This window comes from Lithobates pipiens, unplaced genomic scaffold (genome assembly GCF_037356315.1).
Source record: "Lithobates pipiens isolate NorthernLeopardFrog02 unplaced genomic scaffold, aLitPip1_a1.2 Scaffold_23, whole genome shotgun sequence".
NCBI lineage: Eukaryota > Metazoa > Chordata > Amphibia > Anura > Ranidae > Lithobates > Lithobates pipiens.
The window spans coordinates 156,977,662-157,049,750 of NW_027507785.1; positions in this window are offsets into that span (position 1 = coordinate 156,977,662).

The window sequence follows — 72,089 nt, forward strand, 5'->3', positions numbered from 1 at the left end:
TCACCCGAATGGGAAAGCCCCCTCTGGGTCGACATGCGTTAAACAACAGAATAGTTCTTAATGGTCTTGATTAATGTGGTAACATATAACGTGAGGGGACTAAACACCAATGAAAAAAGATACAAAATTAATAAAGAACTCCAATTTATGGGGGGAAATATCATTTGCCTTCAAGAAACATATATTACTAGTAACTCAGGGATAAAAATGTCATCATCCCAATTCCCAATGTGGTTCTATGGAGACTCTCCCTCTGCGCACTCCAGAGGGGTAGCCATTGGTTTTGACAAATCAGTAAGATTTGAAATAGAGGAATGACTGACGGACCCAGAGGGGAGATATTTATTTCTAAAGGGTAACCTGGGAAATATGCAATGTACCATTGTTAATGTATATGCACCAAATAGAAACCAAGAGAAATTTTTATTGAGAGTATTAAATAAACTGGAGGAATTTAGAAAGGGTATGGTAATTCTAGCAGGCGACCTAAACTGGTGTTTAGACCCGAAGTTGGACTCCTCGGGAGGGGGTACACGGGGGGCTGAACAGCGGTATAGAAAAATAAACAAAGCACTGAGTAACGCCCAGCTCCAAGATGTTTGGAGAGTTAACCATCAGAAAGAACGGGATTACACCCACTTCTCCTCGGTCCATAAAACCTTCACAAGATTGGATTACATATTCGTAGGACAACAACTAATGGCTAATATAAAAAAATCAGAAATTAAATCAATCACCCTTTCCGACCATGCCCGGTGAAAATTCAACTAGAAATACAGGGCCATATGGGGACAGGAAGTGCCTGGAAATTGAACGATTCTCTCATTCAAGACCAGGAAGTTAGTAAAAAAATTCTGCAGGAATTAAAGGATTTTTATGAAGTAAATGACACAGGAGAATATTCAAAGGCTACTATCTGGGAGACACATAAGGCAGTCATCAGAGGGATGTTAATAGGAATTGGCGCAGGGAAGAAGAGAGTTAGGGAAAAGGAGAAGGCCCAGCTTTACAAAGAAATAGAGGATCTCGAACAAATGACTAGACCTAGAGGGCTTCAAGACACCCAGGAATTATCGAAGAAAAAAAGAGAGCTAGAAGAAGTATTAGAGCAAGAGAGGAGAACGGCTTTCCATAAAATAAATAGAGAGAGACACCTATGGGGGAATAGGTCAAGTAAGTGGTTAGCAAGAAGAATAAAAGAACAGAAAAATAGGACCTATATACCGAAGATCAGAGACAAAAAGGGTGAGATGAAATTCGCTACACCGGAGATTGCAGAGAACTTCCACTTATATTTCAGCGCCTTATACAATATAGGTGTAAGAAGGGAGGAAGGGGGGAAGAGGAAAGAAGCAATCAGGGAATATCTAGAAAAGCTCGACCTGCCAAAAATCACATGGGACGAGAGGCAGGAATTAGAGGCCCCGATTTCAGGTATGGAAGTGGAAAAGGCAATCAAAGATACAGCTTTAGGGGGAAGCCCGGGCCCCGACGGATACTCTATTTTATATTACAAGAGATTTCAAAATTTTTTGGCACCTAAACTATGTGAATATTTCAATGAGGTAGGGGACGGGGGGGCCTTTCGTGAAGAGGCCCTGCTCGCCCATATCACATTGATTTTAAAGGAAGGTAAAGACCCCGCAGCAGTGGAAAGCTATAGGCCGATATCATTGTTGAATACGGACGTGAAAATCTATGCGAAAATTTTGGCCGAGCGACTGAAAACCCTCCTCCCTGAGAGGATTCACACCAATCAGGTGGGATTCGTTCAGGAACGAGAAGGGAGAGACAACTCTTTGAAATCAATTATGTTGATACAAGAAACATCTAGAAGAGAGACTCCCACTCTGTTATTGTCGGTAGATGCTGAGAAAGCCTTTGACAGAACAGATTGGGAGTTTATAAATGAGACCTTAGAACACATGGGCTTGGGCAATAGAATGATGAAGTGGGTTAAAGCGCTTTACAATAAACCGACAGCAAAGATTAAGGTGAATGGCTCCCTGTCCCGCCCCCTTGAATTGTTCAACGGGACGAGACAGGGATGCCCTCTATCCCCGATTCTCTTCGTGATTGCCTTGGAGCCGTTACTGGCAGCGATCCGGGGAAATCAGGATTTACGGAGAATTGAGGTGGGAGGAAGAGAATATAAGGTCTCTGCATTCGCAGACGATCTACTATTATATATCACGTACCCCAGAATATCGATCCCGGCGGCAGTGAAGGAAATGGAACAGTACGGTCGACTATCAAATTTCAAAGTTAACTTATCCAAAACAGAAATATTAAATCTAAACATATTGGAAGTGGAGCAAAGAGACTTGGCTGCTAGTTTACCTTTTAGATGGAGTGGAGGGGAACTGAGCTATCTGGGGATAAAATTAACAGCAAAAAGAGCGAATTTATTTGAAGCTAACTATATTCCCCTGCTCAATAAAATTAAAGCCCAATTGAAAAACATGAAACACAAAGGAATATCCTGGATAGGAAGAGTGAATGTAATAAAAATGTTTATATTACCTACAGTACTATACACATTCCAAATGATCCCCATCCCCCTCCCGGGAAGTTTTCTTAGAAAATTAAAATCTTTAGTCCTCACATATATATGGCACCCAAAAAAAGCACGTATTGCATACAAGGTCCTTGCAAGGGAAAAGGAAGAAGGAGGAGTGGGTCTCCCAGACTTCAACAAATATTATGAAGCCACAATGCTATCTAGGATAGCAGATTGGATCCATAATCTAAAGGAGAAGAGCTGGGCGGAGCTTGAAACAAGATTAAGTGGGACGGATTTAGCTAAAATGATTTGGATACCGGCTCAGGTGCAGAACTTAGGAACAGGTACTAGTATAATCACAAGACACACACTTAGAATATGGGATAAAATAAATAAGTTACACAACTGGACATATAATTCTCCACTTATGTCACTACTTGACACAAAATACTTTCTACCAGGATTGGAAGAGCGGCTGTATTATAGTAGATGGGCACAGAAAGTAGAAATCACATTAGGAGAGGTGATTATAGGGAATAGGATTGTAACGTTTAGGGAAATCACACAAGAATGGGGACATAGAACATTAGACAGATGGAGATATTCTCAAATAGTAAATTTTACACAAGGGCTCCCACAGCCTCTACGAGGAATGAAGGAGTTAAGGCCATTTGAAAAATTATTTAAAGATGCACATTGTATAGTGAAAAGGGTTTCCAAATTATATAAAATATTACGAGGTGAGGGTGAGGGGGAGTTACCGGAATATGTAAGGAAATGGGAAGGGGAATTAGGGACACTTAGAAATGATGAACACAGAAGGAAAATATTGAAAATGACATATGCACTAGCGAAAGACGCACGGACCCATGAAATGGCATATAAATTAATAGCAAGATGGTATATGACACCCACTAGAATGCAGAAGCTAGGAATCGGAGAGGAAGCAATGTGTTGGAGGGAATGTAAGGAACAAGGATCGTTTAAACATATATGGTGGGATTGCCCGAAAATAAGACCGTTCTGGGATAAGATAATTCAAAATATTTTTCTGATAACCGGAAGGAGGATTAGGACATGTCCATGGGCTTGTCTGTTCCACGACACAGACATGGGAGTAAGGCAGTACAAAGCTACACTTGTCCCTTACCTTTTGAATGCAGCCAAAGCCTTAATACCAAATCATTGGGGAGACCCGCAGGAGCCGACAATCCTGGAGTGGGTGAAGAGGGTGGAGCAGATTAGGCGGATCGAAGATTCGATCAATAAAACCCAGGAGATAGAAAATGAAATCCAAGGAAAGTGGCAAAAATGGCTGACATTCTTAGAGAGTGGGAACTGCCATGTCTGATTAGTGGGAGAAGGTGACAAGGAGCAGGACGAAGGATATAGGAGGAGATGGGGGGGCACTTCTCCTCCTTTTTTTTTTTTTTTTTTTTGCCCAAGGGGGGAGGAGGGGGGTTTGGGGGTTTTAAATGTATTTCTTAAAAGGAGAGGCGGAAGTAGTTTATGGTCTGTGAAAGATATTATAAAATATTCTCATCCGCAAGAATTGTAAAAACATGTTTGAATACTGTATTAAAAAGATAAATAAAGAATTAAAAAAAAAACAATAAAAGTGTAATATTCCTTTAAATTTCGTACCTGGGGGTGTCTATAGTATGCCTGTGAAGGGGCTCATGTTTCTGGTGCTTAGAACTGTCCCTGCACAAAGTGTCATTTATGCAGGAAAAAAAGTCCTTTAAAATCACTCGCAGCTATTATGAATTGTCGGCTCTGTAATACAGAGAACACTCATTGAAAGTCATTGATAAAAAATAAAAATAAATAAATTTAAAAAGCGTGGGGGTCCCCCAAATTCAATTATCAGGCCCTTCAGGTCTGGTATGGATATTAAAGGGAACCCCGCGTCAAATGTAAAAAAAATTGACGTGGGGGTCCCCCTAAAAATCCATACCAGACCCTTTATCCAAGCACACAACCTGGCAGGCCGCAGGAAAAGAGGGGGGGGCGAGAGAGCGCCCCCCCTCCCTCCTGAACCGTACCAGACCACATGCCCTCAACATTGGGAGGATGCTTTGGGGGTCTGTGACCCCTCAAAGCACCGTGTCCCCATGTTGATGTGGAGAAGGGCCTCATCCCCACAACCCTGGCCATTGGTTGTGGGGGTCTCTGGGCGGGGGGCTAATCAGAATCTGGATGCCCCCTTTAACAAGGGCACCCCCAGATCCCCCCCCCTCTTTGAAATGATAAGGGGGTACAAAAGTACCCCTACCATTTCACAAAGAAAGTGTAAAAAATAGTTAAATAAGACAAACACACTTTTGAAAAATTCCTTTATTAAAAATAAAATAAAAATAAAAAAAAGTCTCCAGCGGTGGTAATCCACTCTTGCTATCCAGCGACGGACGATCAACTCTCCGGGGTCCAGCGATGGCTGGTCTGATCCAGCGCAGCGAATCCATCCATCTTCTGTCTCCACGGAGGAGACACTGCGGGCCTGACGTTTGTTATATGCGGAGGGCGGGGCCACCCGTCACCTAACCCCGCCCCTCTCTGACACAAGGGGAAACCCGGGCTTCCCCGTGACGTATGGGTGACCCAACCCCCCTCTGATGTATGACAGGCAGGTTTCCGTTACAGGGGTCTGGTATGGATTTTTAGGGGGACCCCACGTCAATTTTTTTTTAAATTTCACGCGGGGTTCCCCTTAATATCCATACCAGACCTGAAGGGTCTGGTATGGATATTTAGGGGGAACCCCATGTAAATTTTTTTTAAAAACCTGAAGGGCCTGGTAATTGAATTTGGGGGACCCCACGCTTTTTTATTTATTTAAAAATTGACGTGGGGTTCCCCCTAAATATCCATACCAGACCCTTTATCCGAGCACGCAACCTGGCAGGCCGCAGGAAAAGAGGGGGAGATGAGACGTTTGTTATATACGGAGGGCGGGGCCACCTGTCACTTGACCCCGCCCCCTCTGATGCAAGGGGAAACCCGGGCATCCCCGTGACGTATGGGTGACCCCGCCCCCTCTGATGTAACACAGGCAGGTTTCCATTACATCAGAGAGGGACCAGACCTGAAGGGTCTGGTATGGATATTTAGGGGGAACCCCACGTCAATTTAAAAAAAAAAAATTTGACGCAGGGTTCCCCTTAATATCCATACCAGACCTGAAGGGCCTGGTAATTGAATTTGGGGGACCCCCACGTTTTTTATTTTTATTTTTTTATTATTTTTTTATCAATGACTTTCAATGAGCGTTCTCTGTATTATGGAGCTGACAATTCATAATAGCTACCCCAGCCAGCTCAACCTTTCCTCTCTTCCTTCCTTTCCAGAAGATGCTAGAATATTTTGTAAACAAGTGGGAGGTCTTGGTGATGCTGCCTGTGAGTCATCAGTTGAAAAAAAGTTGTTGCTTTAGATAAAGATGGCCTAGGCTATAAGAAGATTGCCAAGACTCTGAAACTGAGTTGCAGCACGGTGGCGAGGACCATACAGTGGTTTAATCAGACAGGTTACACTCAGAGCAGGCCTTGACATGGTCAACCAAAGAAGTTGAGTGCACGTGCTCTCATATCCAGAGGTTGTCTTTGGGAAACAGATGTATAAGTGCTGCCAGCATTTCTTCAGAGGTTGAAGGGGTGGGGGGGTCAGCCTGTCATTGCTCAGACTATACACCGCGCATTGCATCAAATTGGTCTGCATCGCTGTCACCCCAGAAGGAAGACTCTTCTATAGATGATGAACAAGAAAGCCTGAAAACAGTTTGCTAAAGACAAGCAGACTAAGAAAAAGGCCAAGGAACACACCAGTCAGGTCAGGGATAAAGTTATTGAGAAGTTTAAAGCAGGGTTAGGCTATAAATAAAATCCCAAGCTTTGAACATCTCACGGAGCACTGTTCAATCCATCATCTGAAAATGGAAAGAGTACGGCACAGCTGCAAACCTACCAAGACATGGTCATCCACCTAAACTGACAGGCCTGGCAAGGAAAGCATTAATAAGAGAAGCAGCCAAGAGGCTCATGGTAACTCTGGAGGAGCTGCAGAGATCTACAGCTCAGGTAGGAGAATTTGTGCACAGGACAACTATTAGTCGTGCACTCTACAAATCTGGTCTTTATGGAAGAATGGCAAGAAGAAAGCCATTGTTGAAAGAAAGTCATAAGAAGTCTTTTTTGCAGTTTGCAAAAAGCCATGTGGAAGAAGGTTCTCTGGTCAGATGAGATCAAAATGTAACTTTTTGGCCTAAAAGCAAAACACTATATGTTATGGAAAACGAACACTGTACATCACCCTGAAAACACCATCCCCACCGTGAAACATAGTGGTGGCAACATCATGCTGTGATGATGCTTTTCTTCATCAGGGACATCAATGCTGGTCAGAGTTTATGGGAAGATGGATGGAGTCAAATAAAAGGTAATCTTAGAAGAAAACCTGCTATGCCCTGTACACATGGTTGGACATTCCGACCACAAAATCCATCGGATTTTGGGCGAAACTTGTGTTGCATACACAAGGTCAGACAAAGCTGTCGGAAAAACTGATCGTTCGGAATAAGGTGACATTCATTGCGCACTATGGGACTACGTAGAGGCTAGTAGCCAATAGCTTTGGTCTCGTAATTTAATCTAAGCCTGTGTGGCACTTTGTCCATCGGAATTCTCTACAAAGGACCGGAAAAAGTACGATCGGATTTTGTTGTGGGAAAATTTTAGATCCAGCTCTCAAACTTTTTCCATCAGGATTTCCGGTGGAAAAAGTCCGATAGAGCCCTCACACGATTGGATTTTCCGACAACATAATCCGATCAAACCTTTTCCGTCGGAATTTCCGATCGTGTGTACAGGGCATTAGAGTCTGCAAAATACATAAGACTGGGGCAGAGGTTTACCTTCCAGCAGGACAACGACCCTAAACATATAGCCAGAGCTACAATGGAATGGCTTAGATCAAAGAATGTTGCTGTGTTAGAATGGCTCAGTCAAAGTCCAGACCTAAATCCAATTAAGGATTTGTGACAAGATTTGAAAATTGCTATTCATAGACGCTCTCCATCCAATCTGACAGAGCTTGAGCTATTTTGCAAAGAAGAATGGGCAGAAATGTCACTCTCTAGATGTACAAAGCTGGTAGAGACAGCCCCAAAAAGACCTGCAGCTGTAATTGCAGCAATAGGTGGTTCTACAAAGTATTGACTCAGGGGAGCTGAATACAAATGCACACCATGCTTTTCACATATTTATTTGTAAAATAAAATTGAAAACCATTTACCATTTTCTTTCCACTTCACAATTATGTGCCACTTTGTGTTGGCCTATCCCATAAAAAAACCCAATAAAATACATTCACACTTTTGGTTTTAACATGACAAAATGTTGAAAATTTCAAGGGGTATGAATATTTTTTCAAGGCACTATAGCAGTCTTGTGACTTATATTACATCAGTTATATAGATGCACCGCTAAACCACCTTGGTATCAGTTCCAAACTGGAGTGTTAAAATCCACAAAGGAAATGAGATGGGGACAGGAAGGAACTTTTTGATACCCACAAGATATAGAAAATGTATATAAGGATAAAATCAAATATTTATTGAAATATCATTAAAAATAACCCCAAAGAGCAATCTAGGGAAACCTTTAACAAAGTATCAAAAAGTATCACAACTCCATAAATTGTATCATATATCATTTCATCAAAAATGACAATAAGTCAGTATTCTAATCAGTGCATTCAAATTAACATTCACATAAATCTGACAATGCAAAACATTTTTGTTGTAATAGTAGATGAACACAAACAGCATCCACATTCAAATTGCTATAAAGTGTTACTAAACCCACACAATAAAATACATTCACACTTTTGGTTTTAACATGACAAAATGTTTAAAATTTCGAGGGGTATGAATATATTTTCAAAGCACTGTAGCAGTCTTGTGACTTGTATTACATCAGTTATATAGATGTACTGCTAAACCACCTTGGTATCAGTTCCAAACTGGAGTGTTAAAATCCACAAAGGAAAAGAGATGGGGACAAGAAGGAACTTTTTGATACCTACAAGATATAGAAAATGTACTGTATATAACCACTACAATACAGGGCACTTTCACCCCCTTCCTTCCCAGCCCAATTTTCAGCTTTCAGCGCTCTCGCTCTTTCAGTGACAATTGCGTGGTCATGCTACACTGTACCCAAATGAAATTGTTATCATTTTTTTCGCACAAATAGAGCTTTATTTTGGTGTTATTTATTCACGACTCCGTTTTTTTTTTTTTGCGATATAAGCGCAAAAATAGCGGAAATTTGGAAAAAAAACTATATTTTCTTTTTTCTATTTGAAAAGAAATCCAATAAAATCAAATTTTGTCATAAATTTAAGCCAAAATGTATTCTGCTACATGTTTTTGGTAAAAAAAATTCCGTTAAGTGTATAATAATTGGTTTGTGTGATCACGGACATATGTACGCAAATGATCATGTACATATGTGTGCAGGTGATCACGTACATATGTGTGCAGATAATCATTGGGACATGTGATTTTAGTGGGACATATATGGGGGACATGTTTTTATTATTAGGGACATGTGCTTTTATTATTTGGGGACATGTATGTTTTGGGGACATGTGTGTTTTGGGGACATATGTGGGGACTGTGTTTGTACTGTGTGGTGTGTTGTGTGTGTACACTACACTGATGATCAGTGAGTAAAAAGCTGTAAAAAGCAGCCCATACTCACTGATCATCAGCCGGCTGCAGCGATCTGCTCTCTTCTCCTCAGCGGTGACTTCCGTGTGAGGAGAGGAGAGCCGATTGCCTAGCAACCGGCTGTTTGTTTACATCACATGACGGCCGTGATTGGACACGGCCGTCATGTGATCAGGAGGGCCAATCACAGAGCCCTCCTGCCGATCTGAGATGTGCCGTGTCCGGGTGACACGAGCACATCGGGATCGCGCCGCTGCGCGGGCGCGCGCGCGCGCGATCCCGCTGCTCCTGAATGACGTTCCCAAACGTCCTATCAGGAGCAGGCGGCTCCCACCCGGCCGTATATACGCATTGGCCGGGTGGGAAGTGGTTAAGGATAAAATTAAATATTTATTGATATATCATTAAAAATAACCCCTAAGCCCTTGTACACACGGTCGGACATTCTGACAACCAAATCCGTCGGATTTTGTCCGACGGATTTTGTCCGAAACTGTTGCATACACACAGTCGGAAAAGTTGTCAGAAAATCCGATCCTACTTAACATGATGATGTTATTTCGTTAGGACGGGACTACGTTCAGGCTAGTAGCCAATAGCTTTGGTCTAGGAATTTGATCTGAACATGCATGGCACTTTGTCCGATCGGAAAAAGTCCGATCAGATCATGTGGTCGGAAAATTTTATAGCCCACCTGGAAAACTTGGTCCATTGGAGTATAAACAGTCCGATGGAGCCCACACACTGTCGGATTATCTGACAACACGGTCCTATCTGACATTGTCCATCGGAACGTCCGACCGTATGTACAAGGGCTACAAGAAATCTAGGGGAACATTTAGCAAAGTATCACAACTCCATAAATTGTATCACATATCACTTCATCAAAAATGACAAGAAGTCAGTTTCCAATCAGTGCATTCAAATTAACATTCACATAAATCTGACAATGCACCACAGTGTGTTGATCCTGATTGCATAGGTCCATGTTTTTGCTTTTGTTTTTATTTCCCTTCCCAATGTTTTTTGTTTTTCCTTGCCATTCTCAGACATCGTGACTTTTCCTATGGTCCATGCGCCGCACGTGCAGACCCCTCTGGTCACCACCAGGGGGGCTAAACTGGGTTACGGATATATCTATTTTTTCGATGGATCATTCCTATCCCTGAAAGGCCAGTGGGGATTTTCTGCACCCTTCTGTCTATCTGCATGTCAGCGTCGTCCCTGTGTCGCTGTTCCCAGATGTGACGTCACCACATGCGCCTAGCATGCCGGTGTTGACGTTGACTCTGGTGAGGTTTGCTGCTGGACCGGATGGCAGGGGATATTGGAGACACCTGTCTCCCAAATCAACCTGCCTGTCATGGGATTATTTACACTTTAACTAGCATTTTGGCGCCCGCTTGTTCCCCATTGATTGGTCCTATGCAGACACATGATGGGCCAACTCTCGTATTTATACTTTTGTGATTCCATTGCTGCTCATTGTTGGTGGAGCACTAAGGTAACCTTTGATACTGAAGAACAGACTGAAATCATTTTTGGCCCTTATAGATTTGACTGGTAAGATCAGGCTCTAGTGACGGATCCATATGTTCCTTTTTTCCCACATGGTCATTGTGTAATTTGCTTTGAGTCCTTACATTCACTTTTTAATCTTTTACAGCTCTCTTAAGGCAACTATAAGCATGTCTCTCCACTTAGGTGGAGGGAGATGCTTCCCCTTCTGAGGTTTGAGCTTTGTCCATGGGAGATACATATAGACTATTCATGTATTGGCCCACTTGATTTTGTTTATAGCTACACATGAATCTGTACTTTTTCTACCTTTTCTCATGGATGTCTATTACTATATTTGTCAGGAACGCACTAGTCACCCTGGATGATTCCCTGTATATCCCTTGTGTTTTGAACATATGATATTAGTCACACGGCAGTTCTGCCCTCTGCCCTTGTGAACCTTCAGCATAAGATGAGATGCTTTATAATTATGACTACGTAAGTGTATTTTGATAGTTTTCTACAAATGTATGACACTGTGGACTGATTGTTGCATTGTCTGCTCTTTATATTTACCTATGCACAGTATGTATTTTAGAGTATGTATTTTAGATTCTTGTGATATGACATCCTTCTGAGGAAGACTTAATAAGTCGAAATGCGTCGGTACTCTGGCCCTATGCAATCAGGATCACCACATTGTACACTTTCTAACTTATTGTCCTTTTTGATAAGGTTATATGTGATACATTTTCAGGAGTCATGATACTTTGTTAAATGTTCCCCTAGATTGCTCTGTTATCTTTAATGCTATTTCAATAAATATTTGATGTTATCTTTATATACGTTTTCTATATCTTGTGGGTATTAAAAAGTCCCTCCTTGTTCCACATCTCTTTTCCTTTGGGGCTTTTAACAGTCTTGTGATTTCTATCAGTGTCCGACCGAGGACTGGTTAAAGCTTGTATGAGGAGTTTTCATTGTTCTCTGACTGTCGTAATGAGACTGCATGACTCCTGACCCTCTGTCTTAACAGTGCTGATTGGTACTGTTCTGATAACATGCACCCTCCCAAAGTAAAAAAAAATCTATAGCAATACACACCAAACTGAGCATGTGCAGCGTGCCCCCAAGGATCTGTACTATCAGGAGATGGATTGGGAACTGTGGAAGAAGAGGAGGATCAGAGAAGACAGGATCAAATAGCATTTTTACACAATGTGCAGGATTAACCCCTTAGGTTCCATAGTGAGTATAAAAAAACATGTTTTACTGCATATACAGACTGATTTTACTGGTGTGGGTTTAGTAACACTTTAAAGCAATTTGAATGTGGATGCTGTTTGTGTTTTTGTGTTCATCTACTATTACAACAAAAATGTTTTGCATTGCCAGATTTATGTGGATGTTAATTTGAATGCACTGATTGGAATATTGTTTATCTCCAACTCTGTAATGCCTTGCTTCATTTCAGTCAGTCAAGCGTAGTGGTAGAGTTGTATTGTGATAAGAAGAGTTCTTGCATTAAGGAAATAGAATTGCTATTGTGTCTGTATCTAAAACACTTTAACGATAGACGATAGATTCCTTTAAGTAAGGCGGTGATAACAAAACTGCAGGTTTATGTAGCCACCTAGTGGAATTGATTTGTATAGCAGCTTATATCCTATTACCTTTAATAGTTGCAGATTCCCTGAAATCATTGTGCCATAAGGCAAACCTTTATGTGCACTACTCCTAAATTTTGTTTCAATATTTAGGCAACCATTAGAAAAAAATACACATCTAAAACCTAGTCTGCAATATTTGTTCCATCATACACTATATCATGCCTTCCTTACGTAGGAGTGAAATAATACATATATGTAATTCCTCCCGCCCAATGCAGATTGACATCTCTTGGTTGCCATGAGAGTTTTGAAGAAAAAAAGGAGAGAAAGAATAGGAAAGCTTGTTCATCTAAGGCTAAAAATAGGGCAACAGAGAGTATCGTAGGATGAGTAGCAGAGTCAGTCTCCATAGCAACGTGTGAACCATTTAGCAAAAACTTTGACTGTAAGGCTGCTGAATTTTGGGATGAAATATGAATATGAGGTTTTAACATAGTGATTTAGATCTGCAGCAAGGACCTCTTTTTTTTCTCTTTCTACTCTTCCTAGGTGTACACTTGTAAATCTGGACAATTTATCCTTCATGACAAAAGTAGCATCTCCTTTTCGGAACTAGTGCTTTAAAAATAGAAGAAATATTACTAATGGTCTAAAACATTTAAAATACTACTTTATATTTTAACTGACTTACAGGTTTTCATTTACACTGTAAAACCATCATATGTAAAGGAAACAAAAGATAAAAAAGCAAGTCAAGTAAACTCTTTTTTGAAGTGTCAACAGATGGAGACTGCAAGTCTTTTGATGCCTTAATTCTGAAGGATTATTAGCTAATCTTGTGTTAAATAAATTGGACTGCTTCTTGGTCCAGTGCATTCTTAGCAGTTTAGCTATGACCTTGATAGTGTTATGACACAATTAGATCATTTCACCTTTAATTAGAACACACATTTTAGCATTACGTTCTTCCTACTCACTGTAATGATGTGATGAGTTTTGTGACTGTAGCATCGCTGTGTGGGTGTTGGACAGAAGCAACAATCAGCAGGGACATAATGGAAATGTTCATTGCTTCTAGGCTGTTCTGGAATATTTGGTATTATGGAGTCCTACAATAATGATATCCTAAGATCCACTTGCATAACTGTATTGTACTTACAGTACAATACATTGCCTGAAATATTTTGCAAAAGAAAAGAAGATGGGGGTGGGGAGGGGCAGGGGCCAGTAATAGCCATAGCCCAAATGCCTCCAATTATATTTGTTTCTTATGATAACTATGAATTATACGAATGCAGGATGGGACCAGAGCAGTTTCCAGTAGTCACGATGATGATGATGTCAGAGAGAGACAGCAAAACATTAAAACATTAAGGGTCATTGTCATTCCAAAAGTCTGTTTTTATATATTGGAAACTCAAGAAAATAGTAACAAAAGAAAATAGTAACAAGTTCTTCCCATAGCAGTTTTCCATGTGATGTGTCTTGCAGCTGGCTTCTTATATTAGTTTTTATGTTCTATTTGACACGGAAGGAATCCATCAATGGATTGTGATTGCATTATTTGGCTTTGTAATTGCTGCTACGCCAGCTGTGAAGAACTAGGTATCTTGGTGAGTATTGTCATGTGATTTGGTTTTAACTTGAGTTCTTCTGCCTCTGTGCTGTGGCTCCGTTCACTCTGCTACTGGGGAATCTGAGCCTCTGCAGCATATACCCTGCTTAGTAAATCTGCTCCTGGACTCTCTAAGCTCCACCTGCCTTCCAGTTACAATCAATCCACAATCAGCTCAGCTTAACTTGCGGGACTTCCTGTGCTCTGTTCCAGTTTGTTGGATCTGTTTCCCTCGGTGTGTGCTATACTACCGAACTTCTGAACTGCTAGATTTTTGAACTTTGGCTATGAAATAATCCTGTGAATGTCTGTCTATCTATGCCAGGATTTACCCAGATCAAGCACTTGGAAATAGACTCATACACAGATAGGTATGTGTGGGCGTATTCAGAGCCCATTTATATAGGGGGTGGTTATATATTCCCCACTAAAGGGGAAACATGCATTGTCCAATCATAAGAGTACATTATCGGAACATATGCTTGTTATTCATGCGCAAAAAGGTGTGTTTTTATAGTAAACAGTATATGTTTATCTTAAAAATATTCCATTACAAAGCTAGTTCCTCTTTTCCTACTAAAGCCTCTGGGCAGGTACATTTCTTAATATAAGTTGCTACATAATTCTATTGCAACAAGTCAGAATGAAGAACAAGAAAAATTCCCAACTCCCCTCATTCCCTTGAAAGGATTTCCTTCTTCCTTAGCAATAATTATGGCCTCAGTTTGAAGCTTAGATACCTCTTTTGTATGTTTCTCAAAGATCTCATTGTAATCTGGAATGTCTATACTAGTATTATGTATCTAACTACAACACTCATAATTCTCTGTAATCTAACATAAACCAGTAATAGCCAAACCCAGAGATTCTATGGCCATTTCATGTATGATCAGTTCCTTCCTAACTGCTCTTAGTTCTGCATCCAATAGGCCTATAGCATAAGTATTAAGATAGTTCATCATGTAAATTCCGCAACCTATCCAGGCAGGGAACCATCACCAGACCATTTCAGACTTGCTAAACAACTCTCTCTATGTTTTAAAAAGGTATTGTGACGAAAAGTCCCTATACTCCACTTGAGTGCTTTCGTCATATACCACTTCCTCTCAGTCTGAATATAGATATCAGATATTCCAAACACTCACAAGCATAAAACAAGATGATACTTGTTTGATTGCTGAACATGGACTGATTTATTTGAGATGGCACACAAATATATACAGCATGTTTACAATGCGAACTATAACCAGAAACCTAATTAACATGAGCTAATTATCTAATCCTTTAGACAGCCTAGGTGACTAATGCCACGTACACACGTAGCCGACTATCCGGCGGACTTAGTCAGTCGGACTTCCGGCCGGATTGTCCGTCGGACTTTCTGAATGGGCTACTTGCCCACACATGGCACTTTTTCAGCGGACTAATACGGCATACTAAGTTCGCCGTACTATCTGCTGTACTTTTGAAATGAACGGACTCGCCCACACACGCGGAGAAAAGTCCGCTCATTTTGAGCACGTCTCCAGGTAGGCGGGGCCCGCGAAGGAGACGTCGCTGGCCCCTCCACCTTGTATGGACTTAAAGGGGAACCCCAACGCCGAAAAAAGTCGGTGTGGGGGTCCCCCCCAGGTCCACATCAGAGGCGACCGGGCGGCCAGGAAAGGGGGGGACGAGCGAGCGCCCCCCCTCCTGAGCCGTACCAGGCCACGTGCCCTCAACATGGGGGGGTGCCTTGGGGAAGGGGGGGCCGCGCGGCCTCCCCACCCCAAAGCACCTTGTCCCCATGTTGATCAGGACAAGGGCCTCTTCCCGACAACCCTGGCCGTTGGTTGTCGGGGTCTGCGGGCGGGGGGCTTATCGGAATCCGGGAGCCCCCTTTAATAAGGGGGCCCCCGGATACCGGCCCCCCACCCTATGTGAATGAGTATGGGGTACAATGTACCCCTACCCATTTACCTTTAAAATAAAGTACAAAAAACACAACACACAAGGGTTAAAATAGTTTATTGCACAGCTCCGGGGGTCTTCCGTCTTCGGGGGTCTTCTCGCGGGACTCCTCTGCTATCTTCTTCTATCTCTTTTACTAGCGGAGGAGCCCGGCTTTCTTCCTCGCCGCCGCCCTCTTCTTCCGACTTCGTGGGGTCTTGTCCCCCTCTTCGGTTCTTCTGCCGGGCCACCGCGCCTTCTTCTAGGTCTTTTACAGGCGGTGGCCCGGTCTTCTGTCGCCGCTGTCGTCGCCGCTGCCGCCGCCTTCTGTTCTTCTCTTCTTCTCTTCAGATGTTGCCTCGTCGCATCCTCCGCTCACAATGGCACGGACGTGACGTGCGGCGACTTATATAGGGACATCACCGGATGATGTCCCCGCCTATTATGATGTCACAGTCCCAGCATCCTCTGGGGCTGTGACACCAGGCTAGCATTCAGTACCCTCCAAAAGCCTCTGTCCCGGGCGAGTCTGTCACATTTCTCCTCCATTAAAAGTTGACTAAGAAGGTCTCAAACCCCCACCTGGTCTGGACATGCATTAGTCAGGCAGAGTGAACTCACAGTCTGTCTGCATGATCTCCTTTCTTGGCTGCAAGGAATAGTTTTTAATTACTTGACAACGTTGTCTTTTTTAAATTAAATCCATGTGTACACGATAAATATGCCTCTATTTTTCTTAATATTTTGTTGTGATTATTTCTATTTAATAAAGCTTGTTTGTATCATATTTTGTGGTCTAATCGTGCCCTCTTATTTTTTGTTCTGTATGTCAGTAGGGCGATTAGAACTGCGTCCCATGGTTATCCATGTGGATGAGATTGATCTTCAAACTAGCAATTGCTTAATTTTTTAGTACAATTAATAATTTTTACTCAGTGATCCAGGCAAATCCCCCTTAATTTAATATCCTCAGCTAGACCAGGACTGCAATTCACCTCTACATCCAGCCAGTATATTCCACGTTTGCCATTTGACTGAGCATACCTATCAACAGGAGTCCCCTACAGATATCTTAAGTGTGGCTCCCCTACAGATATCTTAAGTCTGACTCCGACACTGTTGCTAAACAAATATGCCAAAACAACATTAATGCTTGAAAGTGGTGTATGTGAAATGCGCAGCTGCGGTTCCCCCTGTTTTTAATTACTTGACAAGTTGTCTATTTTAAATAATTTCTATTTAATAAAGCTTGTTTGTGGGGGGCGCATGCGCGGCGCGAACCTGGACGGTCGCACTTGAGCGGAGCTCCGTCACAGCGGGGACACTATCTCACTCCCCGGGGCCGTTTAACACGCTGTTCGAGCACCTGAAGTACCTGCACCCCCGGGGGAAAGATCGGTGCATGCCGTCCGCCAAGTCCCGTCGCGGGAAACCAGCACAGCGGTCCCTCACAAATTATCTCCTCAGGGCCCGGGAGATGGCGGGGAATTTCCAAGATGGCGCTGACCTGGGACGCACGCCGGAGCTCAGAGGCAGTCCTGCAGCCTCCCCTGCACATTCGATCAGGGATGGTGAGTACCCTCTACAACTCACTAAAGCGGACTTAGATGACAGCCTCACAGCTATGTATACAAAACTGGCGGAGAAGTTTCAAACCGAACTCCATAAGTCCACCAGCACTTTGCAACAGGAGCTTGCTGTTTTAGGGGGCAGAACTGATTTATTGGAAACTAAGAATGATGAGCTACAGCTTGCATACTCTGACCTCCGCAGGGATCATGAAACCCTCTCTGAGTCTGTCTCCCAGCTCCAGGGCCATTTGGAGGACCTTGACAATAGAAACAGACGTAACAACCTGAGGCTCAGGGGGGTCCCGGAGGCCATTACTGACCTAGCCCCTGCCGTGCTGAAGCTGTTTCAATCCCTACTGCCTGCTTCTCCTATCACTGCATTTACATGCGACAGGCTGCATAGAGCTTTGCGGCCCAAGCCCCCGGAAGACAAACCTCCAAGGGACATTATTTTGTGCCTCAAAGATTATTTGGCGAAGGAGGAGATCCTGAGGGCTTCTCGAGCCACCCCCAACATTACCCTGGAGGGGGTCAAGATCCAAATCTACCCGGACATTTCCCCGGCGACCCTTGACAAGAGGCGTAAATTTAAAGAAATCACAACTCCCCTGCAAGAAGCCCAAATACGGTACAGATGGGGATTTCCATTCAAACTTCAGGTTATTCAAAACGGCACCACGTACTCGGTTACCACCATTCAGGAAGGCAAGGAGCTCCTGGTCAAGCTGGGACTCATGGCGAAGGAAGACCTCCCCAGGATGCCTTCTACACCTCGCCCTTCGGCCATCTGGGCCACCCCTTCCCCGCACAGAGACCGCAGGCGGCAAAGGCAAAACCTCAGAGCCCACCTCATGTGAGGGCTTGTTTTTTCATTTTGCTATTTAACCCGTTGGCCCAGTTTTTTTCCCTGGCCTGGGATTTGATGGGACTGGTGGACTGGTATATCGGCCAGATGGGGGATTTTTTGCCTTGACTACAGTGCCTTCAACACCCTTCCCCCCTCTGGCCCACTGCGCAACTCTTGATGCACCTTTAGCTCTACCTAGTCCCCGCTGTGTTGGGATACAGGCCCCGCACTTGTTTGTCCCCCCGCTCTTACGTCCCCGCAGGAGAATGGAGAGTTGGGGTGAGCGGAGGCGAGTTGGTCCCTGCTCCTCCCGCCCTCTGTCTCCTCTCGGGAGGACGAGAGTGTTGGACCCTGAGGTCCTACTGTTCAGGAAGGTCACTCACCTGACAGATATGGTTTATCTTTATGTCGGGATGGTCTATCCCCTCCCGACCCCAATGGTTTATTTGTTCACTATGTTTTTTATGGTTGTTTTTATTTTCAGGTACGGGACACTTTTCTGTTATACTGCTCGGTTAGCTAAGGATATGATCCTCTGGAGACACTTATTTGTATACTTTTATTGCTTTCTTCTGCAGTGCGGCCTATTGGGCTGTCCAGTGTGTATATGTTTATTTTTCACCCCCCCCTCGGGATCGGAGATATATTCTTTTATAGGGTTATGCTTGCCCCTCTATATATCCAATGGGGATTAAGGTAGTCTCACATAATGTTAAGGGGTTTAACTCCCCTCAAAAACGAAAAAAAGCATTCAGAGCCTATAAACAGTTAAATGCGGATGTGTTGCTCCTGCAAGAGACGCATTTCTCTACGGGTAATCACCCCTCATTTTTTGATAAGGCTTATTCTCGTGGTTATTACTCCACTTATGCTTCCCGATCCCGGGGGGTGGCTATTTTTTTCCGTAATGGGGTTCTGTTTAACATGGATAGAGTGTATAAAGACCCTGAGAGCAGGTTTATCATCCTTCAGGGTTCCTTGCAGGGTAAACAGGTCACTTTGGCGAATGTATATGCACCCAATGACTCACAACTTGCTTTTTTTAAGGCGTTCTTCCAGGTCCTAGACGGTTTTATTTCTCCTCACATGTTAGTGGGGGGTGATTTCAACTTGGTAGCTCACTCAGTGCTAGACCGTAGTAGGGACAGAGGCTCCACTAACGCCTTTTCAAAATCTCTAAAAGCATTGCTTCTTTCCCATAATTTGACAGACTCCTGGAGGGCCCATAATACAGGGGCCAGGGAGTATACCTTTTATTCCCACCCTCATGACAGTTACTCCAGGCTAGATTATTTGTTTTGTTCACCGATTCTCCTGGCAAACTCCACTACTGCGACCATTCACCCCTGCCCATGGTCGGACCATCAGATGGTTTCCTTGGACCTGTCCCATATGGGCCTTAAGCCCTCGGTGGCGGGTTGGAGGCTAAATGAGGCACTTCTTTCCGACCCAATCTTGGTAACGCAGATTTCCTCCCACATTACAGATTATTTTGCTCATAATGATACGAATGAGGTGTCCCCCTCTATACTGTGGGCTGCACATAAGGTAGTGGTCAGGGGACACCTGATTCAGTTAGCGGCAGAAAGAAATAGGCAGAGGTTGGCAGACACTCGCAGACTCATGATCGAACTTGATAGACTTTATCACTTACATTCTCAAAATCACGACCCTGACCTCCTACAACAAATCAACTCGCACAGACTAGAACTTGACAGAATCTTGTCAGACAGAACGGAGAAATCTTTACGCTGGTCTAAGGCCAAGTTTCTGTTACACAGCAACTCGGCCTCGGTCATGTTTGCTAAAAAGCTAAACCAATCTATTCAAGCCCCTCACACATACAGGTTAAGAAACGCTCATGGCACAGTGGTTTCCCATCCCGCTGAGATTCTTAAAAAATTTTCCGGGTTTTACGCGGACCTCCCCCCCGGACCGGGCCCTCGAGGCTTGGCTGGAGGGGATGCCACTCCCTAGTCTAACTCCGGACCAGCTTCAAAAGTTAAATGCCCCGTGCTCTGATCAGGAAATTTATAAAGTTATTAAATCCCTTAAACCCTCCAAAACTCCCGGGCCGGATGGATTCTCGGCCCAATACTATAAAAAATTTCAGGACTCCCTGACACCGTACCTCAGGGCCATGTTCAACCATGTCCTTGAGGGTAATACCTTCCCGGAAGACATGCTGTTAGGGAATATGTCTCTGATCCCCGAGCCTAATAAGGATCACACTCTCCCACAGAATTATAGGCCGATTTCGGTTATTAACACCGACCTTAAGATTTTTGGGCGCATTTTAGCCGACAGGCTCTCTAAAATAATCACCTCTCTAGTCTCCCCAGACCAAACGGGTTTCATACCGACCAGACAGATCACGGATAATATCAGGCTTGCCTCTAATGTTATACAGGATGCTGATCTATTTTCCCGTAGAGTTTTACTGTTGGGCCTTGATATCCACAAGGCGTTCGATAGTGTGTTATGGTCCTATCTAGAACTGGCTTTGGAGAAATTAGTTTTTTCCGGAGCCTTTGTTCACGGCTTCAGAGCACTTTACCACCACCCCCGCACCCGAATTAAGCTGCCAGGCTGTAACTCAGACTATTTTACTCTGGGTCGTGGAACCAGGCAGGGGTGCCCATTATCGCCCTTGCTATTTGCCCTGGCCATAGAACCTCTGGCCCGGGCAATTAACCTTAACCCCAATATTAGGGGCTATGTTAAGGGGGATCAGGAGTTTAAGCTGAGCATGTATGCGGACGATGTGCTCCTGTTTTTGACGGACCCCATTGTCTCCATACCTAACCTAGTTTCCATCCTGCATGATTTCCGGGGTCTGTCTGGTCTAGGTGTTAACCTCGTGAAATGTTCGGCTCTACCGACTAATTTTCCCCAACAGACTGCAGCACAGATTCAAGCGAATTTTGGCTTTCCTATGGATGGTCAGACCTTCTCCTATTTGGGGATTAAACTAGCAGCTTCTAGCCATAAAATATACCTCGCTAATTACCCGGCTATGTTTTCCCGCGTTAGACAACTGTTACACACCTGGGACTCTTACCATATTTCATTTCTGGGCAGGGTTCAGGCGGTTAAGATGTCGATCCTCCCTAAACTTTTATTTCTATTCAGATCCCTACCCAACTATATTTCCCGCCTCACCCTAGAATCTTTACAAAGTGATATCAATAAGTTCGTCTGGCACAACAAAAAGCCCCGTTTAGGCAAGCATATGGTATACAGGAGCAGAGACAGGGGGGGTCTGGGTCTGCCGAACATCTGGTTGTATTACCTTTCAGCCAGATTCCTCCAACTAGCCCAATGGCACTATTCCCCGAGGACAGTGCCCTGGTTGCGCTTCGAGCGCTCCTCAGTAGCCCCCTATTACCTCCCCGGCCTTCTCTGGAATAAATCCTTACACATAAAAGAGATCTCGGCCCTGAACTCAGTTGTGAGTCAGTCACTTCGCCTGTGGTCCCTGTACAGTGGAAAATTCTCACTTCGTCCCCCTAACCCGAAGATGGCCTCATTTATCGGGAATCCTGAGTTCCCGGCTGCCCTCCATGATCACAATGGTTTTGCATTATGGACTAGGGGGGATCTGATCACCTACGGTTCCCTGCATGTCAGGGGGACTTTTCGGTCTTTCGGATCTCTCCGGTCCTCCCACGCCCTGCCTAATTCAGAATTTTTTCGCTACCTGCAAATTAGACATTTTTATAACACTTACTTCCCAAAGGCCACCTGGGGGGCAGACACCTTTTTTGAGAGACTCTGTGGCCCGGAATCTAGAGATAGGGGCGGTATCTCCATCATATACTTATCCCTTGCTGACGTGGGCCTCTCGGAGAAATCTGCGGCCATACTTAAGTGGGAGCTGGAGACGGGAGAGGAGGTCTCCCCGGAGGAGTGGACTCGCAGGATTTCTAATATGCATAAGTGCACCAGGTCCGAGGCGGTGAAGGAAACGGTGATGAAGCTACATACCAGGTGGTATTACACCCCTGCGAAAATACATACTTTCTTCCCCACCGTTTCTGGATCTTGTTTTCGGGGTTGCCCTGACTCAGGTACTCATCTCCATATATTTTGGAGCTGCCCGGCTCTCAGGACCCTCTGGCAGAAAGTGCAGGATAGAGTATCGGGGATCATTGGCACCCCTATCACGCTTACCTTCCAAATGTGCCTCTTCTTTGCTGATATCCCTGGTTCTACCCCCCCTGAACAAAAACTTTCCCATACCCTCTTTAGTGCAGTACACTGGTTGATTGCCTTATTCTGGCGATCGCCTACGGTTGCATGGGATCAGGTGCTTAAGAGGATGGCTGCAATACAGTTAATGGAGAGGATTTCCCATACAATTTTGGACACCATGCAGGTATACGACCTTAAGTGGAAGTCTTGGACCCCTTGAGGCCTTGTGCCTTCGGGCTGGGACAGTCTGGGAGTCTGCTCGCCCCCAAACGGGGTACTGACCTAGTTCGAGGATCTTTTAGTCCCGCACCTTTTGGAGCACTTATTTAGTTATTACAGTTTAGATTATATTTTGTGCTATTTTTCTTGTCTTTCTTAGGTTTTCAATGGCATATCCATACTTATTTTTATTTGACGTTACAGTCGCTACTCCAGTGCTTGGTATAGTGGGGGATGCTCTGACCCTGATTGATTCCTTGCTTTCCATACCCCCACGAGCGATGACTAATATGTTGGGTGGCAGGTACTTTTCAGACGATCTTCTGTTATGCACTAGAAAGCCTGTTACTCCATTACCGCAATCATTGTACTGTTGTCACTCTTTTTTTTGTGATATGATGCTCATGTTCAGGAGCAATCAGTCGCTTAATGTATGTGCCTATTTTTTTCTTTCTGTCTCAATAAAAGTTCGTATTAAAAAAAAATAAAGCTTGTTTGTATCATATTTAGTGGTCTAATTTTGCCCTCTTAAGAGAATCTTACTCTCTTATTTTTTGTGGTGTTTACCATTCCATGACTTGGCCTGTTGCTGAGCAGAGGGGCCTACTGTCCCAGTTCCCTGAAGCTAAGAAGAAACTGTAGGTGCTAGGCAGAGGCCAGCAGCACTCTGTCCTGTTGCCAGCGATTCAGCTGGGAGTAGAAGCTTCACTACATCCGCTTGTTGTTGGGGAGATGCCCCAGCTCCCTGGAACTCCACAGTTGTTGCCGGTGCTGGGCAGAGTTTGGAAGCACTCTACATTGTTGCCAGCACTTCTGCTGGGGACACGGCATCATCCACTTTGACTAACTATTGGGGCAGGAGGCTGGATTCCTCCACTCCCAAACTGTGTGGCTGCCATTGGGTAGGTGAGACGATTGCTTCCTTTTCTGTTCCCTCATCTGGCTGCTGGGAAGTTCCTTGCAACTCTACAGATACTGCTGTTGGTGCTGAGCAGAGCACAGTGAAGTTTGGCCCTGATAACAGCTCTTCTGCTGGGGGCTCATCACCAGGTTGTTCTTCCTCAGCAGAAAAGTCTATCAAATTCCCTGTCTTTGCAACTGGTGTTTGGGGATAGAGGTTCACCATCTCCTGTCTGTGGAACCCAGAAGATGGTATCGGTGCTGGGCAGAGGTTAGCAAAGCTCTGACCTGTTGTCAGCACTTCAGCTTTGGGGATGGCAATCTTCCACTGCCGATTCTCTGGTATGCTGCTGGATGACAGGCACATTCCTCCATCCAAGATCATCCCATGCAGAAAAAGGATCATCAAGGTCAGTCAGCACTTGCCGCATCTGCCATAAGACCCCCGCGTCCATAGCTGCAGGGCAGGTTGGCAAAGCACACTGTTACTCTGCCACATTACGACTCTTCAGCCAGGATTTCAGAGTTGCCAACTGGTATATGCTGATAGTCCCAGGCAAAGGGAGCCCAGCCCTGGCACTGAGCAGAGTCTAGCAGCCGTCTGTAGGCGATCTCCAGCTTCCCTTCCTGAACGGGCAGAAACTCTATATCTTCCAGTGCCCAGTGCACTTCCGAGACGTTCAGTAGCCCTTCTCTGAAATCCATGATTTCGTCTAACCACCACTCCAAATCACTCCCAAAGTTAGGGTCCCCTGGCAGCTTCACATTCAACAGTCCCAGGCCGCTGCAGCCAAAGCCTTCCATTGGGCTGTCATCTGCTATCCAAGGGCATGCTTGGGATACATGCCACCGAAGGGCTCTGTAGCTCTCATCCAGCCGCATCTCTGCCCAGACCAGCCAGCTTAATTCAGCTGTCTGCTCCTTGTGCAGTTTTTCTTCCAAAAACAGCACCCACAATCCATACTGCGACCAGTAGCTTTCCTGGATGGAGGGGAGAATTTTTCCCTGGTGTCAGGCTAGCACTTCCTTCCAGAGTTCGCAGCAGATAGAATCAAACCATCCCAGCAGGACCTGCTCTGATATTGGTCCTCTGTGCTGTATCTGCATGTCGCCCAACCTCCTTCTGAATTCCTCTTCCATGGCGGCTGGTATCTGTACCTCTCCTCTCGTCTCCTGCTATCCGGACCTTGGATACAGGTGTAAGTTTGGATGTCCCAGACTGCAGGAAGTGTCCCACTGCTTGCCACCAATGTGAAGAATGTCACGCACTCCGCTTGAGTGCTTTCGTCATATACCACTTTCTCTCAGTCTGAATATAGATATCAAATATTCCAACCGCTCACAAGCACAAAACAAGATGATACTTGTTTGATTGCTGAACATGGTCTGATTTATTTGAGATGACACCCAAATTTATACAGCAGGCTTACAATAAGAACTGTAACCAGACACCTTATTAACATGAGCTAATTATCTAATCCTTTAGACAGCCTAGGTGACTAAGATACATGACCTTTCAGTGCGCATGCGCGGAGGAACCGAGATGGACGCTTAGCCTCGGTGCTCCGTGCCACCCCAGACTCACGGCGTCCGCAGCGCCTGATCCAGCCACCACCACTCAGCCACGGACCATTCACTGCCTCCCCGAAACACCGAGGATCCCCCCTGCATGCACTGATCGGGTGCCAGACGCAATTTAGGGTCCGAATTCGACATCTCCACCTGGGCTGGGTGTAGCAAGATGGCCGCCGCGGCTGCAGCGTCTCCTCAGCCTCAGGCCCTAGCCTCAGAAACAACGCCGGAACACAGGCAAGTCCTGGCCCCTGCACATTTGATATTCACCCCTGGCATACAGGGGGGTTACACAGCAGCCATACACCCCCTCTCTGGCCTCTACGGAATCCCTCCTCAGCCACACTATGAGAGAACAGGCCTACTCACAGTCTGGCCCTCATGACTGTCTCCACACTGGCTCCTCTCCTCAGGGCGCTTTAGGCCCGGACCATTCCTTTAATGCAGTAGACTTGTACCTCAAGCTATCGACTCTCCTGGAAACAGGCCTGGCTTCCACAGCAGCCAAAATCACTGGGGAAATCAAAGCTGATCTCCAGAACATAGGCTCCAGGATGGACGCTATTGAGAGTCAGCTAGATCAGACAACAGCGGTGTCGCATCAAAACACTGGCCTCATTCATACCCTTCATGACCAAGTAGATGTGGCTCTCTCCCGCATAGATGACCTTGAAAATAGGTCCCGCAGGTATAACTTCAGGATCAGAGGCTTTCCTGAATCGATCCAAGAAGTGGAGCCAGCAACTCAGGACTTTATGAAATCTCTGATCCCCAACATACCGGCTTCCCGCCTGGAACTGGACAGAGCCCATACGCTAGGTCCCCCCAGGAAAGACGGATCTCCTAGGGACATCATTGTAAAGCCCCACTTCTATGCAGTCAAGGAAGCAGTCATGAAGCAAGCCCGCTCGATGCCACAAGTCCTCTGCCAAGGCCACCCAATACAGATATTTGCGGATCTATCTCCTTCTACTATACAACAGAGGAGGTCTCTGAAACTGTTATTGATCGCTCTGACCCAGAAGGAGATTAAATACAAATGGGCCTTTCCCTTTGCAGTAAAATTCTCCTACAAAGGACAAAACCAGACATTCTCCAGCTTTACAGCAGGTGAAAAGCTACGCCTCCATTTGAAGATTAGTTCTCAGGAAGTAGACATGGACACTTCAACTGCATCAACTGGTCAACACAAGCGACCCCCTCCCAACAGCCCGCAAGACCCTCTCTGGGACAAGCCCAAGTCTCGAAGATTATCGCACAAAGGCCCTCTGTGAGATCAGGCAGAGAGCTTGTTAGGGCCCTCGTAGTGTACGATGCTTCTGCATTGACTTCTTCCTCTCAATTGTATTTTTTCAATATGACGTTCCTTTTTTCTGCAGTTTATGCCTCGGTCACGGACTCCCGTGAAACTCTTAAAAACAAAAGACAGTAATTCCCGTTGTTAGAGTTCGATTTTCGGTGACTGTTCCTATCTCATTAAACTCTTTATTACCTGGACCCCATAGGGTCGATCAATCACTTTGAGCATTTGATAGTCGAGGGGGATAACCCTCCCTTATACCATGGACGATACAGCAGGGGTCCACATGTAATTTGTTTTTCCTTGACAGGTCCCCCCTCCCCCCTGGGTTTCGGGTGGGGGATTGGGGGGATTCATCGTTGTCACGGTCACTTATTGTTCAGGTTGCTCAATGAGCTTATACGTTTTCACTAACAAGGCGCTCCGGTCTGGGGCGGTCCTCATGCACCTCCTCCTACCCCACGAACACCGGCTGGTCTTCGTGGGTTAGGACCTCCAGGGTATTTCTTCTGGAGCCTTTAAAATATGGGTATAATCTCACGATTGTTCGTGAGATGTTCTCGAGGATCCTCTCTCTGCCATGGGGTTCATTTTCTCTCTGGCGGGAAGGTCCTCCATTTTCTCTCTTCTTTCTTTCCTTCTTTGCTTTCCTGTCCTGAGCTTCGCCTAATCATGTCATCCCTTGCAGAGATTCTCCTGAGGGGGTACGTCTATCCCTCAAGAAACAGAAGGTACTGTGTCGACTTCTACTCCGTAATCAAGGGTTAACAGAAGGCATCGAAGGTAAGGGATGGTAACGTTTGCAATATGCACCTCCGCTGGAACCATGGCTGATCACAGCCAGAAGACCATAACGGTCGCCGCGCATAACGTGCAGGGTCTGAATTCTCCCCTTAAACGTAGAAAACTGTTTAACACATATACATCTTCCAAACTGGACATAGTATTTCTGCAGGAGACCCACTTCCCGAGTCGGTACAGTCCCAAGTTTCTCCACTCACATTTCCCCAATTTTTATCTAGCCAGTGCAGCTAACAAATCCAAAGGGGTGGCTATTCTGTTCACTAGATCCTGTAATTTCTCCTGTTTAGCTGAAGTAAAAGACCCAGACGGCAGGTTCATTCTAGTCAAGGGTACAATTGATGGCCATCTATATTCGTTAGTTTCTTACTACACCCCCAATAAAGGACAAACGTCCTTTTTTTAAACAGCTTTTCCAGATCTTGACTCCTAAGCTAGAGGGCACGGTTATCTTCGGGGGGGGGGGGGGGGGGACTCTAATACAGCATTTGATCAAGGTCTAGATAGAACTAAACCCCCGTCGGTACAACTTACATGGCCAACTAAAGAGAGCTTGAAAATAGCAAAACTTATCGATGCTAAGGGTATGTCTGACGTGTGGAGAGAAATGAACCCGACGAAACGCGACTATACGCACTTCTCCTACCCCCACAATTCATACTCACGTATCGATCACCTTTTGGTGCCGAGCCGGTACATCCATCTGGTGGTATGTTCATGTATTAGGGATATGGTCTTGTCAGATCATTCCATGGTGCTCATGTCCATTCAGATTTCGGGGCCCAGGCCAGAGACATTGGAGACGAATCTATCCTCTCTGACCCGACCAGAGTCTCTCAGCTAAACCAAGCCCTAAAAGATTACTTCCTTCTCAATAATGTGGAGGGGATATCAGCAGAAACCCTTTGGGCAGCCCACAAGCCCTTTATCAGAGGAGAGATAATTCGAATCTCGGCTCAGATAAAGATAGAACGGATGATAGATTTAGAGAGGCTGGAAAGACAGTTTGCACTACTGAAGGCCACACACAAATTGAATCCCTCCCCCAACACGGTAGCACAATTGGATAACGCTAGGCTTGAACTTAATTTAGCCCTAACAGCCAAAGCAGATAAACAAATTAGATGGAGTAAGAATACATTTTACACTCACGGTGACAAGCTGGGTTCTATGCTGGCCTCTAAACTCATGCCCCGCTCCCGATCCTATGTAATGCCCAAAATTAACATTCCTCGACGGGCTGCTACTTCTACTCCATCCAAGATCATGGATGCCTTTCAGTCGTTCTTCACGAATCTTTACAGCTCTCATACGTCCGGGAATGAGGCCTCTCTCCAAAAATTTTTAGATGATCTCCCCATCCCGATTCTCTCCTCGGACCACAGAGCAGAACTGGAATCCCTTTTCACTGAGGAGGAAGTTTTGGGAGTAATCAAGGATCTAAAAACGGGTTCAGCTCCAGGTCCCGATGGGCTCTCAAACCCATACTATAAGGCGTTTCCTGATACCCTCTCACTACCTCTTACAAAGTTCTTAAACTTCAAAACTCTGGGAAGCCCTCTCGACCACCAAATTAATAAAGCTTATATTACCGTACTCCCCAAGCCAGACAAAAACCCAGAAGAGGTAAGTAACTATCGCCCCATCTTGCTAAGTAAACAGCGATTTGAAAATTCTCACTAAAATTCTTGCGACTAGGCTGGCAGCCTACATTAGCGCTTACATACATAAGGACCAGGTGGGTTTCATCCCGGGCAGACAAGGCCCTGATCAGATAAGGCTAGAGATATTGTCTCCGTTCTTCAAACAAATTGGCTTGGGAGACCCAGACAACAGGGGATGCTCCTGTCTCTGGATCTAAACAAAGCCTTTGATTCAGTGTCATAGCATTATTTTTTTGCAATTTTAGAACGTTGGGGGTTCGGCACTCGCTTCATGGGTCTGATGCAAGCCCTATACTCTAACCCTACAGCGCATATCAGACTTCAGGGGTGTTACTCCAATTCCATCCCCATATAGAGATGCCCTCTATCCCCACTCATCTTTGCAATAGCGATTGAAACCTTGGCTATCTCGTTTCGCCACAACCCAAACATACAAGGGGTCTCTTGTGGTCCCCACACACACAAATGCGGCCTCTTCGCGGATGATATTCTCCTCTTTGTAACCTCCCCCATTACCTCCCTACCGAACATATGCAAGACCCTGGAAGACTTTGCTCAGATATCGGGACTAAAAGTAAATTACGCCAAATCTCAAGCACTTAATGTTTCACTTCCTACTGACACAGTAACCCTCCTGAAACAAACCTTCAAATTTGCCTGGAATGATACATCTATTAGGTATTTGGGCATCAATCTGACCCCTAGAATCGAATTTCTCTACGCAACTAATTAACCCCCCTGTACAGGAAGCTAGATGTAGACATGTCCTCCTGGTCTAGGAGTAATTTATCTTGGTTGGGGAGGGTTAACTCAATAAAAATGACCCTTCTCCCTAGGTTGTTATACCTCTTCCGAGCTTTGCCCATTTCCATAAGGACAGACCATTTAAAATCTTTCCAAAGCAGGGTGCTGAAATTTACCTGGGGTAAAGCAGGCTACAGAATACCACAAAGAATGCTATACCTTCATAGAAGACGAGGAGGCCTTGGTCTACCCCACCTCTACAAATACTACCAGGCAGCCAGGTTGGCACAATTATCAGTTATTTATTCCAAGTATGAAAAACCTGATTGGGTACACATAGAAAAATTTGCAATCCCAAAATATACACTCGATTTCCTATTATGGACCCCTCCTAAAGAGCGGCCCCCGATCTTAGCACCTACTCTATCCCACTCCTTCGCCCTCTGGGATAAACTACGCTCCTCTCCGGTATTGGTCTCAGACTGCAGACCCCTATCCCACCTCTTTAATAATCCTGAAATTTCACCCTGGGGTGGAGATTTCGGCTTTCAAATAGTGGTTGGAGAAGGGACTGTACCGAATTGGACATTTCTTTATGGCAGCAGGTCCACTCACTCTTACGTACTGTATCAAAAAATTGGACATGCCCAGCGATTCCGGTTTCAACAAATTACACACTTCCTTAAATCCCTCTGGAGGGAATCAACTCTTCCCCCGAAATTTACAGAATATGAGTTATGGTGTGGACAAGCCATGGTCCAGCGGGGGGGGGGGGGTATCTCTGTGATCTATTCGTCTCTTACCTCCGCGGCCTCAAACGAGGCATATATGTGTGCCTGGGAATCTGACCTCCAGTTCCAGTGGGACCTGGATAAATGGCAGACCGCCTCCTTCAAATCCTTTAGAGGCATACTGAATACTACCTTAACAGAAGCCAGCCTGAAGGTAATATCAAGGTGGTACTACACCCCCTCTAGACTGGCCGTAATCTACCCAAAGGCTGACTCCCTCTGTTTCAGAGGGTGTAAACACGTAGGAACGATGGTCCATTTGGTGGGAATGTCCGAGAGTCCGTCCCTTCTGGAAACATATTTTCAATCTAATTGATAAGCTGGTGGAGGGCCAGATTCCCAGAACTCCAATGATTGCCCTCTTGAATGACCAAATCCCGTTAGCGACCAAACCCCTCAGGAGATTAATTCACTTTATTCTTCTAGGAGCCAAGCTCACTGTAGCCAGAGCTTGGAAACAACAGTGTCCTTCTCTGCAGCCAAAAGGAAAATATCATGGATAATAGCACAGGAAAAACTCTTGAGCATATTGCTAAACACAACTGATAAATTCGAAAAGACCTGGGAACCCTGGGCCCAACAGATGGGAGTTTCCTCAGGGCCTCTCTCACGGCTGAGTTAATCAACATATGGAGTATTAGGCGATGCTCTTCTTACTTTCCTCTTTCTGCTCACTCTGAGCTCTCCTTCCTTCTCTTTCCCTCTTTCTCATCCCTTCTGCCACCTAACCTCCTTTAGCCTAGAGGTTTATGGCTATAGTCTTAGGTAAAGCCGTTTTGGTATGTCTTACGTTTGGTTATATGCCACTCAAGTTGCTTCAGGTCTGTTGTTCAACAGACCTTTAGGACAGACTTGCTGTCTTTTAGCTCAGAAGACACAATCAACATTATCATAAATCAACACAGAACTCCTTCATACAATAGCAAGGTTAATTAGCACAGACAACAATGGGTGAAATACTCTTAGCCCCTGTACACACGGTCAGACATTCCAACAGAAAATATCCAATCGGATTATGTTGTTGGATAATCCAACCGTGTGTGGGTTCCATCTGACTTTTTCTGTCAGAATGTCCCACCAACAAAGTTTGGGAGCTGGATATAAAATGTTCCCACAACATGATCCGATCAGACTTTGTACGATCGTTTGTAGAGAATTCTGATCGGACAAAGTGCCATGCATGCTCAGATCAAATGAAGAGACCAAAGCTATTTTTCTTTATAAATTTTGGCCAAAATTTATACTGCTACATATCTTTGGTAAAAATAACCCACATTAGTGTATATTATTTGGTCTTTGTGAAAGTTATAGAGTCTACAAACTATGGTGCCAATCACTGAAAATTGATCACATCTGATCAGGCCTTCAGTACATCAGGTGTATCTCATTTCTTGAGACACTAACAAGTCAGTAACAAAGGAAGAAAGGATCACAGCCGATCACGTGGGTAAACAGCCGGCCAATGTCTGTTTACCAGCGTCGGGGGTGAGTAGTGTTCCCGGGGAACACGCCGCCACCAATGTGCACGCGCAGCACGCTCGCGCGAATGCAACGTGCACAGTGGGGGTGTGACCATCTGTGATCGGCCGTGACTTCATCACGGACGATCAAGTGGAAAAACAGCCATAACCAATGGCTCTTCACCCCCTTCGGTGGTGAGCGGTGTCTCTACGTGACACGCCGCCACCGAAGAAACAGGGATGACGCACACGATCGCATGCATTCCCTGTTTAAATGGGAGACCTTCATATGACGGCCTCCCGCCACAATAGGTGCTCCGTCTGACCGTCATTTGACGGCCGGCAGTCAGGAAGTAGTTAATAATGTCCTTTTGCATTACATAACAGAATATGATCCTAAATGCTTGTAGCTTCATTAAATTCCAGGGCCCATAGGCTAGCATTCAGTCCCCTCCAAAAGCCTCTGTCCCACATGAGTCTGTCACAGGTATCTTGGGTACTTACTGGCTTGGAGAATGTGTTTGGGATCGTGTTTATTAATACCTTTAACATTGGAGTTAATGTAGCCAGATAACACCATCCCCTTTCCCACTCTGGAACCCATGGAGAACAAATTTTACCACAGCATATAAATACATTATATGCTAAAATAAACAAAACTAGTAACCATATGTTTCACAACAATGGTGGCTTTTAGGATGGGGGATGCCCTTCCTTTTTGACCCCCCACTTGGCAAAAACGGGCGTGGTTTCAGCAGAATAGTGGGTGTGACTTAACGGGGTGTGGCTCTAAGGGGGTGTGGTTATCATCTGAGATGAGTGAGTAATGGAGGGAGGGAGAGGGAGGGAGAGAGGGATGGAGGGAGAGCAGGCCCAGATCCTACACAACAATAGAAATATGTGTATTCTAGAAAGTTTAACAATCAGCAGATAAAGATACTCCAAACACCTGGTGTTAGCGCTTCAATCATTCCAGCACCATGGTTGTTATGGTGTCAGGATGATTGAAGTGCATTATTTCTATTATTACATTGTAATATAAAATTAAATTATTCAACTCACCATAATGCAGAATCAGTGGGAGCCCTGAGTGTGTCACCTGCCATGTAGCCTGCCACCAGATGCCATCAGGTGCCCTCAGCAGAGTCCGTCCTTACATCAAGTGCCCCCAGCGGAGTCCGTCCTTATATCAGGTGCCCCAACTGAGCCGTCCTTACATCAGGTGCCCCAGCAGAGTCCCTCCTTACATCAGATGCCCTCAGAGGAGTACCTCCTTATGTCAGATGACTGCAGCAGAGTCTCCCCTCCAATCATCAGGTGCCCCCAGCAGCGGAGCCCCCCCTCACATCTGTGTCCCCATCAGCGGAGTCCCTCCTAACATCTGTGTCCCCATCACCAAAGTCCCTCCTTACATTTGTGTCCTCATCAGCGTAGTCCATCCTTACATCTATGTCCCCTTCAGTGGAGCCCCTCCTCATATCTGTGTCCCCATCAGCAGAGACCTCCTTACATATGTGTTCCCATCAGCAGAGTCCCTCCATAAATCTGTGTCCCCATCAGCAGCAGAGTCCTCCTCACATGTGTCCCCATGAGCAGAACAGAGTCCTCCTCACATGTGTCCCCAGCAGCACAGCTCTCCTTCATGCTGCGTCTGTCTCTGTCCCCTTCAGCGGCAGCTAGTTCCCGGCTTTCTCAGTGTGTTCAGTGGAGAGGGGAGGGGTCTCTATTTGTAGCCCTCCAGAAGTAATGTTGTTCTCACACTGAGAACAAAGCACCCAGCTGTAGTGATACACTACGGGCACTGGGCAGAAGCTGTTCAGTACACTGGACTGCAATCTGGTGATTGCATAGGCGTAGTGCTTCCCATAGAGCACTGTGTCTGGCGCCCGAACACAGTGCACTTAAAGACTTTTTTTTTTTAAAGGGCCATGTTTAAAAATATTTTTGTTTGTTTTTCTGTGACTGTCTGGGGGGGTGGATTGGCACCTGGGCGCTCCCTATGGACAGACCGCCACTCTTTCACAAGGTCATTTCTATCTAAAATAGGAAGTGTGGCTAGTACTCTAAAAGTAGTATGATAAAGAGGATGATTACCAATTGGTCATTGCCAAAACGGCTAGAAGAATATCAGCACCCGTTTGAATAATAGGTGCTGTATCTTCAGCTAAACCAATAAAGTTACAAATTGACTGACTGCACATGTGCTGGTTCTTATCTGAACTGTCTCCTATTTTGAAACACCAATCAGGACGGTACATCTGGGTAATTAGATGAAAGGGTACTAACTGATTTTTGGCAACTTCTGACACACTTGTTACACTCATATGTGGTGTTCCATTCAATATTGGGGTGATTTTCAATGGGACTGCTATCAGGGGAATTCTGAATGCACCAGGATGTAACAAGCTACACACCCAACATTTATCATACCCTGTTGCTTGAGCTTATCTATATTTTAACTGTAATAGAAACATTTTCTCAGTCAATGACCCTCCTGACACAGACCTTTTTTTCAAAGTATGATGTGGGTCCCCTTGGGTTTTATACTTAAGGCATACTAAAAACTCTTGTGGATGGTACCAACAAGTGACACTAATCCAGACCATAAAGAAAACTTACTGAGATCAAAATGATCAGTCAAAAGTTCTTTCAAGCCTTCTTCAGGTAAAGGAACATCTTCTTGGGCCAGTGGGTGGGCCTGTCTGTCTCCTTAGCTCAATGGTTGAGGCCAGTCTGGGTCTCCTTGGCCCAATGGGTGGGGTCCATCTTGGACTTTCTTAACTCTGGAAGTATGTATTCAAGAATGTGAATTGACTGTTAACATGGCTGTGCGAGTGACTGCAGTCACTGTTGTTGGTTCTCTGTATGGGGGATCGATCGATTTATGTTTGTGTAGGGCCTTTATGACCACTCTGTCTCCTGGTTGGAAAGCATGTGTTGTTTCCTGTGAAAGGAACAGAAAGGAGACAGACACACCACTTTAGATGCCATTCAACACATGTATTAAATTCACAACATACTAGTTTTGTATCAACTCCAGGTTACTCACCAGGCATTAGGACCATGGGTGTTTTAGTCCAAGGGGTAGGGAACAGTCTACCAATCAAAATTTCAAAAGGTGAAAATTTGGTAGTTTTATTTGGTGTCATTCTGATTTCTGCAAGCATTGCAGGGAGGAAATTTTCCCACCTAGACCTCTTTCACACTGATGCGTTTTTCAGGTGCCTTTGGGTTAAAAATAGGACCTGAAAACGGCTCCCCTGCAGTCTCAGTGTGAAAAACTCCTGCAAGCAGCATTTTTGGAGCGGTGAAGGAGCGTTGTATACACTGCTCCTCCACTGCTCCTCTACCGTTCCTGTCCATTGAAATGAATGGGAAGCGCCGCTGAACCGATGGCAAAGCTGCGGGTCATTTAACCCTTTTTCAGCCGCTAGTGGAGGTTAAAAGCACCTCTGGTCGTTATCCCTCAATTTAACTTTGATTGTTCTGTTCATTTTCTCTACAATTGCTGAATTCTGAGGGTGAGAAGGGAAAAAACTCTGGACAGCCGCAGTCCGGATGGAATCTGTAGTAACTTGTGCCTTTATTTTCAAGTAAAAATTACATCACATGACACCACAGCAAAAGGTAACATAAAACAAAAAATATGACACATTTCGTATTGAAATCAGCGCTTACTCATACTCATAGCCCAGCACCTGGGACTCCTTACCTAGAAATCAAGATATTATCCTAGTGGATTGACCTGGAGCGGTGGTTCCTTTTTCCTCCCATATTGAATTTCTGGACTTTTTGAACTCTGAGGGTGACATGGAACGTGGAACTTCCATTCTATAGCCATTAACTTAACTATCTGCTGCGTCACTGAAGAAGTAAAAGCTGTTCCTTTATCTGAATCAATACTAACTGAGCATGTACTTCCGGGGCTGTGTACTGCTGATATTTAATTGTATAGAGTGAGTCTACAGAGTGAGGGATGGGGTCAGGATGGGGAATGATTAGAAGGGGGAGGGGGGGGCGAGGGGATGGGGAGTGAGAGAGAAAAGGGGAAAGAGGAGGGGGGGAGAAGGAGAAAGGGAAGAGAAAGAAAAAAAAAGGGGGGGGGTTGAGCGGGCTGAGGATAGAGGGAGGGTTTCTCTGGGCATCTGGCGCTGTCGTCAGGTGTCATGAGGGTGTAAGAAATGGCAGGGCTCTTTCTCGGCAACCCCCCCCCCCCCCCTCTCGGTTGTTCAAAATTTTTAATACAGAACCTCTTCTTTAGTTCCTGTAGAGTCACTGCTTTCCTTCTGTGGCCAATACCATGAAATCATTAGTGGTGCACTATGCTCTGGTAAGCCTATCACCACTCCTTTTATCATAAGACCATTGTGGTCTGGTGACAACCCTGACTTGTCCCAAAACTCTATATCCTCCTTTGTGGCTGTAAGTTGCAATTCTCTCAGGAGAGTGTCTTCTGGGATGGTTGAAGGTGTCATGAGAGTCATGGATTCAAAAAAAGAATTCCGAGCTAATGGTTACTGTGCAGCTTTCTTTGCTACCTGGTCTGCCAGCAAGTTTCCTTTGACAATGGGATCATCAAAATTCAAATGACCCTTGCATTTCATTACTGCTACCTATGCAGGCAAGTGGATAGCTTCTAAGAGACTTCCAATCAAATCTCTATGAGATATCCTTACCATCTGCTGTAACAAAGCGTCTTCTCTCCCAAATTTTTCCAAAATCATGGACCACGCCATGCGCATACTTTGAATCTGGGTAAATATTAACATCCTGACCCTCAAAAAAGCTGTCAACCTCTGGTAAGAGTGATTAGCTCGGAAGCTTTGGCAGATTTACTGTATGTGGTATTGGGAAAGCTTCATGAACAATGTCTGTTAACTCTACTACAGCATACACTGTTTTAAACTCATGGTCATTTTGTCTAGTACAGTACATGATCCATGTACAAAAATGTCTTTGAAATTTTTCTGTGGGGTGGACATCATATCAGCTCTAGGTGTGGTACCTTCATGTATCACCTGAACACAATCATGTTCCTCTGGAGGTGCATCCTGTTCTTCTTTTATCCCCAACATACCATTCAGAATGGCAACAGGGCCAGACGTGGGAGAAGAATATTTCAAGGTTAATTTGGCAGTGCTAGTGAGAATTACTTCATACCCTGATGATCTCTGTGCAGTCATGTGCTGTGTTGTAAGGTTTCCTAACACATGTAATACATGATGGGATGTGTGTAAAACTGTGTCATGTCTAGGGATGAGCATGAACGTTAGAACCCTATTAATTACAATGGATGCAAACATTCAAAATCAAAAGTGTTAATTATAATGGCCAATATGCATCTTATTGTCCTAAAAAGGGGTTGGGGACCCAAGTCCTGCCCCAGGGGACATGTATCAATGCAAAAAGAAGTTTTAAAAACTGACGTTTTTTCTGGAGCAGTCATTTTAATTATGCATAAAGTGAAAAAAAGTGAAATATTCCTTTAAATATCATACCTGGGGGGTGTCTAAAGTATGCCTATGAAGTGGCATGTGTTTTCCATGTTTAGAACAGTCTCTGCACAAAATGACATTTGTAAAGGAAAAAAAGCCATTTAAAACTGCTTGCGGCTTTAATGTAATGTCTTGTCCTGGCAATATGGATGAAAATCTTTGAGAAAAATGGCATGGCTACCCCATCAACCCCCCCCCCCCCCTAGCCAATTACCAGCCCCTTTGGGTCTTGTATGGATATTAAGGGGAACCCCGCACCCAAAATATGTTATGTTAATGTTAGGCAGATGCCTGTGTTGCACAAATGAACTACACAACACCAACAACAAGGGGGTAGATTCAGGTGTATGCTGTGCAGGAGGCATACTACACTGACTGAATATTAGGCAGATGCCTGTGTTGCACAAATCAACTACACAACACCAGCAATGGGGGGTGGGGGGGTGGGGTTAGATTCAGGTGTATGCTGTGCAGGAGGCACACTACACCCACTGTAACAGCGCTAGGTTAGGAATCAAAGCAAAGCTGACACTGTCCCTGCCTATCCTGCTCTCTCCCTGAACACTACACTCACTGTAACAGTGCTATCTAAAGAAGTAAAGAACAACTGACACTGTCCCTGCCTATCCTTCTCTCTATGAACGCCGCAAAACACTACACAAGGCCACCGTGCTGGCGGCCTTATATAGTGTGGGGCGTGTACTAAACCCCCTGAGCTATAATTGGCCATAGGCATCCAACCTGTGGCCAATTATGGCTCTCCTTGCTGCCGGGGCTGTGATTGGCCAAGCATGCGGGGTCACAGTCCATGTTTGGCCAATGATCAGCCAGCAATGCACTGTGACTGGCGCAGTGCATTGTGGTCCATTCGTATCACGCGAATTTGATGCGAATGGCCCACAAACTTCTGGTTTCGATGAACGGGGAACGGCCGATGTTCGATTCGAACATGGGTTCGAATCGAACACCGGGCTCATCCTTAGTCATGTCCAAGTGTTATGGACATAGTTGCCTTTTACAGCCATTGCACAGACAGCTAAAGCCTGCAACTAGGCTGGCATGCCCTGTACTGGGACAGGAACTACTCTGGAAAAGAAAGCAGTCAGTCTCATATTTCCTCTGTGATTCTGGGCTAAAATCACGACCATAGTTTTACGGTTATCTCTAGCATACACATGTAAATACTTTTTATGGTCCACTAAGCCCAGTGCAGGAAAGGAAACAAAAGAGTGCTTCAGGGTTTTGTATGTCTGTTCCATATCATGGTTCCACTAAATTGGGTCAGCTGCCTCGACCCGTATTGCCTGCCTCTGCACATAATCATAGTATGAGCAATCTGGTAGCCATTGTCTACCATAATTTACCATTCCAAGAAATGTTATCATAACTTTTTTTTTATAGGGACGGGGTAACCCCATGATTGTATTCACTCTGGACTTGCTCAGAGTTCTTGGACCTTGTTTCAGAGGGAAACCAATAATAATGGACAATATTGTAGCTTTTTGCCAGACTCTTTGTGCCCCTCATTACTCAGGTAAGCTAACAATAATATGCTATCCTGCCTACAAGCATCTCTGCTTGGGCTGCACAATATAATATCATCTATATAAGAAAGAGGCACTGAACCAGAGGATGGTGACCAGCCTCCCTGAGTGCTATTGAATACACCTCAGCTGAATCAATATAGCTCTGTGCTAATCTACATCAAGTATATTGTTTCCCTTCAAACTGGAAGGCCAGTAGTAGTTTTGTCTCCTCATCTACCAGCATGGAATAGAAGGCATTGCTCCAATAAATGACGGTGTAGTACTTTGTGTCACATGGTATGGATGTCATCAGTGATGAGATATCAGGAACAATGGGTGCAATGAGAACTATGAGGCTGTTAATGGCTCTCAATTCCTGTGTAAATCTGTATGACCCATCTGGTTTCTTTACTGGATTAATAGGTGTATTGTAAAGGGACACTGCAGGGCAGATAATGGCAAGTTCTAAGGATACCATTGAACGTCTCCTTACTAAGTGGTTAGCATTTTTGAAACATAGAGGAGGAGTTAGGCTTGAAATTTGCCCCTTGGGCATGCAAGAAATGTATCCTATGTCCATCCCATCCTTTGCCCATCCTTTGCCCATACATCCTGTGGTATTTCTGCAAACTCGACCGGGGGTTACCCATCAATATTTTTCTGCAACATGCAGAAAGGAGAAGTAAAATCCACCACACTCTCATCTCTAATTTCTATAACCATTAAATTTTTCCCATTAAATCCCTTCCAAGTAAATTTACAGGGCATTCTGGAATAACTCTAAAAGGGTGATACATGGTACATTTCTCATTTGAATTACTCACAAGCAAGCAAGGAGTTTCCCAGGTCATTGTCAAGACCCCGTTTATACCCACGGGATGCTCGCATTCTGTCAGATTCCCAGTATACTCTTCCTCCTTTAGACTACTTGCAGTGGCTATTAAGAATGATATAATTCTACCATTTATCAATAGATCAATTGTTGGAGCTTCATAATAGGTACTGGAAATCTGAGGACACATGAGGGGGTCACTTCTTGGGCATCCCTATTTTTGCTTTCCTTGCCAAGACATAGGGTATTTCACAGGGGCTGTGGCACTTGCAGGGGATGCCCCCTAATAACTTGATTCATGGACTAATCCATTTGCCTGTCAATTCTGACACCTAGTACCTTGTTGCCAAGACTTATTGCTGACCCGGCCTGCCTGACTACATTAACGCCCCAACCCCTGGCCAAAGCTCCACTCTAGAATAGACCTTTCAATAGGTACCTTACAAGTATATCTTGCCACTGAAAAGAACAGAAAGTGATAACAAGTAAGATCCAATGGAACAAGTCAGTGGAGTTGTTTTCAAAGATCGCCCAGCATGCAACATTTCTGTGTATTCCATTGTGAAAAAATCCAGACAGAGATTCAGGTGCCTAGTGGACATGCAGTTTTATAATTGGAAATACTACTGGGCATTCCCAAACATAGTAAAATACTTAGTGCCCGTTCACACTACCGCGACTTGTCAGGCGACTTAGCCGCCTGACAAGTCGCGCTCTGTTCTGTACTATGGAACCGTTCTAATAGGAGCGACTCAAGTCGCTCCGACTTAGAAAAAGGTTCCTGTACTATTTTTGGGGCGACTTCAGGCGACTTGCATTGACTTCTATACAGAAGTCGTTTTGCAAGTCGGCGCAGAAGTCGTGTGCAGGTCGCGTCTGTGAGTCGCGCTGCAAGTCGCGTCGCCCCTGTGTGAACGGGCACTTAGTCAGTTTGAAAAAAGACACAAGTCAATTTAGTTCAACCAATAGAAAAAAATAATAAACAGAATAAATAAATAGAAAACCTCCATATACAGGATCCTATACCCACAGTTGATCCAGAGAAAGGCATGTAAAAACCCTACAAAGTGTGACCCAATTTTCTCCAGCAGGGGAAAAACAAATTCCTTCCTGAAGGCAGGATCAACAACCCCAAATGCTATTACCTATAAAGGTTAATATCTATTTATATTTTGTGCATTAAGGAAAGGAATCTGTTTTTTTAAAATAATGTGCTAAGCTGGCTAGAACTAGTTCTTGAGGGAGTCTATCCCACATTTTCACAGCTCTCAATGTGAAGAAGCCTTTCCATACAGTACCTCACAAAAGTGAGTACACCTCTCAAATTTTTGTAAATATTTTATTATATCTTTTCATGTGACAACACTGAAGAAATTACACTTTGCTACAATGTAAAGTAGTGAATTTACAGTTTGTAGAGCAGTGTAAATTTGCCCTCAAAGTAACTCAACACTCAGCCATTAATGTCTAAACCACTGGCAACAAAAGTAAGTGAAAATGTGCAAATTGGGCCCAATTAGCCATTTCCCTCCTCGGTGTCATGTGAATCTTTAGTGTTACAAGGTCTCAGGTGTGAATGAGGAGCAGGTGTGTTCATTTCTTCAGTGTGGTCACATTAAAAGATATAATAAAATATTTACAAAGATGTGAGGGGTGTATCCACTTTTGTTAGATACTGTATATGGAGGTTAAATCTTATGGAGGTCTTATTTCCACCAGCCCTAAAAATTGTCCCTTCGTTCTTTATGAATAACTACACCAAGTTCACTATATGGACCACCAATTTGTATTTATACTCAGTGATTATATCTCCCTTTAATCACCTCTTCTCAAGAGAGAATAAATTCAGTTCAGCTAATCTTTCCTCCTAACTGAGGTCTTCCATGATCATTATCAGTTTGATTTACCTTCTATGTACTTTCTGTAGTTCTCCCATATCTTTTTTGTGAACTAATGCCCAAAACTGAACTGCATATTTTAGACGAGGTCCTACTAATGATTGGTACAGGTTAAAAATGTTGTCTCTCTCTGCAGTCTCTACCTATTTTAATACAAGAAACTTATTTGCTAGCTTTAGAACTTGCAGCATGCTTTTATTACCTCTATGATCTAGCAGAACACCCAGCTCCTTCTCGACCTTTAACTGTTTTTGCATGTTTTCAGCCCCCAAGTTTGCCACATAGTTGCATTCAAACAGTACATTCAGATCTACTTGTAGGTTGGAGACATCCTGTAAGGGCTCTATTATACTACTTAGCATCCAAAACTCTATAAAATGCATAAATAGGTTAAACAGTGAGGGTCCCTATACTGAACCTTGGGGTACACCATAGACCATAGACCATTCAAAATATAATTTGTGAATTATTACTCTCTGAATACAGACTTTTAGCCCATTTCCTATCCATTTAAAAACTACATTTTCTAAGCCTATAGACTTTAACTTAAAGGTCAGCCGAGTGTGGGGAACTGTGTCAAATGCTTTTGGGAAGTCCTATATCCTATATATTTTGGGAAGTATACTATATCCACAGCCCAACCTTTGTCTACATTCCTCATTGAAAGAAAACAGATTTGTTTGACTTCTTTTATCTTTTGTGAATCCATGCTGACTTTTGTTTAGAAGAGTTTTTGCTATTTTATGTGGTCTTTTATCAAACTCTCAAGTATGTTCCCGACTATAGAATTTAAACTAACTGGTCTGTATTATTAAGTGAAGACTGTTCCCTTTTTAAATATAGGCACCATGTTGACCTTGTCTAGTACTACTGAACCCGTCATTAAAGAATCTCTAAAAATTTGGAAAGAATGGCTTTGAGATAATACATCTCAATTCTTTGAGGCTGATTAAACACCATAAAAGCAAAATATAAAAAAGGTGCAGTGCTAACCAAACATAAAAATAAATCTTTTAAACATAAGTCTCAAAAATGTCCAAATATAAAATTGATAGCGTTGTGAGGGGGCAAGCCTGCTTACTGGAGACTATTGACCCTAAAATTATAGAGAGGTCAAAGACAGCATGGTTGAAATCTGTGGCTGGATGAAACAGCCAAACTCCAGCTAGTTCGCACACATTGTCCTTTAATGCAAGCCATTGTAATATTGTCAGGAAATGTTCCATCCGCTGATAATATCTGTATTTTTGGCGTGCAGTACTGAGGTCCACCAGCAGGTGTCTCCTGGCAGTTTCAAACTGTCAGGAGAGCTTTTCCCTGCTGATGTTATGTCATCTTTGGGCTGCAGTACTGGTGTCCACCAGCGGATGGATCCTGGCAGTGTGGAGCAGACAGCACCTCCTGCAATCAGGTGTCACTTGAGGCCAATCACAGGGCTATAAATAGCTGGCAAGCATTCACATGCTTGCCTTGGTATTGTTCTTGTGCCCTGACCTGCTGCTTATGATCCTGAGCCCGATTCCGTACCTGTTCCTCTGCCCTGAACCTGTTTCCCTGTCCTGGTCCCTATTCTGTCCCACCTGTTACCATCATCCCTGCCCTGCAGTCTGATCCATCCATCCTCTCCCTGTCCTGTGTTCCTACCCCATCTGCTGATCTCCCAGTGTATGACCTTGGCCTGGCTTGTGTCTCTGATTCTGGACTGCCCTTGTTTATCTACTGATCCTCTGTGCATGACCCTGGCCTGCCTATTGTTTACGATCCTGGTATTTCCCATTTATTGTACATATCTGTCTGTTGTTATTTGGGGGTCTCTGTTGGTTGATTTATTGCACTGTGTGGTTGTATTTATATTATTCACTTCCCTTAATAAATCATTATATTTCACTTATACACGTTTGGGTTTCCTCTGTTGCAGTCCATACAGTTCTGGTCTTATGGCCTCCTTTCAAAAAGATATGTACTTCCAGTGATATAAGCAGGAGCCACAATAATACCTCAGGGAAATGTAAATGACAAAACCATATGCGTATAGACGTGCAATACGTCTATGAAGCTTAAAAACGCTGTTTATTAGCAAGAATTCCACTTGCATGCAAAAACATCAGAAAAACAACAACAATTTGTCAAAGATGGCCACGGCATACGGCATGCTTATGTCATGTGTTCCAGTCCCGTCTTATGCGTTTTGACATATTTTGACATCATCAGAGGTGTAGTGACCAGACATGAGCATGCTATAAATACTAGGTGAGCCGGATATGACTGGATGAAAATTCATCAGCTCTACAATGCTCTCCAAGAGATAATATGCCACCGGTCACGTGACGTGATCACACTCTAGAAGGAACTATGCCAAAAGATCAGTCAAAGAGCTAGACTGCAGTGTCAACCAAAAAAAGGTTAATTTAAAACTAAGCAGACAACCCACCCAATGAAGTGCTTCGAGAATGTATTAAAGGAGTAATAATAATGTTATATGAAAAACAGTGAAAATGAAATATATATACCAGAGTGCATATATTGCAAAATTCACAGTAGCGCAACAATAACACCTAATTAATTGATTGTTCAATACAAAAATGTAATGATCGAATATACAGTATATAATATTACAAGTGCAAGTAAAATATAAAAAATATAAAAGATAATAAAATTAAATGTCATAAAAAGAAACACAAACCAAGAGTCCAATAGCAGTCCTCTTCAAACAATGAAAAAAATGTGATGCTATTCCCAGTGATATCCTAATTAAGAAAAAACACCATAAGGTATCCACCACCGTATGTGTTGCATCAGACTCTCTCCCATCAGGTGGAAACTCACCGAATGTATTTGCCAACCAAGCTCATGGTTAGGCTAGTAAGCCAAAATAATTGTTTGTTCAAAGAATCCTTAATAAGCCAATCCACTTCTGCAGAGTTCCTTGTGGAAAAGGTGCATATACATGAGTACATGAAAAAGAAAGGCTCCACTAGTGTAATATTGTAAAGCTCAATCTTTAATCTAAAAACAATACCCACGCCACTCACATGTAAAGCATCTTGTATGAAACATTGTATAGCTCATGACATAATCAAGTGATCCCCTTCAGTCTCTCCACCTCCACACTGGCTGACGACTATCCAAGGAAACGCTAATTGCTCTCACAATGTTAATGCATTGATTCTGGCTCCCGTCCAGTCACACCCTGACTTAAGTGACTGTATGGCAACCAGAATTAACTGATTCTTATGGCTTACTAGCCTAATCATGAGTTTGGTAGGCAAATACATTTGGTGAGTTTCCATCTGATGGGAGTGGGCCTGATGTGACACATATGGGGATGGATACCTTACAGTTCTTTCTCTTAATTAGGACACCACTGGGAATATCATCACACTTTTTTTCATTGTTTAAAGAGGACTGCTAGTTATATAGTTAGTAAGGTTGAATAAAGACACCAGTCCATCTAGTTCAACCTGAGTGTCTACAATTGTCCCTATCACTGTACATTGCACACTTACATCGGTCCTTACCCTCAAGGAGCCCACAATCCAAGGTCCCATTTTAATTTTGGACAGAAGCCAATTAACCTACCTGCATGTCTTTTGGACTGCTATTGGACTCTTGGTTTGTTTTTCTTTTTGTGACATTTAAATGTTATTATCTTTTATATTTTTTAGATTTTATTTGCACATGGAATACTATATATATTCAATCTTTACATTTTTGTTTTGAACACTGAATTTTTTTTTCTGTTAAATCTTCTTTATTATTTTTCTTATAACAAATACAACGAACCAATACTTTCAATCTTAAGACATTTGGGGTTTACACATATACCCCAGTATCTTCACAATCATACATTCCTTTACATATCCATGATAACATTATATGGTGGTTTTAGAGGGGGGGGGGGTTTGTTGTAGCGGAGATGTTCTGTGGAGAAACAAAAAAAAAAAAAAAAAAAAAGTTTTTGTGTTTATCCTTTCTCTTTCTATAGCCTTCCTTTGGTGCGTTATTTATACTTTGTGCAAGAAAGAGAGGAAAAAAAAAAAAAAAAAAAAAAAAAAATTTTTGTGATTGTGATATTTATATTAATGTCTCCGCATATGGTCATCTCCGCTCTTCCCCACTCCCCCCTCCCCAAGCCCTTTCCAATCCTTTTTCCACTTCCCATTTATCTTAAAACATACTACAAACAATAACAATACAACAGAACGACAAAATTTAACGGTTGTGGTTCGGTTCTCATTTCCCCCCTTCCCCTTCCTTCCCTCTCCCCTCCCTTCCCCCTTACCCCTTCCACGGTGCACCTTTTGGGGATACGAGCTTACTCAGCAACTTCTTATATACTCTCTCCTTCCCTACCCCCCTCTCCTCTTGGAGATCTCTAGGGGGGGTTTAGGTGGGATTATCTAAATTTTTAATCTGACATGGCCTATTCTTACATTATTTCTCGGGAGTAGTGCTTCCAGCCTGCCCACATATTTATATGTTTTTCCTGTTGTTCTTTTATACTGTATATCCATTTTTCAGCTTCCATTATTTTATCTACCTCTCCCTTCCATTCCAATAGTGTGGGACATGCTGTCTGCCTCCAATATCTAGGTATTAATAATTTGGCTGCATTCAACAGATGTGGTGTGACACCTTTTTTATATAATTTGATGGATCCTTCTGTACCATGAAATAAGTATTGTAGGGGTGTCATTTCTATAGGTTTTTGAACACTGAATTAGGTGTTATTGTTGCTCTATATATATTTCATTTTCACTGGTTTTGATATTTATAGTTGGGTGTAGAAAAATTTAAAATTTTCATTGTTATTTGGAAGGTAGGAGATCACTATTATATAGTTTACCACTGAACTCAAATGCAATAATTAATGCAAATGCAATAACTAATTATCACATTAAGGCAGCTCCATCTTGTGCAGATGTTGAAAACAACAATAAATAAATAACATAATATAAAAATAATAAATATAAAATAAATTCCTCAAGAATTCATAATTCATAAACAACGGGTTTCCATTCTTAAAATCTCCCACCAGACACGACAATTCCCAAGAAAAAGGTACCCTCTGGATTTTTATTATGACAACGTGCAAAATGTTTGGACATGCTGTGCCCAGGGAACCCAAGTCTAATATTTCCTACATGTTCTTTTATCCTCACTTGCATAGTCTTTATAGTATGGCCCACATATTTCAGGCCGCAAGGACGTTGAATAAGATATACTATGTTTGTGGAAGAGCAGGTAATAAATTATTTAATGTTGTAAACTCTGGAAGTAACCGAGGATTGAAAATTAAACACCCTCCTATCTAGTAATGTATTTAGTTTACATGCAACACATCTTCGACAGGGAAAGTAACCTTTTAGGTAAAAAAACGAAGGTCTTATTGGGGTTATCAATTACATTGGGAGCTATATACAGTGGTGTGAAAAAGTGTTTGCCCCCTTCCTCATTTCCTGTTCCTTTGCATGTTTGTCACACTTAAGTGTTTCGGAACATCAAACCAATTTAAACAATAGTCAAGGACAACACAAGTAAACACAAAATGCAATTTATAAATGAAGGTTTATTATTAAAGGTGAAAAAAAATCCAAACCATCATGGCCCTGTGTGAAAAAGTGATTGCCCCCTAAACCTAATAACTGGTTGGGCCACCCTTAGCAGCAACAACTGCAACCAAGCGTTTGCGATAACGTGCAATGAGGCTTTTACAGCGTCCTGGAGGAATTTTGGCCCACTCATCTTTGCAGAATTGTCCTGATTCAGTTACATTAGAGGGTTTTCGAGCATGAACGGCCTTTTTAAGGTCATACCACAACACCTCAATAGGATTCAGGTCAGGACTTTGGCTAGGCCACTCCAAAGTCTTCATTTTGTTTTTCTTCAGCCATTCGGTGGTGGACTTGCTGGTGTGTTTAGGATCATTGTCCTGCTGCAGAACCCAAGTTCATTTCAGCTTGAGTACACGAACAGATGGTCGGATATTCTCCTTCAGGATCTCTTGGTAGACAGCAGAATTCATAGTTCCTTTTATCACGGCAAGTCTTCCAGGTCCTGAAGCAGCAAAACAGCCCCAGACCATCACACTACCACCACCATATTTTACTGTTGGTATAATGTTCTTTTTATGAAATGCAGTGTTCCTTCTACGCCAGATATACTTGGACACACACCTTCCAAAGAGTTCCACTTTTGTCTCATCGGTCCACAGAATGTTGTCCCAAAAGTCTTGGGGATCATCAAGATGTGTTGTGGAGAAATTGAGACGAGCTTTGATGTTCTTTTTGCTCAGCAGTGGTTTTCTCCTTGGAACTCTGCCATGCAGGCCATTTTTGCCCAGTCTTTTCCTGATGGTGGAGGCATGAACGCTGACCTTAACTGAGGCAAGTGAGGCCTGCAGTTCCTTGGACGTTGTTGTGGGGTCTTTTGTGACCTCTTGGATGAGTCGTCGCTGCGCTCTTGGGGTAATTTTGAGCGGCCGGCCACTCCTGGGAAGGTTCACCACTGTTCCATGTCTTCGCCATTTGTGGATAATGGCTCTCACTGTGGTTCGCTGGATTCCCAAAGCTTTGGAAATGGCTTTATAACCCTTTCCAGACTGATAGATCTCAATTACTTTCTTTCTCAATTGTTCCTGAATTTCTTTGGGTCTCGGCATGATGTGTAGCTTTTAAGGATCTTCTGGTGGACCTTACTGTGTCAAGCAGCTCCTATTTAAGTGATGCCTTGATTGTGAACAGGTGTGGCAATAATCAGGCCTGGGTGTGGCTAGAGAAATTGAACTCAGGTGTGGACAACCACAGTTATAGTATGTTTTAACAAGGGGGGCAATCACTTTTTCACACAGGGCCATGATGGTTTGGATTTTTTTTCACCTTTAATAATAAACACCTTCATTTACAAATTGCATTTTGTGTTTACTTGTGTTGTCCTTGACTATTGTTTAAATTGGTTTGATGTTCCGAAACACTTAAGTGTGACAAACATGCAAAGGAACAGGAAATGAGGAAGGGGGCAAACACTTTTTCACACCACTGTAGAGCCTCAATGGTTGAACTCCCTGGAACATCACTTGAGGGGTATCTGGGATTTTAGGACCCAGCAATTTATCATTTTTAAGAATCCTCTAATGCCTGAAGAAGATTCTTTTGATGTCTTGATATTGTTTACAGTAGGATGTAATGAAAGAGAAACAAAACTCATTCATATCCCTCTCTACTTTGGGATTGTCTCTCTACATATTACTTCTATCCAAAATACCCATCTCTGAGATGATACTATCACGTTCATTGATCCTATATCCTCTATCCAAAAATCTGGATTTTTTTACTGAGGCCTGTTCATAATAGTCATCACTAAGAGTACAATTACAACGTATTCTAAGAAACTGACTTCTCGAAACAGACCTTAGCCAGGAAGGATGATGAAGGTGGTAGTAACTAAAGACTAATTTCTGACCTCTATATTTAGATTCAAAAAATGCACTTTCTCGTTTCTAGCCTCATGTTGTAAAATAATGCCAAGAGAATTCACATTCAGTTGACAAATTGTCAGAAACCATGAAACAGACTGAGACAGAAGTACAATCAAATCACACTTGTTTATTAATAAAAATAAAAAGGTAAATAGAAAAAAGCGTAGTCAAGCAAGCAAGAGTCCTGTAGCCAGATAGGGTAGTCAGCCAGTCCAAAGTTCATTAACCAGATCGGGTAATCAGCCAGGCCAGAAGTCAGGGATCCAAGGAGAGCAACCGCAAGCAGGATAAGAAGCCAGGTGGGATGTCAGCAAGCCAGTCTAGAAACAAACAGCAGGAGATGGTTCCCTGTGATGTGACCAATGTGAAGGCAAATGTAAAAGTGATCAGGAAGGCTTTAAATAGGCAGGTCAGACGAGCATCATCGGGAACAGCTGCTAACTGTAGAAAGAGAAGAGAGCTGGCAATTAGCCGACAGCTGAGCGGCCAGCCCAGAGGAGGAAGGGCTAAGCCAGCCCTGACAGTACCCCCCCTTAATGATTCCTCTCCCTCGGAGGGCCACCAGGCTTGAGGGGAAACCATCTATGGAACCCATCGGAGGAGAAAAGGGGCATGTACGTCAGAGGATGAAACCCAGGAGCTTTCCTCCGGACTGTACCCCTTCCAATGCACCAGGTACTGTATGCGCCCACGGAACCTATGGGAGTCAACAATGAATTGTACCTCATACTCCTCATGGTTCTCAACCAGAATAGGTTGAGGACGTGGCACCGAGGTGGTAAATCGGTTACAGACCAATGGTTTCAATAAGGAGACATGAAACACATTAGAGATGTGCATACTAGGAGGAAGGTCCAACGCGTAAGCTACTGGGTTAATCCTGCGAATGATATGGAACGACCCAATAAACCGAGGTGCAAACTTCAGTGAGGGAACACAAAGCTGGAGGTTGCGAGATGACAGCCAGACCCTGTCCCCAACCTGGTAGGAAGGCGCAGGCAGGCGTCTGGGGTCAACATGGAGTCTGTACCTATCATTAGCATGACGCAAAGCCTCCTGGACTTGTACCCAAGTGGACGAAGACCACGGAGATGCTCCTCTAACGCAGGAATACTCTGCGGAACAAACGAGTCAGGCAACATGGAAGGTTGGAAACCATAATTCGCCATAAATTGAGACAATCGGGAGGCAGAATTCAAGGCACTGTTGTGAGCAAACTCTGCCCAAGGCAATAGGTCAGACCAGTTGTTATGATGGTCAGAAATATAGCAACGTAGGAATTGCTCCAAGGACTGATTGGCTCGTTCTGTGGCCCCATTAGACTGCGGGTGATACGCAGAAGAGAACACAAGCTGGATTCCCAACTGTGCACAAAAGGCTCGCCAGAACCAGGAGACAAACTGACTGCCCCTATCCGAGACAATCACCTTGGGTAACCCATGTAAGCGAAAGATCTCCCCAGCAAAAATGGAAGCCAGTTCCTTAGAGGTGGGCAACTTCTTAAGTGGAATACAATGACACATCTTTGAGAACCGGTCAACCACCATAAGGATAACAGTGTTGCCTTGGGAGTTGGGCAATTCCACAATGAAATCCATATACAGGTGAGTCCAGGGTCTTTCTCCATTGGGTATGGGTTGTAGGAGGCCCACTGGAAGGTGTCATGGAGTCTTACTCTGAGCACACATGGGACAGGCAGCTACAAAGGCAGTAACATCAGCCCGTAGACTAGGCCACCAGAATTGTTGGGAGATTGCCCAAATTAGTTGATTCTTCCCAGGATGGCCAGCTGCCTTGGGAGATTGGTAAGTCTGGTGCACTGCAGTACGGAGACTCTCTGGGACAAAGCAGCGGTCACAAGGTTTATCAGGAGGAGCATGGACCTGACCAGCAAGAATTTTGTCACCCAAAGGAGAAGTAGGACTGGTGCGAACGGTAGCCAAGATAAGATTAGGAGGAATCAAAGGAACCGGAACCGACTCCGACTAGGAAGTGGAAGAAAATTGTCGTGACTAAGGCATCAGCCCTTACATTCTTAGTACCAGGTAAGAATGAGACAATGTAATTAAAGCTTGACAAGAAAAGAGCCCATCGCGCCCTTCTGGGAGAGAGTCGCTTAGCCTCAGACAAGAATGTAAGATTCTTATGGTAGTAAGAATAAGAATGGGCACAGTGGTACCTTCAAGGAGATGTCTCCATTCTTTCAGGGCTAAAATGATCACCAACAGCTCTCTGTCACCAATCTCATAATTGCACTCAGCAGGTGACAATTTCTTGGAAAAGTAACCACACGGATGCATAGCGCTCTCAGAGTTAGGATGTTGAGACAGAAGGGCGCCAACTCCTGTCTCGGAAGCATCAACTTCTAGCATAAAAGGCAACGTAGGATCAGGATGTTCCAACACAGGAGCAAACTGTCCTTTCTGGTCATATCAGTCAGAGGCTTGACCAGAGACAAGAAGTTACGAATAAACTTCCGATTGTAGTGGGCAAAGCCCAGGAAACGCTGCAGAAGATGTTAACCCTTGGGTCGAGGCCACTGTAGGACTGCCGACAGTTTCTCTGGGTCCATCGAAAAAACAGCAGTGGAAATTACATAGCCCAGGAATGTAACCTGTTCACGATGGAACTCGCAATTCTCCAGTTTACAATAGAGATTGTTCTCTCTTAGTTTCTGAAGTACACAACAGACATCTGTGTGGTGGCTCTCCAGGGACTTGGAAAATATGAGAATATCATCAAGATAAACTACCACACACAATTGCAACAAATCTCGGAGGACATCATTAATAAATTCCTGGAAAACTGCCGGGGCGTTACAAAGGCCAAAAGGCATTACCAGGTATTCATAATGGCCTGTTCTGGTATTAAACACCCCTCTAAGGTCAAGCTTTGTGAAAACCGTTGCTCCCTTGAGGCGGTCAAATAACTCCATAATCAATGGAATCGGGTAGGCATTCTTAATCGTGACACGATTGAGACCCCTATAATCTATACAAGGTCTCAGTTCACCGCTATTCTTTTTCGCAAAGAAGAAACCAGCACCAGCAGGAGACGAGGATTTGCGGATGAAACCTCGACAAAGGGTAAACCCGACCACAAGGAGGTATGGCACCAGGTTGAAGGTCAATTGCGCAATCATAAGGCCGATGTGGAGGCAAACTATCAGCTTGACCCCTATCAAAGACATCGGCAAAATCACGGTACTCCTCCGGCAAGGAGGGGAGTGAAGCGGCGAACAGGACCTTGGATACCTTCAAGAAGAATGTCTCACTGCATTGTGGTGACCAGGAGAGAATCTCAGCACGGAGCCAATCAAAAGAGGGGTTGTGCCTCTGTAACCAAGGATAACCAATAACCAGCGGAAATCTGAGTGAGGAAATAACTTGGAATTGGATTATCTCATGGTGAAGAGCCCCTACGGCCATGGACAACGGAACCGTCTCATGAGTCACATGGGCAGGCTGTAAAGGTCTCCCGTCAAGAGCCTCAATGGCAAGTGGAGTGTCACGCAGCTGCAGCAGAATTGAGTGCTGCAAAACAAATTCAGCATCAATGAACAGGCCTGCAGCCCCAGAGTCGATTAGAGCCTGTATCTCGATGGACGACTCAGCCCAAGAAAGGGTGACCAAAACCAGGGGCTTATCCTTATGGATAACTGGGGATGAAACAACGCCACCTAAGGTCTGTCCATGACAGGACCTCAAGGTTTGGGTGTTCCCTGGATGGGTAGGACAATTCAAAAAGTGACCTGCCTGGCCACAATAAAGGCACAATCTCTCCCTCCTCCTAAAGGCTCTCTCATCCGCAGAGAGACGCGTGAAGTCCAGGTGCATGGGTTCATCTTCACTGACCAACTCGGTACCAGGAGGCATGGGAGGTGAGGGAGGCATGGGTGGGACTACAAAGCTCGGAGGCAAATGTACAGGAGGCTTCTGCAAGCGCTCCTTAAGAGAAAGTCTTTCTCTGAGTCTAGAGTCAATGAGGGTGGCAAACGAGATCAAGCTCTCCAACTCAGTGGGTATATCTCGGGCTGCTATCTCATCCTTGATGGAATCCGAGAGACCATGAGAAAAAGCAGCCACAAGGGCCTCATTGTTCCAAGCAACCTCCACTGCCAGAGTACGGAATTCAATGGCGTAGTCGGCAACAGTTCTCGTACTCTGTTTGATGGACATGAGGCACTTGGCAGCAGAAGCGGAGCGTGCGGGAATGTCAAAAACCCAACAACAGGTTTTTGCGTCTCCTATAGAGGGTTAGCCCAGGCCAAGGCTCTCTCAGAAAGCAAAGATATCACAAAACCTACTTTGCTTCTGTCCGTGGGAAATGCCTGGGGCAGCATTTCAAAGTATATCTCAACCTGATTGAGAAACCCTCTGCATTGAACTGGATCACCCCCAAATCACTGGGGAAGCAGAGCAGAACCAGACATACCTCTTATAGAGGTAATACTCGAGGCGGGTGCCTGCACAGACACTGGTGTAGCAGCAGGGACAGCCTGCAACTCAGGTTGTACCGGAGCAGCCACCGTGGGGGATTCCAGGTGAGCCGTGCGATTCAGGAGTGTTTGTAACGCCAAGGCACAACTGATCCATGCGGTGATCTTGCTCATCCAATCTGGAAAAAATATTACCAACAAGTGGATTGACTGTATCTTCTGAATTCACGGCCTTCGCGTACTGTCAGAAACCATGAAACAGACTGAGACAGAAGTACAATCAAATCACACTTGTTTATTAATAAAAATAAAAAGGTAAATAGAAAAAAGTGTAGTCAAGCAAGCCAGAGTCCTGTAGCCAGATCGGGTAGTCAGCGAGTCCAAAGTTCATTAACCAGATAGGGTAATCATCCAGGCCGGAAGTCAGGGATCCAAGGAGAGCAACTGCAAGCAGGATAAGAAGCCAGGTGGGATGTCAGCAAGCCATTGTAGAAAAAAACAGCAGGAGATGGTTCCCTGTGATGTGACCAACGCAAAGGCAAATGGAAAAGTGAGCAGGAAGGCTTTAAATAGGCAGGTCAGACGAGCATCATCGGGAACAGCTGGTAACTGTGGAAAGAAAAGAGAGCTGGCAATTAGCCGACAGCTGAGCGGCCAGGCCAGAGGAGGAAGGGCTAAGCCAGCCCTGGCACAAATATAATCATTCAATGACTGTAGGTCACCATCCCACAGGATGAGGATGTCCTCTATGTACCTCCTCCAGACAATGAGCTCTGGTCTACAGTACCAGTAGATGACGTCCTACTCCTGATTAACTATGAACAAATTTACCCTGCTCAGAGCAAATTTTGCACCCATGGAAACTCCCGTAATTTGTAAATAGAATGTGCCCCCAAAGCAAAAATAGTTGTTCTATGACAAATGACAATAAGTGAAAAATAAAACTTTGCTGTGCAGGTATCAGGCTAACATCTCTTCTGAGGAAGGTATCCACCACCTCAAATAATAAAGTAAATTATGCTGCACTGTAGTGTTTACATCTAAAATAAAATAACATCAATGATCAAAATGACAAAAAAATGACAAAATATACACGCTATTCTAATCAACATATTTGAAAATATAAAAACATGCAGTATAACTATGGCCTATGGGTCACCCACTCAGCACCGCCTCAATCCCACAGTGTCAGCAGCAGGTAGATGTGTTGAACTATTCAATATCATATGTCGATGTCTCAGACATTAAACATTTTTTTTTATAGATAAATAAACATATAAAATTACCAATATAAAATAGAGATGAAATCAAAACATACAATAAGACTAAGCAGCTGTTTAAATAAATATAAATAAAGTATTACAGTAGTATAACCAGAGATAAAGTCCTCCTTGCATCAGATAAATACTAAAACAGCGCTAAAATGAAAATAGAAATAAAACAAATTATGGTAATGGCAAACACCACGACCAACAGTATTTATGTAGCAGATGGATATGTGGACTGTTCAGATAATTCACAGTCACTTTTCTCTTAGCGTGCACCTTCCACCAGAGTAAGAATGCAATTATCCACCTCGTGAAGCACACACCCCTCTGGGGTACAAACTCAGACGCTGCTAGAAATAAAGCCTTGTATCTGTGTCCAAACACCGCTCTGTGCTGACACCCTACTTATCCAGAAGGTCCACTGGTATAGGTACTCCGATTGTATCATAAAACACAATGATAGATGTACATAGCGTAATCCTGTTTATTATAATGCAACATACCCATACAGCAGAAACCCCCCGTAATCCTAGCTGCTTACATTTAAAATGCATTCAACAAGCATAAAGAAATACAATAGAGGGCGCTATCACCATCTCCAGCCGTCCGCTGGAAGTGTGCTGTTCCTTGCAGACACTGTATTACACTTCCGGGTAGAGGGCAGAGCATGGTGGAGTGCACAATGTCACTTCCGGTTTCCGTGCTGGTCAGGCCCTGACCAGTTTCGTCGTTCGACTTCAACAGAGGGCATGACAGCACGGCGTGATAGCTGATATATATATATATATATATATATATATATATATATATATATATATATATATATATATAGAAATATCCACCCATTCCTTATTAGCCAATGAGAATTGCCCAGTCACAGGTGACATATAACTAGCCTCATCAGCCAATTAGACAACATCAGCATGTAGGAATCCATGGGGGAAAATAATTAGGGCACAATGGATACAACTTAAAGTGGTTGTAAACCCTTACAAACCACTTTGACCTACAGGTAAGCCTAGATTAAGGCTTACCTGTAGGTCCAAGCAATATCTCCTAAACCTATATGGTTTAGGAGATATTTGCCCGAAAACGGGCACCGCTGTCTACGGCGCACGCGCCGTAGACAGCGGAGCGCAGGCGCACTGAGCGCGGCATTTCCAAGAATGAAGCTGCCGCGCGTGTCGACTCCCGTGTGCATGCGCGGGAGTGACGTCATCGCGGCTTCGCCGAATGACAGCGGCGGAGCTGCGAGACGCCACCAGCAAGATGGATGCGGCGGACTACAGGGGACAGCGGCGACTTCACTGGCTCCTGTGTCAGGTAAGTGACACATAATGGGCTACTATGCGATGCATAGTAGTCCATTATGCTTTGCCTTTGCAGGGAATGAAAGAGGAAGTAAACCCATCAGGGTTTACTTCCTCTTTAAAATTGACAGATCACTGTCAGGTACAAACACTTAAAAAATGCATCATTAAGGTGGAGCACTTATGGGACCATATATGAGAGACGGATGGGTAATCAATAAGTATAAACATTGTTATTGGTAAAAAGTTCTATATTATTTATCATGGATCTGCTACATCACAGATTAAAAGCGGTGGGTTATTCGTTCTCCCACAAGAGCCCATTGTAATCATTTGTATCAAATATACATAGAAATGTCAATAATATTATTTATTCTCACATATAAAATCATATAAAACATGCAATTGATGAAAACTTGAGCTAAGGTGAAAACGTGTAAAGAATAAAAAAATATTTATATAGTAATTACTAAACTTGCAGCAGCTGTACACAAGGTGTTTTTGTCACAAACCATGAATCAGACTGAGACAGAAGTACAGGTAAATCACACTTGTTTAATAATAAAAATAAATAGAACAAACATAGTCAAAACATAGTCAAAGTTTGGTAACCGGAACAGATAGTCAGACAAGCCAGAAAGTCAGGAAGCCAGGGAACAGTGTAGAGGAACAGCAAGCAGGATCTGGAGCCAGAAGGAATGTCAGCCAAGCAAGTCTTTAACAGGAACGCATGAGATAGTCTCTGTGATCTTGACCAAGACGAAGGCAGAGATCCTCTGAACTGGACGACTTAAATAGACAGGACTGATGAGCAGGAATAATCAACAGGTAAGTCACTGTGGAGAGGTAGGAGCTGGCAATTACCCAACAGCTGAATGGCCAGCTCAGAGAAGGAAGGGCTGAGCCCAGCCCTGACAGTTATTCACTTGAATCAATATAAAAATAAATTACAGCAATTGCAACCATGCAGAAAATTAATCAAAACAATGTGCAGTGGTATCCCAAAAAATGCTATTGAAAATGCTTGTGTACTATGTAACAGTTGTAACAAAAGTAAAAATTCTTATATAAACAACGAAACCAAAAAATATGATTATATATCGCAAAATAAAAAACAAAAATATCCACGCTAATGAATGATAGCATTAATAATAGCAACACAGCTGCTGATACAAATCTCCTGGCAAAAAGACAAAATAACATAAATCACAAAGTGAAGGACTAAAAATTAATAAAAAGTCCCAATGTTTGAGGAAATATGACATCTCAATAAAAACAGTCCAATAGGTGTAGGTCCACAGCAAGGAAAGTGCTGGGAAGAATCCGTTACCAAGAAGGAAAGCTTCACACTGACCGTACACACGGTCGGACTTTCTGGCAGAAAAAGTCAGATGGAATAATTTCATCGGATATTGCGATCGTGTGTGGGCTTCAGCTGACTTTTTTTTCGAAAATTCTGACGGACCTAGAAATAGAACATGTTTTAAATCTTTCAGAAAGAATCAATTCCTATTGGGAAAACCATTCTTCTGTATGCTGTTCTGACAGACCAAAAATGATGCAAGGGCAGCTATTGGCTACTGGCTATTGAACTTCCTTTTTCTAGTCCCGTCATACGTGTTGTACGTCACCGCATTATAAACGATTGGACTTTGGTGTGATTGTGTGTAGGCAAGTTCGTTTCAGCAGAACTCTGACGGAAAAACCGTGAGAGTTTATTCTGTGTTGTGTTTGTGGCATTACCCCAATGAGTGGACTACTTAACCAAAAATAGTCAAACACTTGATAATCCACTTAGATTTCACCTTACACATGGGGAGATAGATTGGATGAACACCAATAAGATCCTCCTTAGACAGACTCTCATCACATCAGGACATTATACAGCAAAGACCAGAATACTCACAAAAAATGCAGTAATAAGCACATTTCAATTCAATAAATATGATGCTGTATTTTTAATAAATGGACTTGTCAGTAATACTGCTCAATAATACATTTTTTACCTATTTACATGATGTCCATGATGTCCTGATGTTATATATTGCAAAATGTCCCAATAAAAAGTGCTCTTGTGTTCCAATCCTTTGATAAATGCAACATTCTCCAAACTTCTGGTTTTGGTGGAACGCACGCTGGATGCGACTTTCCAGAATTGTATTCTCTGTATTATACATAAATGCCCATTTTATCTCACAATTTTGTGAAACCAAGTAAAACCATCTACTATGCAATAAACGCAAATTTTTACAGTACTTCACTATCAGTTCCCTTTCTTTCCATATACTAACCACCACGCTGGGGAGATCTCTTATGGACCAGTTCAAGACATCAGCCACTGCTGGATCTTTGGCTTTTTTGACTCCTAGACTGAAAAGCTAGGGGTCCCCCAGTTCTGGTGAGTGGGGACACTGAAAGGGAGTAAATCACAGCACAGAGTGGAAGTTTGGAGCACATTGCACTTATCAAGAAATTGGAGCAAAAGAGCACTTTTTATTGGGACATTTTGAAATATATAATCATATTATTTGGTTTCGTTGTTTATATATAGGGATGAGCAGAACACACCCTGGTTTGGTTTGCAGCAGAACATACGAACATCTAAAGTCTATGGGACACAAACATGAAGAATTATTTTAAAGGCTTATATTCAAGTTATTGCCAAAAAAAAGTGTATGGGGACCCGGATACTGCCCCAGGGGACATGTATCAATGCAAAAGAAACATTCTAAAAATGGCAGTTTTTTCAGGAGCAGTGATATTAATAATGGTTAAAGTGAAATAGTAAATATGAAATATTGCTTTAAATATCGTGCATGGGGGCCCCCTTAGTCTACCTGTAAAGCAGTGCATCTTTTCCATGTTCATAACAGTCCAGCGGCAAAATTACATTTCTAAAGGGAAAAAGAAACAGCTCCCGGCTGTAATGTATTGTTGGATCCCTGCAATATACATAAAAAATCATTGAAAAAAATGGTGCCAAAATAAAAAAAAATGGCGTGACGGTCCCCCCCAAAATCCATACCAGGCAATTCAGGTCTGGTATGAATATTAAGAGGAACCCTGTGCCAAAATGTTTTTAAAAAATTGCGTTGGTGTCCCCCAGGCCCCAAGGCATTATATACTCTGAACTGTAGTATATATACTATACGGACTATACCAGGCATATGCAATTAGCGGACCTCCAGCTGTTGCAAAACTACAAGTCCCATCACGCCTCTGCCTCTGGGTGTCATGCCTGTGGCTTGTGGGAGTCTTGCTATGCCTCATGGGACTTGTAGTTCTGCAACAGCTGGAGGTCCGCTAATTGCATATCCTCGGACTACACTATATACTCTGCAAAAAAATTGAGCCTTAGGTGTTGGTGATGCCACAACATTTTAACCCCTCACAGATACTCTTGTTGGACACAGGAACAGACCCTGCTGTGAAGTATTATTTCAAAAATTGTAATTACATGCCTCTGTTAAACAGGGACAGAAAAATTTGGCCTTGGGTGGTGGTAGTGCCACAACACTGTAACCCCCCATAGTTACTCTTCTTGGGAGCAGGAACAGGCCTCTGCTGTTAAATATTATTTCAAAAATTATAATTACATGCCCCTGTTAAAAAGGAGCAAAAAAATATGGCCTTGAGTGGTGGTGCCACAACACTGTAACCCCTCACAGTTACATTTGTTGGGTGCAGGAACGGGCCCGCTGTTAAATATTATTAAAAAAATTGTAATTACATGCCCCTGTTTAACAGAGGCAGGAAAATTGGGTCTTTGGTTTTGATGGTAGATAAATTTGCCTGCTGAAATCAATTGGTGGTGCTCTGCTAGCAGATTGGCTGCAAGTACTTGTGACACCTATTGCTATACCTTCATTCCTCTCAGTGCAGGTTTTTGAAAGGACTGGAGGTATAGTAAGGTTTGATATCCCAGATGAGGAGCAAGGAGAAGTTTGCCTTTTTCTATGATGTTGGTCTTTCAAGTGCTGTTGCCAATGGACTGCATGGCAGGTCATCATATGTCTGGTTAGGCATTTGGTGCCCAAGCGGCTTCTGTTCTGGCCACGCTTCATCTGCTTCAGACATAGCTTGCAAACAGCAACGGTGCGATCTGATGCACACGTGTCGAAAAATGCCCATACCAAGGAACTTTAAAAAGTCAGTGGGGAGTCAGCAGCGACCTGTACCTGAGGAGCACTGCGGTGTAATGCAATAGGGTGGCTGCCATTAAGCTGCCCCCTGGAGGACATCCGGCTTCATTGGAGTTGTGCCCCCTCCTCCGCTCTTTCCTCCTCTCATTTCTCAGGCACCTATCAGGGCTGGGCTCAGCCCTTCCTTCTCTGAGCTGGCCGCTCAGCTGTCGGCTAATTGCCAGCTCCTATCTCTCCATAGTGACTCACCTGTTGATGATATCCTACTCGGCAATCCTGCCTATTTAAGGCATCCAGTCCAGATGATCTCTGCCTTCTCCTAGGTCACATCTCTAGAGACGCTCTCCTGTGTTCCTGTTTTTTTTGCGCTATAAACAAAAAAAGAGGGACAATTTTGAAAAGAATGCAATATATAAAAAAAGATTTTTTTCCTCAGTTTAAGCCGATACGTATTCTACTACATATTTTTGGTAAAAAAAATCGCAATTGGTTTGCGCAAAATTTATAACTTTTTTATAAAATGGTGGTGATCAGCGATGTTTATCATGACTGCGACATTATGGCAGACACATCGGACAGTTTTGACACACTTTTGGGACCATTGTCATTTATACAGCAATCAGTGCTATACAAATGCACTAATTCCTGTGTAAATGACACTGGCAGTGAAGGGGTTAACCACTAGGTGGCAGTGTAAGGGTTAAGTGTGCCCTAGGGGTGTGTTTCGGACTGTGGGGGGAGTGGCTGTGTGTGACACATCACTGATCTCTGCTCCGATCACTAGGCAGAACGGGGAGATGCTTGTTTACATTAGCATCTCCCCGCTCTACCTCCCCATGAGGCGATCGCGTATATCCCCGTGGCGATCGAGTCTGCGGGACCGCGACCTGACTCACGGAGCTTGCTGCTGGCCACCTCTTAAAGGGCATGTAATTCTGCCTGTACGAGCCCTTCTGCCGACGTATATCGGCGTGAGGCGGTCGGCAAGTGGTTAAAGACTTGCTTGGCTGACATTCCTTCTGGCTCCAGATCCTGCTTGCTGTTCTATTATGCTCCTCTCTGGCTCCCTAACATTTTGTCTGACTATCTGTTCCAGATTCTGCACTCTGGCTATGTTTTGACTATGTTTACTCTGTTTACCTTTTTTTATTATTATTAAACAAGCATGATTTAACTGTACTTCTGCCTCAGTATGATTCATGGTTTCTGACAATAGGCGAAGTCCATGAATTCTGAAGATGCAGTCAATCCACTTGTTGGTAATATTTTTTCCAGATTGGATGAGCAGGATCGCACGACTCACCTGGAATCTCCCACTGTGGCTGCTCCGGTACAACCTGTGTTGCGGGCCGTCCCTGCTGTTGCTCCAGTCTCTGTACAGGCACCCGCCTCAAATATTACCTCTATAACAGATATGTCTGGTTTCGCTCCACTTCCCCAGCGATTTGGGGGCAATCCAGTCCAATGCAGAGGGTTTCTCAACCAGGTTGAGATATACTTTGAGATGCTGCCCCAGACGTTTCCCATGGACAGAAGCAAAGTAGGTTCATGATATCTTTGCTTTCTGAGAGAGCCTTGGCCTGGGCAAACCCTCTATGGGGGACAAAAAAAACTGTTGTCTTGAGTTACCCTGAGTTTGTGTTTTAAAAGGGTATTTGACTTTCTTGCTTCTGCTGCCTCATGTCCATCAAACAGAGTACGAGAACTGTTGCAGATTATGCCATTGAATTACATACTCTAGCAGCAGAGGTTGCTTGGAGCAATGAGGCCCTCGTGGCAGCTTTTTCTCATGGTGTCTTGGATACCATCAAGAATGAGATAGCAGACCGAGATATACCCACTGAGCTGGAGAAGTTGATCAAGTTTGCTATCCTTATTGACTCCAGACTCAGATAAAGACTCCCTGTTAAGGAGCGCTTGTGGAAGCCTCCTGTACATTTGTCTCCGAAAATTGCAGTCCCACCCTTGCCTCCCTCACCTTCCATGCCTCCTAGTACCAAGTCAGTCTGTGAAGATGAACCCATGCACTTGGGCTTCACGCATCTCTCTGCAGATGAGAGAACCCTTAGGAGGAGGGAGAGATTGTGCCTTTATTGTGGCCAGGCAGGTCACTTTTTGAAGTCTTGTCCTACCTGTCCAGGGAATGCCTGAACCTTGAGGTCCTGTCATGGACAGACCTTAGATGGCATTGTTTTGTCCTCAGTTATCCAGAAGGACAAGCCTCCGGTTTATACTTTCTTTGGCTGAGTCATCTGTCGAGATACAGGCTCTAATCAACTCTGGGGCTGCAGGCCTGTTCATTGATGCTGCCTTTGTATTGAAGCACTCAATTCTGCTGCAGCTGCGTGACACTCCACTTGACATTGAGGCTCTTGATGGGAGACCTCTACAGCGTGCCCATGTGACTCATGAGACTGTTCTGTTGTCCATGGCCATAGGGGCTCTTCACCATGAGATAATCCAATTCCAAGTTATTTCCTCACCTAAGTTTCCGCTGGTTATTGGTTATCCTTGGTTATGGAGGCACACCCCCTCTTTTGATTGGCTCACTGCTGAGGTTCTCTCCTGGTTCCCACAATGCAATAAGACATGCTTCCATAAGGTAGCCAAGGTCCTATGCAGCTCTTAACTCTCCTCCCTGCCAGAGGAATACCATGATTTTAGCAATGTTTTTGACAAAGGCCAAGCTGGTAGTTTACCTCCACACTGGTCGTATGATTGCACAATTGACCTTCAACCTGGTGCCATATCCCTTTGTGGCCGGGTTTACACTTTGTTGATCTTGGAGGATAAGGCCATGGAGGAGTATGTTGCAAACACACTTTCTCAACGTTTAATACGCAAATCCTCATCTCCTGCTGGTGTTGGTTTCTTCTTTGTGAAGAAGAAAAGTGGTGAACTGAGACTTTGTATTGATTATAGGGATCTCAATCGTTTCAGGATTAAGAATGACTATCCGATTCTGTTGATTACAGAGTTCTTTGATAGCCTCAAGGGGCAATGGTTTTCATAAAACTTGATTTGAGAGGGGCATATAATCTCATGAGGATTAAGGAGGGCGATAAGTGGGGAACTGTGTTTAATACCAGAACAGGCCATTATAAGTACTGTGTAATGCCTTTTGGCCTTTGTAACTCCCCAGCAGTTTTCCAGGAATTTATTAACAATGTCCTCAGAGATTTGTTGCAGTTATGTGTGGTGGTTTATCTCAATGATATCCTCATATTTTCCAAGTCCCTGGAGAGCCACCACACAGATGGCTCTCATGTGCTTCGGAAACAAAGAGAGAACAATCTCTATTGTAAATTGGAGAAGTGTGAATTCCATTGTGAACAGGTTAAATTCCTGAGTTATGTCATTTCCACTGCTGGCTTTTCGATGGACCTAGAGAAACTTTCAGCAGTCTACAGAGACTGATATGACCAGAAAGGATGGTAACCCATAGAATTGGTCTCCGGAGCCCATTAAGACCTTTGAGTGTCTCAAGTCTGCCTTTGTTTCTGCTCCCATGTTGGCACATCCTGATCCTACCTTACCTTTTATCCTTGAGGTTGATGCTTCTGAGACTGGAGTTGGCACCCTTCACCAGTTTATTGTTGAAACAAATTCCACTCACATTTTAGTAGATACATAAAGGCAAACAACTGAAGCGTCCAGCGCTTCAGTAACGATCGCTGTAATGTAGTCTGTTCCTGTCCCACGCCAAGCCCAACGTTTCGTCACTCAAAGTGCATCATTGGGGGCATGGCTTGAACGTCTATAGGGACAACATTAAATGAACGAACGTAAACGGAAGCAGAAGTGATGTGCGTTCCACGCATCAAGCGGGAACAACCAGCTTAACCGGAAGTGACCTCAACGTCCTACCTCTGAGAGTGAGAGAGTGCTATGCATCCTTGTGGCTACTTTTCCAAGAAATTGTCACCTGCGGAGTACAATTACGAGTTTGGTGACAGAGAGCTGTTAGCGATCATTTTAGCGCTGAAAGAATTGAGACATTTCCTCGAAGGTACCACTGTCCCTGTTCTCATTCTCTTCTGACCATAAGAATCTCACATTCTTGTCTGAGGCTAAATGCCTTTCTTCCAGAAGGGCGTGATGGGCTCTTATCTATTTTCAATTGCATTGTTTCATTCTTACCCGGTACTAAGAATGGAAGGGCTGACGCTTTGTCTCGACAGTTTTCCTTCACTTCCAAGTTGGAGTTGGTTTTGGTTCCTGTGATTCCTCCTGATCGTATTCTGGCTACCCTGGGAAGAATTAACTCTTTTGGGCCATTTCCCAACAATCCTGGTGGCCTAGTCTATGGGTTAATGTAACTGCCTTCGTAGCTGCCTGTTCCGTGTGTGCTCAGAGTAAGACTCCACAACACCTTCCAGTGGGCCTCCTACAACCCATACCCAATGGAGAGAGGCCCTGAACCCACCTGTCTATGGATTTCATTGTGGAGTTACTCAACTCCCAGGGCAAAATAGTTATCCTTATAAGTTATCCTTATGTTGGTTGACCGGTTCTCCAAAATATCCTATTGTATTCCACTTAAGAAGTTGCCCACTTCTAAGAAACTGGCTTCCATTTTTGCTCAGGAGCTCTTTCGCTTATATGGGCTACCCAAGGTGATTGTCTTGGACAGGGGTAGTCAGTTTGTGTCTCGGTTCTGGTGAGTCTTTTGTGCACAGTTGGGAATTCAGCTTGCTTTCTCCTCTGCATATCTAATGGGGTATCAGAACAAGCCAATCAGTTCTTGGAGAAATTCCTACGTATATTTCTGACCATCAGCAACTCTTACTGTGGGCAGAGTTTGCTCACAATAGTGCCTTTAATTCTGATTCCCAATTATCCTTATTTATGGTGAACTATGATTTCCAACCTTCCATGTTGCTTGACTCATTTGCAGAGTATTCCTGCGTTAGAGGAGCATCTCCGTGGACTTCGTTTCACTGTCCTCCTTCGTGAATTCCATAGATGTTTTCCCCTCAAGCCTGGTGGTCCTCCGAGATGGAGGGGTCATTGAGGAGGGGGTACTGTCAAGGCTGGGCTTAGCCCTTCCTTCTCTGAGCTGGCCACTCAGCTGTTGGCTAATTGCCATCTCTCCACAGTCACTCACCTGTTGATGATATCCTGCTTGTCAGTCCTGCCTATCTAAGCTGTCCAGTCCAGATGATCTCTGCCTTCACCTTGCTCACATCTCTAGCCACTTCCCGACTGATGCACGACGATGCACGTCGGCAGAATGGCACGGACAGGCATATAGGCGTACAGGTACATACCTTTAAGAATACTGCCATGCCGTCACGTGCGCACCGCCGGCCAGGATCCCTGTGAGTCCGGTCGCGGGTCCCCTGGGCTCAATCGCCGTCGGGATACCCGCGATTGTCTCACGGGGAGGCTGAACGGGAGATGCGGAAGTAAACAGCATCTCCCCATTCTGCCTAGCAGCAATTGACACGGATCTCTGCTCCCTGTGATTGGAGCAGAGATCAGTGTTCACTAACGCACAGCCCAGCCCCCCCCCCCCCCACAAAATGCCCCTAGGACACACTTAAAGTGGAAGTAAACCCATTGATTTAAACAGTTAAAAAAAAAAAGGCATGCCGGGAATGCTAACTGCACATTGGCTGTGCTCTCAGCCAAACTATCAAACCATCCAATGGCTGGTGTCATAACGAATCACATGTGCAGCACCATAGCAGTTGAAGATTAAACAGAGGCAAAGATGGCAGTTTCCTTGACTGAAAACGATAGGGGAGTTTACTTACACTTTAACCCCTACACTACCATCCCCTGGTTAACCCCTTCACTGTCAGTGTCATTTACACAGGAATCAGTGCATTTGTATAGCACTGATTGCTGTATAAATGACAATGGTCCCAAAAATGTGTCAAAAATGTCCGATGTGTTCGCCATAATGTCTCAGTCAATAAAAATTGCTGATCGCCACCATTACTAGTAAAAAAGGAAATATTAATAAAAATGCCATAAAACTATCCCTTATTTTGTAAACGCTATAAATTTTGCGCAAACCAATCAATAATCGCTTATTGTGATTGTTTTTACCAAAAATATGTAGAAGAATACGTATACTACCTAAACTGAGGAAAAAATGTTTTCTTATATATTTTTGGGGGATATTTATTATAGCAAAATGTAAAAAATAATGCGTTTTTTTCAAAATTGTCGCTCTTTTTTGTTTATAGCGCAAAAAAAACGCAGGGCTGATCAAATACCACCAAAAGAAAGCTCTATTTGTGGGAAAAAAGGGATGTCAATTTTGTTTGGGAGCCATGTCGCACGACCACGCAATTGTCAATTAAAGCAACGCAGTGCCGAATCACAAAAAGTGGTCTGGTCTTCAGCCAGCAAAATGGTCCAGTCTGAAAGTGGCTAGAGACGCTCTCCTGTGTTCCTGTTAAAGACTTGCTTGGCTGACATTCCTTCTGGCTCCAGATCCTGCTTGCTGTTCTACTATGCTCCTCTCTGGCTCCCTGATGTTTTGGCTTGTCTGACTATCCATTTCGGTTCCTGAACTCTGGCTTTGTTTTGACTACATTTACTCTGTTTACCTTGTTTTTATTATTATTAAACAAGTGTGATTTAACTGTACTTCTGTCTCAGTCTGATTCATGGTTTCTGACAGCACCGAATTACAGTTAGTGACCTCATCATCCCCTTCCTCCTTGTCACTGGAGCAAACTTGGCAGTATACTGCAGCTGGGGGAACATGACTGCCAGTTTATTGTCCTTCTGTGGCACCTCCTCTCTCTAAGCCCACATTACTCCCTTCCTCAACCTGGGACCCAACATCAGAGCCTTCAAATCACTGTGCATCCTCCAGCAGCATGTAATTGTATTACGGGAAGCTGACAATTCATTAGAGCCGCAAGTGATTTTAAATTACTTTTTTTCCTGCAGAAATGACACTTTGTGCAGGGACAGTTCCAAGTATGAGAAACATGCGCCCATTTACAGGCATACTATAGACACCCCCGGTACGAAATTTAAAGGAATATTACACTTTTATTGTTTCACTTTAAGCATTATTAAAATCACTGCTCCCGTTTTTAAAACTTTTTTTTGCATTGATACATGTCCCCTGAGGCAGGACCCAGGTTCCCAAACACTTTTTAGGACAATAACTTGCATATTAGCCTTTAAAATTAGCACTTTAGATTTTGAACGTTCAAGTCCCATAGACTTTTTTTTTGATTCAATATTTTTTATTGAAGGTAACAAGTTGCATTAACACGTTCATGGAATACTCAGTGTTAACAGTACAGGTGAGTAGTAATGATGAACCAACAAAACGTTATGCAGCAAAACATTTTGACAGTAAGGAAAACAAAAGAAGATAGGAAAAAGAAGAAAAAAGAAGAAAAGGATTGTCTACCCATACATCAGTGAGATACACAATAAGTAATCATGAATTGAGATCATAAGTACAGTATTGATTTAGAGCAAGTACAAATAAAGCGTGAGTATCATAGATTATTAATAAATGTCTATATCAGTGAGAATTATATTTGACCCAATTTTCCCATTGCTTGTCAAACATTGGACCCCTCATATCGTTAAACGCTATAAAGGCGTTCAAATGTGTAATTCCTATGCACCATCCTAGTCACATCAGAGAGATTTATCACCGTTTCAGTCTTCCAGTAGCGCAGAATCAAGGCTCTGGTTTCCAATAAAATATGGCTGACCATTGGTCTATGTTTAGTAGGGATGTTTTCCATACCAACATGTAATAATGCCAGTTGCGGGGATGGTGTGCATTGCTTCACTGCAAGAGAGGAGATAAGTTTGAACACCTGGTTCCAGAGGCTTCTGATATTGGGGCAAGTCCAGAACATGTGTAGTAAATTGCCTACCCCCCCACATTTTCTCCAGCACTGTGGAGACGTACCTATGTAGAATTTAGACAATCTTAAGGGTGTGTATTGCCACCTATTCAAAATCTTTAAAGTCATTTCCCAGTGTTTGATACAATGTGTGGACGAATGTATGGATCTAAAGGCCGATCTCCACTGATTATCAGAGAGGTCAACCTGTAGGTCCTTTTCCCAACTGGACATGGCAGTGGACCGTTTGAAGACAAGTTTGTCCTGCAATTGATTGTAACAGAATGAAATGCCTTTAACTCCAACAACCTGGCCTGAGTAAAAGCGCCATAATACTCTTGGGACATGGATATCCGGGTATGGAAGTAAGTGGAGAAAAGTAATAATGCGTAAACAGGTATACAATTCTGCATATGGTAGATTGTGTTGTACAGCTAATTGCTTTACCGTTCTAAGTTTGTTACCCGAGTATACATCCGAAAGAGACCTTATACCATAGGCCATGAGAGATTTAACCGATAACAGAGGTATTTTCTTTTCAAGTATGGTCAAAGGGATTTGTATCGAGAGTTTTTGGGTTTAAGTCCCATAGACTTTAATAGGGTTCTAAATTTCACACAAAGTTTAGATCTTTTCGCAGGTTCTGGTGTGAACTGAACCGGGGGTGTTCGGCTCATTATTGAATTTTATTGCTTGGAATGATTATATGCCTTTTATTCCAGCACTAGTATTTAGTGCTTTGAATGTGAGTACCTGTCGTTTGAAATAAATTTGAATTTTAGCTATAAGGTGTGCACTATATATTTCTTCTTCCATTTTATGACATAATGTTTGGAGAGCAAGAACTACTGGAGGCAGTATAATATGACAAGAAGTCATAGTCTGTCCATCTGTCTACCTAGATCCTTGACTGTGACCACTGTCAGTGGTGAAATGGGCATTTGACCCATCTGTTAATTCAGGGGTCTATAATTTCAGGTGAGCGGTTTGGTTGGCTGGTGGTGGATTCACGGATGTATTTTGCACTATAAGGATATCTGCATGCATCTTTATTTCCACAGAGGGGAACGCCACTATCAACTATTTCTATAGAAACCTCCACCTCCACTTTCTATGTTTTTTATACCTTAAGAGACTTTAATTTTTTGGGATGGTTAATTATCAGCGCTGCACTGCTATGTAATTGTCTTGTTGAGGTTTTGTTATATTTACTTTTAGTGTTCAGCTGCTTTGTTATAATTTTTTCTTTTGAGGGAATTATTTTGCGCTGACTGACTTTACAATTTTTACTTTTATATAGACACACATTAATTACAATCAAAAAGATCACAGGTGAGGGTGGTTACCTTAAATTGCCATTCAAACCCCTTTGTGTCAAATTGTGTGCATGTTATCGATCACAGGTGAGGGTGGTTACCTTAAATTGCCATTCAAATCCCTTTGTGTCAAATTGTGTGCATGTTATCAGGCCAAAATCACCAGGGTATGTAAGTTTTTGATCAGGGTAATTTGGGTAGTTTCTGTTGTGATTATGATTTAAAAATAGTAAACACATTTGATTGGTAATAAATGGCTTCAGCCAAACACTAACTATGAGTGAAATAAATGTTTTTGTGTTATCATTCATATTCTCTGAAAAATGGCCAAGAAATCATAAATTCTGCCAGGGTGGGGGCGGATGCGCGGCGCGGAACGAGCAAGCAGCTAAGCCTAGGAGCTCCGGGGATGACGGGGAATCTATAGCACTCCCCAGGACGATTCCGACCGACTACCGGCCCACGAACAACATCTCTCTCCTGCGGGACCATTCGTGCGTGCCGACGTCCAAGAAAGGCAAGCGGAAAACCGCTCAACACTCCCTTACTACCTATCTTTTGCGGGCCACAGAAAGACAGAAGATGTCCCAAGATGGCGCCCAGGCCTACACAGACGCAGATGCCTCGCGGTCGGCGGGCTCCCCTAAAGGTACTGGGGACGCACACCTATCTAAGGCAGACTTGGAGGACAGTCTAGCTAACATGTATCACAGGCTGGCCAGGAAGTTCCAAGCGGAACTACACAAGTCTACTAGCACACTGTCCCAGGAGATGGCGGCCCTGGGAAGTAGGACAAATCTCCTTGAAGTAAAACATGACGAACTTCACCTGGCCTATACAGATCTCCGGAAAGACCATGAGTTACTGGGAGATACGGTTGTCCAGCTCCAGAACCATTTGGAGGACCTGGACAACCGCAACAGGAGGAACAACGTTAGGGTCCGGGGGATCCCCGAATCGGTGACCGACCTCCCTACTACAATTGTTAGGCTGTTCCAACTCCTGCTACCGAACCAACCCAAAGAATCCTTCACATGTGACCGCCTGCATCGGGCGCTGAGACCTAAACCCCCCCCCCGGAGAAACCCCCCAGGGACATTGTTTTATGCCTTAAGGACTTCCTTATAAAAGAGGAAATCCTCCGAGCTTCTCGTAACACACCACGCATTCAACTGGATGAGGCCTCCATACAGATCTATCCTGACATAGCACCAGCTACACTGAATAAAGGGAGGAGGATGAAAGACATTACCTCTACCCTGCAGACAGCGCAGATACGCTATAGATGGAGTTTCCCGTTTAAATTGATCATACCACACAATGGATCCACTCACATCGCCACCACAGTCGCAGAAGGCAGAGAAATCTTGGTGAAGCTGGGACTGTTGGAGCGGCAGCAAACACTCCGACACGCCGCAACACCACGTCCATCCCCCATTTGGGCCACACCATCGCCTCAGAGGGATAAGCGTTCTCGCAGGCTGCATCCACTGCCTGACATCTGACCAGGCTAGAGTGCATCCAGAAATCCCTTGTCGCTACCATTCCTGGATCAACTACTGGTCACTCATGGCATACTTGGGTCTCCATTCTCACCTACCCCTCTTGGACATGGCTAAGTTTATAACCTGGATTCTCCCGGTCCCCGGAGGAGGAGAGGAAAGATTTAGTTTTTGTTGTTTTCTATTCTTTTCTCTTCTGGTATTTTGACCCGCGTCCCCCCCCCCCCCCCTCCATACTTGCCTACCACTCCCTGCATGATCCCCTTTCTTTGACTTTTTCCCTGACTATCCCATTGGACTGGGGTTCCTCCCCTTCTTTTTTTTGGGTTTGTAAACTGAAACTGTGGACAATATCCACCTTACCCTCTTTTTACCTATCCACCCCTGTGGTGGGGAGTGTGTGGAGCAGGTGGAAGTTGGGCCGAAGGGCCCTTTGTTTACAATATTTATATATTTCTGACCCAGACTCCATAGAGCTTTAAGTTATCTTTTTGTTTCTTTGTTTTTATGTTATGCTGACTTCACTGCTAGATATCAACTGTAGGTGTATATGTTTAGAGTATTTAGATCTTCTGATTGGGGGAGGTCTTGTCATGGCCTTAAACTTACAATATTATGCTTTGCAGTCGATACTGGGGGCTCCTCTGGCACTGGACTCTGGTATGGGGTAGCAGGCTTTCCTCAAAGGCCTCTTATGGATGCGCTACTAACTAACAGACTACATGGGTCTCCATATTATTTCACATAATGTGAGGGGCTTTAATTCCCCCCAGAAACAGAGGAAGGCCTTCCGCTACTATAAACAAATTGGTGCGGACATTATCCTACTGCAAGAGACTTATTTCTCTTCAGTGGCTTGCCCTAAATTTTTTGATAAATCCTACAAATTGCACTACAGTACCACGTTTGAGTCCAGGGCCAGAGGAGTTGCAATTTTTGTTTGTAATACTATTCAGTTTGAACCTTCCCACGTGTATAGGGACCCTGATAGCAGATTCCTTATTATCAAGGGTATGTTACAGGGTAAGGCTGTGACGATTGCCAATTTGTACGCCCCGAATACGGCTCCCCATCTGATTGTGGGGGGAGATTTTAAC